Here is a 71,940-nt window from a genome sequence, read left to right as displayed (position 1 = left end):
GTGAGGCAGGACCAGGTGCCCATGAGCATCGCCCTGTGCACCCGCCAGGCAGCTCTGCTGAGCCATCACTCCCAAATCCCCCATGCTGCTGGAGCCCTTTGCTCTGCCTGGCCACGAGTGCCAGGGCAGCTGCCATTCCCCTGGGAACCTGCTCCCTGCCTGGAGACCCCTCCAGGCTGCCCCCAGAGCTCTTCTGCCAACTCTCCCTGATGATCAGGGAGTTTCTGAGCTGCCAAGGCAGTGTCCCCCCTCTCTGACCCCTCCACTGCTCACTCACAAAGTCAAACTCTGCCCATCCTGTTGAGGATCTCCAGGTGTGCCAGCTGCTCTTCACACCTCCCATCCTCATCCTCCCTGACACTGCTCTGGCAGAGCCTCTCCCCTTCCACTGCATTCCACCAGCACTCAGGCACAGCCTTCCAAACCATCTAGGGACAGGTTTGGCTCCAAAAAAAATTATGTAGGCAGCTTCTGAGATCAAAACCAGCAATTTTGGGTTCTCAGGGGTTCAGAAACTCTCATTCAGGAGCATTTGGGCTAAGAAACTGCAAGTTTGGGAGCTTTGGGACTCAGTGATTTAGGGAAGATTTGGGGTCCCAAATACTGATTCAGAGAGATTTTGGGCTCTGAACAAGCCCAAACTTTAGGCAGCACTGGGGCTGGAAACACCAATTTGGGGAGCATTTGGTTCAAAACCAGTGATTTGGGAAACTTTTGGCCTCAGAAAGTCTCCTCTAGGCAGCTTTTCAGCTCAAAATTCCAATTTAGGGAGCTCTTGGGCTCAGAAGCACATGTTTAAGGAACTGCAGTACTCAAAAAGCTCAATACTGAGGAAGCTTTGTGGATCGGGTAAAGCAATTTGGGGAGCTTCACGGCTCAGGAACACCAATTTAATGAGCTTTGGGGCTCAGAAAAATCAGTGTCCAGAGAGTTGGGGCACAAAAACAGCAATTTAGGATACTTTGGGACACAGCAATTTAGGATACTTTGGGACTCAGCAATACCATTTCAGGGCACTTTTGGCATCAGAAATTGACATTTGGGGAACTTCACAGCTGAGAATACAGGAGTCTCAGGAGCATCGGGGCTCAGAAACACCCACCTGGGGAGTTTTTAGGACCTGAAACGGCACTTGGGTTCAGAAATAGTGATTTAGGGAGCACTGGGGCTCTTAAACACCAATTTAGGGATACACAAACCTACGAAACCCCGCAATTAAAAGGTGAACCCACATCTGGAATCTGGACCTCACCACCTGGGAGACTTCTTTCTTCTTTTGGAAGCTGGACCCCACCATCTGGGGATACTCTTTTCTGAGATACATGCTGAGAAAAACTAAATCACAATAGTGTATAGAATTCTGACGTAAAAATCGGGAATAGAAACTTTTGAGAAAGCTTATGAATACCCCTATAAATATCTGTAAGCCCCAACTATCAGTGTGCAGTTGGAGGGAAAACTTCCCCCGCTGTACCCAGCGCTGTATTGCTCATACTTTACCATATTAATTAATAAATTGATTGCTGCTTGAATATTGGCCTAGTCAAGCTTCTCATTTATAACAACTTCATGGCTTAGAAACCCCCCTTTCAGCAGCTTCAGGGCCATAACAGTGATTTCAGGAGCTTTGGAGCCGAAAATGGGCAGTTTTGGGGGTTTTGGGGCTCCAGAATACTGCATTTGGGAGGTTTTTGGCTCGGGAAAAAAAAAACTAGGCAGCTCCAAGTCTCAAAGAAAGCAATTTAGGGCTATTTTTAACTCAGAAACGGCAATTTAGAGAGATTTTGGGCTGAGAAACACCAATTTAAGGATATTTTGGTGTCTGAAACACCAGTTTAGGGAGCTAAGAAACACTCATTTAGGGGGGATTTGGGCTCAGAAATATAAAATTAAAGTGTTTTTGACCTCCCAAATAAAAAAACTATTTAGGGTTTTGCTCATGAGGGATGGAGTATAATTATGGGGAGGCCTGGCAGACTGACTGTACCCCAAACCCACCACGGCAAGTGCTATGTGCCTGTGGTGGTGAGAACAACGGCTGGATGACTGCACAGAGCCTGTGCCCCATGCCACTGTTTGGAAAATGAGTGTTGTGGGCACACGGTGCCCCATGAAAGAATTTAATCAGACAATGGTACTCATTGCCAAAACACCCTTACAGACACCTGGCCAAGAAGCAGGCACTGAGTGGATTCATGGCGTGCCCTGTGACGGACCAGCCTCCGGAAAGACTGGAATGCTGGAATGGGCTGGTGAGGATGACAGCGAGCAATGGGTCGTGTCGGGACTGCAGTTCCCATCATGCACCGCGGCACCCACTGAGCGCCCTTGCAGCCGAGACTTCATCTCCCGTGATGCTCTGCGCACAGTAGAGCGTCTTTATAGCCGGGCCTCCATCTGCAACATGCCCCGCGACCCCAGAGCCCCGACATAACCCCGTTCCGGCCGTACAAGTCCCGTCATGTCCCACGCCCCAAAGGGACCCATAACGACTTCCCAGGTTCCCCCCAGGGCTCCCCGACACCGCAGGTTCCCCGCAGGTGCCCTCTGAGGACCCGAAGTGGCCGCTCGCACCCACAATTGGCTCCCCGGACCCCCAAGTCCTGCAGTGGAGCTACTTCCTGGACTACAGCTCCCATCATGCTCCGCGGCGCTCACGGAGTTACTGCAGCCAGGACTTCATTTCCCATCACCCCCCGCGCCTCGCAGGGCGCCATTAGCGCTCCGGCTTTACCCCCCCGCGTCCCAGAGAGCCCCGTTCGAGCCCCCCAAGGGCCCGCCCGGACTCCGAAGGGCCCCAAATTCCCCTTCCTGACCTCCAAGGGCCCTCCTGCACTCCCAAGTGGTCCCTGGACCCCGAACTGTCCTTCAGAATCCCTTAGTGCCCCCCCCCATTTCCCACCCGACTCCCCCAAGTGTCCTCCCGAGTCTCAAGATCTCTCTAAATCCCTCCCCAGACCCAAAACTGCCCCAAATGTGCCCCAAAAATTATCTCCGTGTAAGCCCAAGTGCCCCCTTGAACCATGTGTGAGAAAAAGATGATTAAACAAGATGACAAAAGGACTAAACATAGGGCAAATTAGCATAAAGAAGGAGAAAGCAATAACCAATAGAGGTTAATTAGTGAATGAAGGGAATTGTGATACTTAGAACCAATGAACATTAATTTTATTAGTTGCTAAATATGTACAGATTTTTGATGTAAATATAAAATTAGGTAATAAAAATAAAACAACTATTATTACAAATAAGAAATAAATACAATAAATACATTTAATTAAAATATTAAAAATAAAGAATAATTTGCATTAATTTTTTTTTGTATTTTAGATGTTAGTCTCAGGTGGATGATGTCAGACATGGTGAGGCCGGGGATCAGGAGCACGTTATCTAGAGTCAGCCTGCAAGGGTCTCATTCTTCTCTGTGCCCAGACCTCCTAAGGAGACATTCAGCATCAAGATCCCCTGGGGAAAGCTTCAGTCACCTTTTCTCTGAACTGAAAAATAAAAAAAATGCTCATGTGATTAAGAAACTAAAAATCATGACATGCACTTTGAAATCTCCCTCCTGAACAGAACTCCAAACTAGCTCCCATCACTGCACAAGCCCTGGAGACTTGAAGACAATTGAAGGGAGACAAAGAGCCCCCAAGAGCTTTCTGTATTTTAATGAACCCGACAGTGGATTTGGACCTGAGTCCAGGAGCCTCATGCACTGAGAGAAGGCTGAAGAAGCTGCTCAAGGAGTCAGCAGCAAAACTCCAAGTGCCGTGGAGCATGGCTGGGCCCCAGTGAGGACAGGGAGTGCCAAAAGCTCCCCAGGGACTGCTGAGAGCAGATCCTTGAGGCCAGGAGTGCAGGGAGCCCAAGGCTGTGGGCAGGGAACTGCAATGCTGAGCAAGGCCTGGGCTGGCTGGGGGAAGCAGAAAGGCCAAGCCCTGAGCCCAGCCTGGGCCAGCAGGGCCTGTCCCTCACGGGTGGCTCGGGGCTCTCTGTGGGGCAGGGGGATGTGAGGGTCAGCAAGGACAAATGCCATCAACCTGTGTGACACTCCAGATCCTCATGGATCCAAGGGGCCAGTGTGACACTGTGGGAAGTTGTGGAACCAAGGGGATCATTGTGGCACTGTTGGGCCCATGGAACCAAGGGGCCAGCGTGATACTGTGAGGCCTCATGGAAACAAGAGGCCATTGTGAGCCTGCAGGGCTGGAACACCCCAGAACACTGAAATGCTCAGGGGAACCAAAGGCTCCTTTCCTTGAGTTTGGTGCACAGGAGAAACACCAACCAGGTATTCCCAACATGGCCAGATGCAAAGAATATTCTTGGTAGGAAGGGACCCACAAGGATCATCAAGTTCAACGGGCTTCGGGCTTGGAAACGCAGGACACTCCAGGAACATTGGTAGCACCTGTGCTGCTACACACTTCAGCATAAAATGCTTTCCATAGCATTAACTTCATTAACATAGCACATCTAACCTGGAAACCTTTAAACCCTTAAGATGTTATGTTACCCAATAGTGCTCCAGGTAAAAAGGATTTAAAGGTGAAGAAAGAGAAGAGATACAGAAAGACACAGATTTTCACAGAAAGACATGTGAAAAAAAAGCCAGTCATTGTTTTTAAAATTTTAAAAGTTTAATCATAATAAAATGGTTATAAAAATAGCAATATAATTAGAGTAATAAAAATTTGAACAATAGAGATTAGGACAATATGAGACAATAAAAACAAAAAGTTATGGACAGTCTGGGTACCTCTTTCTAGGCAAAATAAGCCCAAAAAAGGACACATGTTAACAGAGGATTAACCCTTAAAAACAATAGCCTGTTGCATATTCATACACTTCATTCACGATGCATAAATTCCATTCAAACAAAGGATTCTGTCTGGTCATTGTCAACTTCTTCCTCTTAATCCTAACGTCATCTTCAGGGCTGAGCAAAGCAGGAAGAAGTTCATTTCTTCTGATAATGGAGCAATAAATTGTCTTTCTCTGAGAGATTTAAGTGTCCCGTGGCTGCTATCTGGTGTGAGGCCTTTCTTTTTAAAAAAGTATCTTACATAGCATAGCTTCTATTTTAATATTATGTTATAACCTAAAATTGTATTTAACACACTACTTTAGAAAATTAATACAGCATAACTTTCTAACATACCACATATAATATACACTTTATTATTTGTGAAAAGCCAATCATAAAATATGCATTTTTTCACACAACTAGGGAACCACAAACTTCAAAAGGCAAGGCCCAAGCCATGGGCTGAGGTTAAGCTCAGTCTTTTAAACCCCTGGGACTCTATGGGCCCACCCCTTAGGTAGGACTTCTGGTTGCTTGGCCAATCAGAGTCAGGGTTGGTACCAACCCTGGTGTGTGATTGGCTGACAGATTGCCCAGTCAGACCTGGGTTACACAGCCCATGTGTGTGACTGATTGACACCTTGGCCTATCAGAACTGGGTTAGCACTGCCTGCTGTGTGAATGACAGCTCTGCCAATCAGAGCTGGGTTAACACCACCTCTGCAGTGTGATTCACAGCTCTGGCGGGCCAGGGCTGGGCTCTGTCCCACCACAGACCAAGGCCTGACCCGGCCCTGGCCCCACATGGGCATTCCGAGCATCCCAAGGTGTCTCGGGACATGGATCTCATCCAGCCTCTGACAGCAACCACGGTGACACTGGGGAACCTCATGGAGCCATGGGTCAGTTGTGACAATGCAGTCCAAGGACACCTTGGTGACACTGGGGAACCTCATGGAGCCATGAGTCAGTTGTGACAATGCCGTCCAAGGACACCTTGGTGACACTGGGGAACCTCATGGAGCCATGGGTCAGTTGTGACTCCGTAGGGCCTCACGGAACTGAGGAGTCCATTGTGACTGACAGGCAAGATGTCTTTACCAACGATTCGATGGGTGAAGGTAGGGGTGTTAACATCTGTGAAATGGGTCTTAATGTCTCTACTGACATCAAGCAACAGTTTTATTACAGAGCCCAGACAGCTTGGCTCCTGAAACAGACAAGTGGGTCTGCACAAGCTTGAGTTTCTGATGTTTGGGTTAAAATGACAGGTTCAAGAGGGGAATATGGGGTAGGCAGTTCAGGAAGGCTGTACCTTCCTTGTGCCGCAGCTAGTGGGGAAAGGAGGAGGGCAACGTGCAGCCAGGAGCTCAGGATGAAAGGAGGCTGTGCCCTCTGAAGCCTTGAGAGAGAAAACCCTGTGGGCGTGTGTCCTGATGGATTCTCTCCCTTTATTCCAATAAAGTTGAAGGACTCCTCTGTCTCCTTCATGGACGCTGGCTTTTCATAACTTGATTTTCCCTACATGACACTATGGAACCTTATGGAACCTGTGGATGTGACAGTCTGGTCAGAGAGCGAGAAAACCAGATAAGTTTTCTCACAGCAGTTTTGTGAGACTTTTAGGGAGTTGTAGAGAAATAATGATAGCTTGTTATTATAAACAACCTTCAGGTGGTGTTTTCCTACTCTCTGTTTTCCTGTTCTTAAGGATTGAGAAAGGTGTTTTTTTTTAATTTGCCAGTCAGGTGAAATATATCAGAATGGTCTATAAAAGAGAGTTTTTCATATTAAAGCTGCTGCTGTGCAAACCAGCCTTCTTAGAGTCTGTGCCACTTTCTTACTCAACAGCAACAGGAACCAAGGAGCTGTTGTGACACATCAGGGCCTCTTTGGAGCAAAGAAACCATTGTTGACAGTACAGAAACTCATGGAACCAAGGGGCCATTGTGACAATGTAGATCCAAGGAGACCATGGTGGCACCATGGAATCTCATTGAAGCACAGAGACCATTGTGACACTCTGGTGCCTCAGAATCAGGGGGACCATTGTGAAACTCAGGACCCCTGTCATGGTTTGACCAGGAAGTGAGTTTCTGGGAAAGTTATGGTCAAAAAAATCAGTGGCCAGATTTGAAATTGGCACCTGGTGTGGCCACTGGGGACTTGGATACGCCTCTGAGAACACACAGGGGTTAAAAGCAGAGCATTCCCAGAGAGGCTTCCTCTTTGGAGTCCAGGGGCAAGGTGCCCAGCCGCTGGCAGACTGGGCTGAGCTTTTAACCCTTTGGTGCTGAAACAATGGAAGCTGTAAAACACTGATTCTCCGTAGTTGTGAATTGAGAGGGGGGACGGAGCATGGGAAAGAAGAAGAAGGTTTGAGTTGGTGAAGAAATGCCAGCAGATGAGAGTGCCCTAGATGGAGGAGATGATTGGAGTGGCTTTGGCTGGACTTTCCTCTTACATAGCCACGGGCGAAACCAATTTCTTCCTGTAATGCAGAGACTGCACCTTGGGGGAGGTGGTTGGCCAGAAGCCAGGAGTGACAAGGCCATTAAGAGAAGTAGAGGGAACAGAGACTGAGGGGGAGGGTGTGGTGGAGCCCTCTGCCTGCAACAAAGGATCTCTGTTCCTGAGAGCCCCCAGGCCCCAGGGGAGTGAATATATAGGGGGGACAGGTGTCCCAAATGGTGAGAGAAGGCCACTTCTTGGAACTGGGCAATGCATTCTTAAAAGGACCTAAGGAGCAGTTTGGATCCATGGACAGTGGTGAGAGCACTGGACATGGAAGGAAGATGGTCACCACGGCAGATTTTCTTTGGGTGGCTGCCACGTGTGACACAGAAGCACAGGAGGTTCCACTGTGTTTCATGGGGAGGCCCATGGTGCAAGAGGGAGACTCCTCTCTCCTGATGAACTGGGGGGAGCTTGTGTGGAGGAGGGTATTGGACTGAGAATTGATGTGTTAGAGGGGATTGAATGTTAGAGGGGTGGGGGGAGGAGGAGTGTTTTGGAAGTGTTCCATTGTGGATTGTTGTGTGTGTTTTTTTCTTTTTTCCCTTTTGTTTCTATGTTGTAGATTAATAAAGTGTTGTCTTTTCCCTCCATTCCCAAGTTGGAGCCTGCTTTGTTCTGTTTCCAGGTCACATCTCACAGTAACCATTTTGGAAATACACCTTTCATGGGGGCACTGGCACTGTGCCAGGGTCAATCCATGACAACCCCTATGGAACCAAGGGTCACGGGTGAAGCTGTGGGGCCCGTAGAACCAAGGAGCCATTGTGACACAGCGGGGCCGCAGGGGGCCAAGGGGCCATGGTGACACTGCAGAAGAAAGGAGAACACTGTGACACTACAGGGACTCATGAAATCAAGGAGACCATTGGGACACTGTGGGGCCCCATGGAACCAAGGGGACAGGGAGCAGCTGTGGTTGGTTTGGCCCCCCGGGGGCTGCTGGACAGATCTGGCTGACCTTGGCATATCGAGGGCTGCTTCTCCTCTGCCCCTGAAGCTCTGGGGCTCTGGGCTTTCTTTGCTATGGGAGAGAACTGTCCTGATCCTCCAGGGGCCTCTGGGCAAAATTAGGATTCCTTCTCCAAATTTCCCTGTATGCAAAGATTGTTCCCAGATGAAATCTGCCAGGAGAGACAGATGTGGCTGCCTTGGCTACCTGGGGGCCACCTCTCATCTGCCTATGAAACACTGGGATCATGTGCTTTTCTTTCCTATGGGAAAAAACCATCCATCTCAACCAGGCACCCATGGCCAAAATTGGGCAACTGCCTCTGGAATTCCCTTTATCCAAGGATAGCTCCCAGACAAAAGCTGCCAGGAATGACAAGTCTGGCTGGCCTTGGCTTCCTGAGGGCTGGCACTCATCTGCCTCTGAAACACTGGGGCTCTATGCTTTCCTTCCTAATGAAAAGAACTCTTCTTCCTGTCCAGGCACCCATGGCCAAAACTGAGATTCCGCCTCCAAAATGCCCTATGTCCAAGGATAGCCCCTAGACAAACAGTGCCAGGAAAGACAAATCTGGCTGGATTGGCCTAAGGGTGGCCACCTCTCATCTTCTTCCAAAACATTTGGACTTTACTTTTCTATAGGAAAAAACGTCCATCTTGACTATGGCGAAAATTGGGATTCCACCTCCAAAACTCAGGATAGTCAAGGATTGCTCCCCAGTCAAAGCTGCCAGGACAGACAGGTCTGGCTGCCCTTGGCCTCCTGGGGGCTGCCTTTCCTCTGCTGTCAGAACACTGGGGCTCAGTGCTTTCCTTCCTATGGGAAAGAACCGTCCTTCTTATCTCTGCAGAAACGGCCAAAATTGGGGTTCTACCTCCCAAATTCCCTATATCCAAGGGTTGCTTTCAGACAAAAGCTACCAGGACAAGAGGTCTGGCTGGCCTAGGCCTCTGATGGCTGCCTTTCATCTACCCCTCAAACATCACCAGTATTCTGTGCTTTCCTTCCTATGGAAAAGAGTCATCCTTCTCCAGTGTCCATGTCTGAAATTGGGATTTCGCCTCTGAAATTCTGTATATCCAAGAGTTGCTCCCAGGCAAAATCTGCCAGTTCCGTCAAGTCTGGCTGGCCTTGGCCTCTGGTGACTGCCCCTGACTGACACTGGGGCTGGGTTCTTTCCTTGCCATGGAGATCACTGTGACACTGTGGAGACCTCATGGAACCAAGGGGATCATTGTGGCACCCACATGGAGTGTGGTGCCACAATGGAGCCCATGGAAGCAAGGGGCCATGGTGACACAGCGGGGCTTCATGGACCCCAGAGACCATTATTACTCTGAAGGGCCTGATGGAACCATGGAGACCATTAGGGCCCTTCAGGGCCTCGTGTCACCAAGGGGTCATTATGGCACCTCAGGGCCTCATGGAAGCAAGGGACCATTGGGACACTGTGGGACCCCATGGAACACAGGGAACAGGTCTGGCTGGCTTGGCCTCCCAGGGGCCACCTGACAGGTCTGGTTGATGTTGGGATGTAAAGGGCTGCCTCTCATCAGCTCCTGGAGCACTGGGGCTCTGTGCCTTCCTTGCTATGGAAAAGAACCATCTGTCTTTTCAGATGCCCATTGCCAAAATTGGTACTCTTCCTAAAAAATTTCGTCTTTGCAAGGGAATCTCTCAGGACAAAACCATTTTTCATAAAATATCATGGCTACACTCATCTGTCTCTGAAACACAGGGGCTCTGTTCCTTCCTTCCTTCCTATGGAAAAGAACCAGCCTTCTTGTCCAGGGACCATGGCCAAAATTAGAATTGGTCTCCCAAATTCTGTATATCCAAGGATTGCTCCCAGACAAAAGCAGCCAGAACAGACAAGTCAGGCTGGCCCTGTCCTCTGATGATTTTCTCAGACTATGAGCTAAATATTTTCATTTGGAAACACCTTGGAGAGGGGCCAGAGATCTCCCAAGGTGATGTTTGGAGGCCTTGGGCACATGAGCACTGTATAGGGACAAAGGAACTCTGTGCTCTGTGGGGTGGAGACTGAGGACAGTGGAGGAGAGCCATGAGAGTGTTTAAAGAGCGGTTTCAGAGATGGTGGATCCTTTTGACATAGTAGAAAACAGCCAGAGAAAAAAAAAGAATTAATGCCTAGGGGAACTGGGAATGGTGACACTGTGGGGCCCTGTGAGACCAAGGGACCATTGTGACACTGTGGGACCCTGTGACACCAAGGGACAATTGTGACACTATGGGCCCTCATGGAATCATGGAGAGCACCGTGACTTTGCTGGGCCTCATAGAACCAAGGGGACTGTACTGATGCTATTTGGGTCCATGGAATGTAGGGATCATTGTGACACTGGGAGGCCACATCAAACCAAGGCTCCATTGTGACACTGTGAGAGCCTCATGGAACCGTAGAGACCATTATGACACTTTGGGGTGTCATGGAAACAAGGGACCATTGTGACACTGTGAGACCCTATGGAGCCAAAAGTTCATTGTGACATTGCAAGGCCTCATGGAACAATGGAGACACCATTAAGAGACTTCACAATCTCATGGAACCAAGGGGCCATGTGACATTGAGGGGACTCATGGAACCAGTGAGACCATTGTGACCCTGGGGGTCCCCAAGAGGACCATTGTGATACTGTGGGGCCTCATGAAACCAAGAGGCCTTTGTGACACTGCAGGGCTGCATGGAACCAAAAGTCCATTGTGACATTGCAGGGTCTCATGTCATCAATGGTGCATTGGGACACTGTGGAGCCAAAGGAGACCATTGTGACACTGCAAACCCCCAGGGTCCAAAGGTTCATTGTGACATTGCAGGGCTCATGGAACAGAGGAGTCATGTGACATTGTGAGGCCTGGGGAACCACAGAGACCATTGTGACACTGCACGGCCTCATGGGACCATTGTGACTGCAAGGTCTCATGGAAGCCAGGCACCATTGTGACATTATGGGGCACCATAAAACAAAGGAAAAGTGGAACAGCTCTGAATGGTTTGGCCTCCTGGGCCCATGACTAGACCAGCTGACCTTGGCATGTTGAGGGTCTCTTCTCATCTGCTGTTGAAACACTGGTGCTCTGTGCTTTCCTTCCTATAGAAATGAACTGTTGTTCTCCTCCAGGCACCCATGTCCAGAACTGGGATTTCACCACCAAATTTCCTTCTATCCAGGGATTGTTCCCATAAGGATATTGTCAGGAGAAGTCTGTCTGGCAATGGTTTCATGAGGGTCACTTCCCAGCTGTCCCCAGAACACTGGGAAGGCTCTGTGCTCTCCTTCCTATGGGAAAGAACCATCCTGCTTCTCCAGACGACCCTGGCCAAAATTGGGTTTCAACCTCAAAAATTCCCTACATCCAAACACTGCTCCCAGACAAAATCTGCCATTGCTGACAAGTCTGGCTGGTCGTGGACTAGAGAAGCTCTCACCTGCCTTCAAAATACTGGAGCTCTGTCTTTTCCTTCCTATGGAAAAGAACTGTCCTTCTCATCCAGGTGCCCATGGCCAGAACTGGGATTTCACCTCCAACATTCCCTACTGTGACAGACAGGAGGAGATTGTTGGCTGGAAACATTTCTTGTGTGGGGAGGGAAGGGGCAGGTCCAGCCCTGCCCTGCCCTGGAACCCCAGCTCTGCCCTGCCCTGGGAACCCCAATCCCCCCAGAGCCTCTATCCCAGCCCAGCAGTGGCTGCCAGTCCCTGGCACAGCACAGGCAATGCTCCACAGCCACCTATGGAGCCCCCAGCCCAGCCTCTGAGTGACCAAATGACCCCAGGTGCCACCTGGGGAAAGGGTCCAGGAAGGTCAAGGGTATGGAAGGCTGACCACAAGGCAAGCACACATCTTGACTCTACCTCCTCCTGGAATTTGCATCTGAACACTGCTGGAGTCCAGGAGTTGGTAGCTGTGTGTGTGTTTCTTTAAATCTTTTTTTGTCTTTCTCTCTCTCTGTGTCTACTTCTAATTCCCTCCTCTTGCAAATTTTGAGTAACTTAAAATTGAACAGGCTTAGAGTTTGTGAAGTTGAATGGGCCAAGGTAATGCTTTGAGAAGTGTTTTTTCCCAGCCCCATTCCACACTCCATTTTCCAGCTGGAGCCGCTGGTGCCTCTGAGTTCTGCTGCCCCAGCTCCAGGGATGCTCTCCTTGTCTGCCCATTCCCCCACGGTCTCTGGGCAGGGATGGCCTCAGTGGGGGCTGCTGACATCCTCAGCAACTTGGAGGCTGCTGCTGGATTTTACTGCTCCAGAGGCTTGTTCAGCCTTCAGCTCTTCAGTGCAGGAATTCAGTGTCCCAGGGCTCATTGACATTCAGAACACCTTAACAATCCAAGCCTCCAGGAATAATTTGATTTCAGTTTCCAAATATTTTGTAGTTGATTAGAAAGATTTCAGAAGCCTATTCAAAGTGAATACACTATATTGAAAAAGTCAGTGAGAAAAGATTTGTTTAGTCCTACAATATTTTTTTTTTACTGGTAATTCCTTGATATGTGCAATCTCCAATTGACATTGTGTCCAAGTACCTCTTCATGCAGCTTGAACAGACATGAAAATCAAGACCCTCCATGGCTGACAATCAATCAGACTCTGTCCCTACCCCCACCTCACCATTTCCCCCATCCAAGCCCTGGCACTCAGAGCAGCCTTGTGCAAATCTGAGCTCCCTCCAGCCCAGGCTGCACCTGCAGCTTTCAGCTCCTTGGTTCCAACTCCCACCTGCTTTCCTTGGAGAAGGAGCTGCCCAAGACACAGAGGGATGTTCATTGATTGTCAGCCAACAAAGCCAAGGGAAGGCACAGCTCCATCAAATGCAAAAGTAATTCTTCTCCCTGGCTCTGCCCTGGCCCTGATCCCCACAGCCAGTCCTGTTTCATCCCTCCTTTCCCAGGGACTTTCTGGGACAAGGGAGCTCAGCTCTGACTATGGAGGGTGGTCCAAGTGCAGCCACTGGAGTGGGAACCACAACTGATCAGGTTTGTGTCCTTTGAGGGACCAGGAACTGGTGAGACTCAGAGGCACAGAAAGGGTTTCTCTTCATGGACGACATAAAAGTTGTGAACATGATAAAATTTAATAAACATAAAAACCCTTCCCTCAGCTCCTTGTGACATCCCAGTAACATCTGACATGTCCACCATCCACAAGAGATTGCCATACAGGAAGGATTTTAGACAAAGACATAAGAAGAGGTGATATGAAAGATAAAACTACAAGTAAGATGCTGACTAAGATGTTATTGAAACTTCTGAAAGTGGGGCAACTCCCTGAAGCTCAAAGCATGAAGCCAGTCAAGGGAGACACATTGGAATGACCAGAGAACAGCTGCAGGAGGAAATCTGGGAGCAACAGGAAGGACATAGATCCAGAAGCTATAAATGAAAGAGATCTCCTTAGACATGGCCATTTAACCAGGAGAGCTGGAAACACTTGAAGGAAAGGCGGCATTAAATATTGGACTGAATGTTGGTGGTGAAGAGAGAAGAGAAAAACAGTATTTCTTCTCCTGCCATCAGCAGCAAAATCCGTTAAATCCATGAAATTCCTGTTCTTGATGGGAAAACTTGCCATCTCTTAAAAGTACACAAACAACCCAGATAATAAAGATTTGCTTGTATATTATGAAGCTAACTGCCAAGGGCACAGCAGCAGCTGCAGCTCACACAGGACTCAGCCCCAGCCATGGGGGAAGGTGCTGGGCCAAGGCCAAAGGAGGCTCCCTGGCTGTCCTGCTCCCCTCTGGCTCAGGTGTTGAGAGCTCTGCAGCCCCTGCTGCCATCCCATGTGCCCAGGGCAGCACAAGAGCCCCAGCCTTGGGGCCCTCAAGAGCTGCTCTTGCTCCAGGCCCAGCCCTCCAGCTGTGGGGCAGCCACAAAGCTGTGCCCATTTCTGTTCATTCTGCTAACATAAGGATGGATCTTCAGCCACTTGGAATTCTAGTATTCCAGAGGTCTCTTCTTTCTTGAATTCTTCAGTTCGTGAATTCAGTGGGAAAAGCTCTTAAACATTTGTTCAAAATGCTTAAAGAAAAAAAAGCCATTTGGAATAAGAGAAGTTTTCAAGTTTTCTGTGGTTAATTAGACAGGTTTCAGAAGTGTATTCAAAATGAATATACTATGTTGAAAACAATGTAGAGAGAACAGTTTGTTCTGTTTAGTTTAGTTTTCCTGTTTATAGATTGATATCAGCAATGTCCAGTTGATATTGACCCCCAGCACCTTCTAATGCAGACTGAATAGGTATGAAAATCAAGACCCTTCACGGCTGAGAGTCAATCAGACTGTGTCTACCACCCCCTCCCCACCATTTCCCTCATCCAAGCCCTGGCACTCCTGTGGATCAGGAATGGTGTGGCTAGCAGGAGCAGAGCAGTGATTCTTCCCCTGTGCTGCGCACTGGTTGGGCAGCACCTCGAGTGCTGTGTCCAGTTCTGGGCCCCCCAGTTTAAGAAGGGCATGTAGGGGCTGGAGCATGTCCAGAGAAGGGCAACAAGGCTGGTGAGGGCTATGGAGCACAAGTCCTGTGAGGAGTGGCTGACGGAGCTGGAGTTGTTTATCCTGGAGAAGAGGAGGCCCAGGGGAGACAAGGCAGTGTCAGGGCACAGGTTGGACTTGATAATCTCTGAAGTCTTTTCCAAGTTCCCATGGTGCCAAGTCAGGAACTGCAATGGGGAGTGGAGCCAGAGAGGAAAGGGCAAACAGGGATGGGTATTTGGAAGGGAAGAACAGGGGTGGGCAATAGGAATATATTTTGACTAGGGATAAGAAAAGAAAGCAAAGGTGATGCAAAGAGGGAAGGTGGAGAGAAACAAAATGAGAAATGGCACAAACAAGATATTTCTTTGAGGACAACATTGAAATGTAAAACACAGAAAAAGGACCTCCAAAATGAAACCAAGAATTATCAAGGAGAAGTTTTATTACAAGTGATTTGCAGAAATTGGCCAGGAGATTAATGTTTCTGAAAGCATCCAGTCATTAGTCTCCACACTGAAGCCTTGAGCTCCTGGTTCCTCAGGCTGTAGATGAGGGGGTTCAGGGCTGGAGGCACCACTGAGTACAGAATTGACAGGGCCAGATCCAGGGATGGGGAGGAGATGGAGGGAGGCTTCAATTGAACAAATATGCCAGTGCGGGCACAAGCTCTGCTGCCCAGGAGGGTCCCGTAGTGCAGGGGTTTGCAGATGGACACGTAGCGGTCATAGCACATGATGGTCAGGAGTGAATACCCTGCTGTGATAAAGAGCAGAAAGGAAAAGACCTGTGCAACACATCCATTGTATGAGATGCTCCTGGTGTCCCAGAGGGAATTGTGCATGGCTTTGGGGACAGTGGTGCAGATGGAGCCCATGTCGCTGAGGGCCAGGTTGAGCAGGAAGAATAACATGGGCGTGTGCAGGTGGTGGCCGCAGGCTACGGCGCTGATGATGAGGCCATTGCCCAGGAGGGCAGCCAGGGAGATGCCCAGCAAGAGGCAGAAATGCAGGAGCTGCAGCTGCCGCGTGTCTGCCAATGCCAGCAGGAGGAAGTGGCTGATGGAGCTGCTGTTGAACATTTGCTGGGGCTGCACATGGGGACCTGTTCATGGGTAAAGGACAGTGAAGAGTTAGAGGAGATGCCTGTAACCAAAATTAAAGCCATTTCTCATACCCCCTCCTCTGTAACACACACAGACACTCTTCTGCATTTAAGCGGTCTGAAGTTTTCTTTGTAAGCTCCCCCCATTTCTCTCCTGGTATTCTTGGATATCAGAAACCCCAGCATTTCTGATGACCTCAGGAGAACAGAGCAAGTTCTGTGAGGCAATGTGATGAGTGAAGACACTCTGGGGAGATGGTCTGTCATTCTGACCTGTTCCAAGTTTCTCTGGGCTTTAACCTTTCTCAGGTGGAGGTGATCTCCTTTCCATGCTTCCCTTAAAATGTCACCAGGTACTACTGAGAGCATGTGGCTGGTGCTGTCCATGGGCAGAATGGCTGAAAGCACATTACGGATCTCCTGTGAACGTTCTGATCACTAAAAGTAACAGTTCAGATCTCTCAGTCACTTTTCAAAATTCAAAACCAATAATTCATAATCATCCTTTATAATTTGTCCACCCCATCCCTGCCATTTTCCAATTGTAGGAGACTGCATATAAATTCTTAGGAAATTTCCATCTTTTTAACAAAATCCTTGTCTAACTTATCTGCTGTAATTAGTCCCCAGAGAGGCTTTGTCAGTAACAACACTCAGTGGGGCTCATTAATGCTTCAAGGTACTTCAGTTATTTTAAGGTACTTGGTGTTTTCTTTTTGATACAGACTCTGTTAGAGGTTTTGCAATCATGGCCCCAGTTACCTGCTTTAATGAGTCCCTTGAGAGCTTTGTACTGACACACAGTGGGACTCATTAATACTTTGAGATACTCAAGTTTTTAAAGTACTTTGGATTTTCCTTTCCTCAGACTGAGTTTCTGAGAGGTTTTTGTGCCATCCTGGCCTCCAATTCTCTCCTCCAAGGAGTCCCTTGAGAGCCTGTGATGGGAGTGGACCTTAGTGGGACCCATTAATGCTTTGAGAAACTTTGGCTGTTTCCTCTGACTTGGACTCCAGGAAAGGTTTGTGCAATCTTCTCTCAGGCCGTGATATTCAAGGGCTCATCTCCAAATGCACCATGGGGCTCATTAGGATCAAGGAAGTCCTCACAAACCATGGCTCTGCCTTGATTTTGTGCCTCTGGTCTCATGCAGTTCATCAGGAAGGTTTCTGTAGTGGTTTTGATTCCCCAGTTTGAGATTTCTTGGTGAATGCACCACTTTGTGTGGTGGGTTCAGTGCTGGCTATTTACCAGTGCACTCACCAGAATATTCTTACTCATTTCCTGCTGTGAGATAGGATTAGGGAAAAGGCAATGTAGGCTCAAAACTATAAATGGGTAAAAAGAAAAGTTTATTAATAGTAACTAAAAGAAAGAGTAATAAGAATCAGAACAAAACTTTCAGAACACTTCCTCTCTCCCGAAAACCATTTCTTTCTTACTGACAATGTAAAGAGACAAAACAGAATATTTTCAGTCAGTTTACCAACGCTAGAATTATTTTCTTCAGTTCACTTAAGCAGATGACCCTCTCTTTCATGCTATGGAGACTTTTTCATAAGAAAACAGTTCTCTCATGGCTCTCAATTCCCACGAATAGCAGCTGCCTGGAATATCTGCAGCTGTGAAGTATCTTCCATTTTATCACAGTCTTTCTCACTGATGTGTTTATGGGCCTTGTCAGCTTATGGGTATGAGTTTAAAGATGAGCTGTTCAAGAGCAAAGGCTCTCTTCACCTGTTTCTGAAGTCATCTTCATCTCTGAGAACAGAGATCTTCTTTTTCTGTCCCTGAGGGCACAGGGTCTCCTCACTCTTCTCTCTTTGTTCAAAATTCTCATGGGATCAGAGTTTCTTCAACATTTGCTTACTTTAGCATGGAGGCCTTTGCTGAACAAGTCATCTCCCCATACTCTTCAATGTATTATAGGGGAAAAGAGTCTGATGTATCAACTACATCATTCTCCATAGCTTTACAAGATGATTTCAGCCCCAAGATCAAGGCATCTCCTCATAGCTGCCATTGGGGACTCAACTTCCTATTTACTGACTTTAGTGACTTCATGTTGCTCCTCTGTGTGCCTGCACTTTGTCCTTTTCTCTCACTCGAGGGAGGATGGAAGCACCGAAAGAGCTAATATCTCACCCAGGGCCCTGACCTGTCTTTCCTGGCTACTTTTGTCTGGGAGCAATCCATGGATTTAAAGAATTTGGGAGGCCAAATTCTAATTTTGGCCACGGCCCCTGGACATGAAAGCCAGCTCTTTTCCATAGGAATGAAGGAACAATGCCCCAGTGTTTCAGAGGCAGATGAGAGGTGGCCCCCAGGCAGCCACGGCCAGCCAGAGCCGGTGGGTTTTTTTCTGAGCGATAACCTTCTGTACAGGAAATTTTTTTAGGGAGAGTACCAGTTCTGGCAATGGGCATCTGAAAAGACAGATGGTTCTTTTTTATAGCAAGAAAAGCACAGAGCCCCAGTGCTCCAGGAGCTGATGAGACGCAGCACTTGATATCCCAAGATCAGCCAGACCTGCCAGGTAGCCCCTGGGAGGCCAAGCCAGCCAGACCTGCTCCATGTTCCCTCCGTGCCATGGGCCCCCACAGTGTCCCAATGGTCCCTTGCTTCCATGAGGCCCTGAGGTGCCATAATGACCCCTTGGTGACACAAGGCCCTGAAGGGCCCTAATGGTCCCCATGGTTCCATCAGACCCCACAAATCCATAATGGTCTCTGGGTTCCATGAAGCCCCACTGTGTCACCATGGCCCCTTGGTTCCATGGGCTCCAGTGGTGCCACAAGGATCCCCTTGGTTCCATGAGGTCCCCACAGTGTCACAGTGATCTCCATGGGAAGGAAAGAACCCAGCCCCAGGGTTGCAGGGGCAGTCACCAGAGGCCAAGTGTCATAGGTTGACCAGGAAGTGAGTTTTCTTGGGAAGTTTAGCCAAACTAATCAGTGGTCAGATTTTAATATTGACACGTGTTGTAACCTCTGAAGCCATGGACACGCCTCTGAGAACACAGAGGGTTAAAAGCAAAGAACTCCCAGACTCTACCCATAGACTGAACCAATTTTCCTGTAACACAGAGACTGCATTTAGAGATGCAATGGCTTGAGCCAAGAGAGTGACCTATTGCAGTGATTGCCAGTGCAGGAGTGAGAGTGACCTGCTGCAGTGACACCATGTGAGGACTGAGAGTGACCTGCTGCAGTGACGCCATGTGAGGAGTGAGAGTGACCTGCTGCAGTGACACCATGTGCGGGAGTGAAGTGAACAGAGAAAGATGAGGAGGGTATGGTGGTGCCCTCTGTCTTCAGGAAAGAAGAAGATCTCTGTTCTCAAGACCCTCAGTCTAAGGGGAGGTGAAAACAGGGGGGACTGTTGTCCCAAAATAAGAAAAACTGTCATTCTTTGGTACTTGGCAAAGCATCATTAAAAGGAACCCTCAAAGCAGTTTTGGTCCCTGGATGTGGGTGAGAGCCTGGAAGGAGGAGGTCACAATGGCAGATTTTCTCTGGGCGGTGCAACGTGTGACATGGAAACATAAGGGGTTTCAACAGTGTTTCCTGGGGAAGACTATGGTACAAGAGAGACTCCTCTCTCCCTTGATGAACTGAGAATTGATTATCTGACAGGTGGTAACTTGACTGAGAATCCAAGGTTTTGTCTCACTGTGCTTTGGTGGAAATTGGGGAGGGGGGGAGGAGGAATGTTTTGGAAGGTTTTCGTCTTGAATTTTGTGTGTTTCTTTTATTACAGTTGTAGGTTAATCAAGTTTTTCCCTTTATTTCTAACCTTGAGCATGCTCTGCTCTGTTTCTGGTCACATCTCACAGCAGCCATTTGAGAAAATTCTATATTCATGGGTGCACTGGCATTGCTCCAGCGCCAGCCCATGACACAGAGAAAAGCCAGAAGGGCAGGAAAGACACCAGGAATTGGTCACATTTTCTCCTGTCACAGCCGTGACTCAGGGGATAGGATTAAACCTGGAAAGGCTCAGGCATGTTACTGACCTCCTGCTGCCTAAGGAAAGAAAGAGAAGTAAAGATAATTTGTCCTTTTTTGGGTTGTGCAGTTCAAAAAAGACACTGAGCGACACGATCCATCCTAAGGACGTGATTCATGTTGGTTCTTTTCACTGATCTCAGGGTGCAGAAAACTGACACAACAAGGGGGTTTTGCAGTAAAAATCAAAACCAATGTACCTTTATGGAATGACCACAGCAAAATGCATTAGGGAGAAGGGGAATAAAGAAAAGGGAAAGAATAAGGAAAAAAAGAGGGGAAGAAAAGAAAGGAGGTGTGTAGCTACCAGACGTGGGATCCTTTGAAGTCCAGTTGACAGAGCGTGCCGTCTTCATGTCAGGGGAGATCTCAAGTTCTCAAGGGTACCAGTCAGCTCTAACCTCTTTTATAGTCTTTTTAGATTGGGGGGAGGGGACACATTTCAAAATAGTCTATTGAAAAAGAGTACAAAAAGTCCATCAGCAGTCCATCAGCAGTAGGCATCGTACAGAAAGTCCATCAGCAGTAGGCAAGAACCATTGTCTTCTCGGTCCAGTGGTCACTTGCAAACTTGCTTTGGTTACCTGGCCTTCCACACACACACCTTCCCCCACCCTGCAATGAAGATTTCAGTCTCAGTCTTCTAGGGAAGAAGAGGGGGCTTTTCCATATCGGGGTCGCATGTCTCAGTCCTTGAGGGGAGAACCTTCTACTCTCTCTGTCATGGTGGTTGATGTACGGTGAATGAAGGGTCTTTTTGTGGTGACCACCGAGAAGGTCATTCTAGAGAGAAAGTCCAGCCAAGTCAGGAGGTTGGAGAAATTCCAGGATCAGAGTTGCTGAGTGATGCAGGCAAAGAAGGGCACAGTGCCCCTTCTCGAGTGCAGTGTTCCATGGGGTGAGCATACACACCCATAGTTTGGCTTGGTGGACCAGTCAGACCCAGATTTTCAGAACAGGATCTTCTCCTTTCCCCAGTGGTCTCGGCTTTCATGACGATCGAGAGGCAAAGAATGAGGGAAATTTCGGACAGACACTCACACACTCCCATAACCTCTAGGCTAGCAGGCCCTGGTATATTTAAATTTTCTTTATTTTATTTTTATTTATTTACCTTTTTAAAAAAACATCAAAATAAAATAGATACAATTAAAAATATGTCATCAAAATTTAAAGATACAATCAAAACACATTTATTCAAAACTACATTTAAAGATCAGCACATATGTACATCTCTAACTATGAAGACTAATTCATAAATCCTATTCTTGAAACACTCTTCATGCAGGCAGCAGCTTCTTCCTGAGCTTGGAGGAAAGAGAGCTCTTCTGGACGTGAGGGTAAGAGACAATCGGCAGTCAGCACAGAAAACCTGTTGGTAAGAGTGTAGGCAGTCAGATCTGCAAAGTGGAGACACAAAGTATCACAGAGGCCGTCCTGGCATGAACCCACTCCACGAGCACTGCCGGGAGAGAGACACAGCTCCTTACCCACCAGCCTCAATGCAAACAGGGATCTACCTCTGCTTGTGCTTCTTGGAAGCCACTCTGGCTAAGGCCAGTGAAACAGCACACAGAACCCCATGACCCAGAAACGGGCAATGCAGCTGATCATCCTGGAAACAGAACCACCAACCCCTCAGGACTAATTTCTCCAACCAGAGCATTGTAGCTGTGGCAGACTTTGTACCTTTGCTAAAGCATTTCACAGTCTGTTTCTGCAAGAATAATGACTGAAATGTCGAATTGCTTTTTATTTCCATTAAGAAGTTGTCTAAACCAACACTGAAGATTTGGAAATGCACCCAGGAGATGCAATTGAGAGATTTCTAATAAGAAGGATGATTCAATTTTTGTAACTTTGATGTCAAGTGCCAAAAGTCTAATCTGGCTCTCCCCTTTGCTCAGTGGCACACAACAAAGGGCAGCATTAGAACCCACTTCAAAACTCCAGCCCACAGAGATGGGTGCTGCCTGACAGCTGGATGAGAAACACCAGTGACTAGCTGGTGTCTTTGGCAGAATGCTTTTGAGACTTCCAACAAAATGCTGTTTCAAACCTCAGTGTGTCTTAGAGAACTACCCAGACCCCATTGCCATGGCATTTGGACATCTCCACATTTTAATGGCATTTCCACTCCCCATGTTAATGGCATTTTTTCTTATAATGTCCACTGAAATAGGGGCATAGAGAGAGAAAAATGCTACACAGCAGATGGAAATTTAACCAAAACACAAGTGTTTTCTCACATTGTCTCTGAAATTTGCACTCTGCTCATTTTCTGAACTGAACTATATCCAACACAGACAAAAAGTTACTACCAACAGGCTTCTTGCATGGCAGATTTGGCTGGGAGATCAAAACCTGAAATGCTCTGGAGACCATTCTTATTTTCTGATCAGAGAAAATGTAATTAAAGACATTGGTGACTATTGAAGGTGAAGAACAGATGTCTGTTCCTACTAAATCTCAGAGAAAACATCTGCTCTTTCTAAAGTAGTCCTAATTTATGCTTAATTCCTTTATTTGAAAAACAGAGTAAAATAACTGCAAAACTAAATTCCCTATTGCTGGAGATCTACTTTATTCAAATGCTCTTTTAGCGGGCCTTTGACATTCCTAATCACTGAACATGCCCTTTTGAGATTCCTAATGAAGACACAAAGTGTATTACACCTTGCATTTAAAGATGTTGGCCTAATAAGCAGTGAATTTTGCCCCAGCTAAAGCAAGGCTAACAATTGTCTTCTCTGCTGTATATTGACATTATATATCACAGATGTCCCTGAGCTCCCAAGAGAGGAGCCAGCTGGGGTATTTTCAGCCCCCCCCTTTCCTGGAGCTGGGTTCTGCGATTCCCCAGTGAGAGCTGAGCCCTGAGGCCGAGCTCTGCCCCCATCTCAGGTGCTGCACAGCTCTGCAGCAGCCAGGGAAACCTGCCAAATACACCTGCCTTGGGCATTGGGCAGGAGGGACAAGCTCAGCACCTGCTGATGTGGAGGAGCTACTCTACTGTGTTCACAGGCTTTCTCTGTAAATGCTCCCTCAGAGACCTCTTGGCTTAGAAGGGGAGGCCATACCTGCGATACTCCCGGTGACATCCAGCAGAGCTTGGCCACTCAGATGACTCCATTGGTGGCTGAACTCTTTCAGCAGTGATACTTTATCTACAAGTGAAACACATGTTTCTGCTCACTTGTCTGAGCTCATGGAAGAAAGGAGAGTGGGGAGAGAAAGGGCAGAAGCAGCTCCATTTTATCAAAGAAAGTAAATTTCTGCTGATTTTTGAATCCTTTCTGACTTTCCTTCCTGCCTACTTGGCAAGGTTTTAAATTCAAAAAAAAAAAAAAAGCTCTCCCTTCACATTTGGAAATCCAAACTCATCTCCTGTACCAGGAGCTATGTCAAAACATTTGACACCAGGGACCTCAAGAGTTCAGTCACGTGGAAGAAGTAGTGAAAAGATTTTGCATCTCAGAGCAAAAAGGAAGAAGCCCATACTTGGGACACAGAAAGGCAGAGTCAGGCAGTTCATTACTTCACAGGGCAGCCGAGGTGGAGAAAGTGGAAACTCCCCTTGAAGACCTTCCTCTTCAACACTCCATTTTTCAGGCATTTTCAGAGCTGACATAAGTCTGTGTGGCAAAGGAATTTAGAGCAGCCCTTGCCTATGTAGTTATTTGCTATTGCCATCTTGCCCCACCCAAAGCAACATGTGGAACAAGGCATCATTTACAGCTGGATTTAGACCCGTTTGTTATAAAGAAATGAACTTGATGAATCATAGGTTCCTCTTAGAAAAAAGAAGACCAAATGGAAAGGTGGAACATAGGCAGCTAATGCCTATAACATAGAGCCTTCCAGGTGGCTGCTCTGCAGAAGCTCTGATGGGCTGGTGTCCCTTCATGTCAACAGCAAAACTGTTCATTTGGCAAGTCAAACAGGACCCAAGCAAACTCCAAAAGCCCTTTCCCTCTGAATTGTAGCAAAGCTGTAGTCTGGGACTTGCTCTTCAGACTTGCTCAGCAGCACAGAGACAGGGGCTCCTGGGACTTTTGGGAAATGTTGCGGCACATTCCAGCCTGTTGGGAACTGGTGCATAAGGACTGCACCTGCACAGCTTCTGGTGGGTGTCAGCTGGAGCATTCCACAGACAACAGCAGCTACCAAGGCACTCAGCGTTCTCTTGTGTCAGAGAGACAGAGACACAGGTGAGGAGAGTCCGTGCCAGGGCTCAGCCTTACCTAAATGAGCAATGGATTCTTCCAGTGCTTTCACAGCTGCAGCACGAACCCCGGGATCCTTTGAGTTCAGGTTCTTTGTTATTCCCTGCACCAAAGGGATCATCACCGGGTTCAGGGCATCTTCCAGGAGGCCTATGATTTCAGCCAGCACGTCCAGTGCCTTCTGCTTCACTTTCTTGTGGCTGTCAGATATCCTCAGGACAAAATAATCAAAAATCTGTCAAGAGAACAAGCAACATGGAAGCTGGATTAGAATGTCCTTGTTTGAAGAGTGGATGTAGCACTCAGCAATGTAAAAAATGAAAGTGACCTTTTCTGTCAGGTTAGCCCTTGCTTGCACAATTTCACTCTTTTCCTGTGGGCCACTTACTGGAATGGTAGCGCAACCTCATGCTGCTTGAAAGATTTTCTCCTATTGTTAATAGGTTTGGTTGGGGACAGATTAGTTCCTATTGTATTTCTCTCCATCTAGAAATCATTAAATCAATTCCATTTGTTAATGCAAAAGGCTACCTTTACTTTACAAGTATGGAGGCAGATATTTACAATGCCCATTTTTCTATACAGTTGCCACAAATACTGAGGGCAATCATGATTTTGCCAAAATTATGGCTGAAGGAGATCTAAGTTTGATTTTGTTTGTCTCAGAACCTGTGTCTGGAGAAGTACAGGGCTCTGATCAACTCTTCCAGGATCCAGACCATTTCTCTAACTAACAGGTAGAGTTCTGAAATTTAATGCACTGTACAGCTCTCATTAGAGCAGATTCAGTCCCTTGACAGACACAGCATCAGGCACCTTTTTCTGGAAAAAGGGAAAAAGCAGCTGCTGGGAGGAGAAGGCAGACATCTGTCCTTAGACATTTTCCTCCTTTTCCAAAGATAAAAAAAAGGCCCCCCAAGAAGGGTGAGCACTGTCTTTACCAAGAGGAATAGGGATGAGGATGAGTAGCTAGAGTTGTGCCTGAGCAAGACATGATGGAGTTTACAGAAATATTCTTTTTTAAAAACTGGTACTGCCTGATACTGGTACTGGTACAGCCTGATACTTCTCTTCCCCATGCAAACCCATTTTTTATCTAGAGAATAACAGCCATGCTTTCAGTGGCTGGATTCCCTTCACTTAACCCAGCTGGGAGTAGGAGACAGCAGCAATTACACCAGCAATAAATTCTGTCATCAGCTGGGCACCTGCCAGACATATACAGCTGGACTGAAATAACTTGTCCTGAAGCCTGAACCTGGTTTAAATTTATCTGGGTAAGAGGGACCAGTGTGTCCCAAACAGCCAGGATGTAGTGCCAAGACACACTGAATTAACTTTACTGCTACAGGCTTGGGAAAGGAGCTAAATGAAAGGAGCAATGAAGGTACCCTACATACTTCGACAATGTTAGTGCAGATGAGCTGGGGGCTGTTTTTGCACAGGTCTAGGAGGAGTGCCACTCCTTCCATGCGTGTCTGAAACCCCTTGGCTTCCAGGAGATGGTAAAGCTTCTGGAGTGGCTCCATTTCTACCACAGCTGGAGGTAACGTGACCTGGGCTTGTGCACGGTGTACAAGGTGTCCATCAGAGGTAGGTTTCACCCTGGAAAATAAATCCAAATTAGGACCTGTTGGTGATAATACCTTCAGTTAATTGTAAGCAAAACATCTCGAGGAGCTTTCCTAATGATGTGATTTCAAGCTAGAAAATCATGAGGCGTCTTTGTGGATTGGCACCTTGCTTCTAGACTGGGACTTCTCACCCAAAACACCCATCTGAAAAAGACTCCACTCAGATAAAAAAACAAACCCTGGTTGAATTTACGTGTCCCAAGTCAGGCAGCAGGAACTCTGCCCTCTCCTAGCCTCCACAACCCTGCCCTTGCCACTGCACTGGATCATCTGAGCTGCAACCAATGGGTGTCTTTTTGTCTCTCCATTTTTGTTGAAACCCCTCCAGAGTAGTTGTGTTCAGCGTAATGCAAAAGTGGACATTTTTTATCCTAGAGCATTTGTAGGGAAAAGAAACAATCTCTGGCACTGGTCATCTCCACCAGAAAGATTTGCCTGAGGAAGAGGCATGTAAAGCTTGTCATGTGCTTTGTCACATCTAACAAAAGTGCTCAGTACCGTTTGCTAGAAGGCAATGTGGCCTGGGGCTTCTTGGAGCCATGGTTCCTCTTCTCCACTGGCTCCTTGACAGATGGGCATTCGCCCTTCTGGATTTCCATCCCCTACAAAGACACAGAGAAACCCCATCATTCTTTAGAATATAAAATAGGAAATCCCTGTTTAAAACACCAGTTGGAACCAGGATCACTGCTACCAAGGGAAACATTTCCTAACTTACAGAAGGAAACAGACCAGAGATTCAGTGATGCCAACTCTTTGCTTTCAATAGCCCAAGGCAGGTTATGGGTGCTACCAGACTGAACAGCAGTCTAAAATCCCAAATTCATTAGTCCTGAGCATAAATGGGAATAATGCAAACTGGTAGGCAACGAGCGCTCTTACAGGAAGCAGCAGAAAAAGCTGGACTCTTTGGAGGTTGGCCCACTGTGTTGGAAGTGGATTTGGTTCAACACTCACTCTCCCTGTGCTTGCACAAAGGCACACTCCCTTCTATAATGTCAACATCAACAAAAAAATCCCACTCCAAACAAACAAAGGATTTTTCACTGGATGCTGCTGAATTCACCAGGCTTCTTCCACCTCCACTGGGCTTGACAGCAGGGCAGTATTCCCAAAAGACAGACAGTAATTGTAGTGACTAGGATTGACTTGGATATCTTTTGTATATTTGGACATTTTCTTGGTACTACTGTTTCTGGTGTCTTTTTCAAGGACTCTGTTATCTTCAGACTCTGTTATCTTCTATTCTCACTTAATTGCTTTACTGGGGACAGAGTAGGGAGAACGTGGTGGGGGCTTACTCTTAAATGTAAACCCATTTTCTCCTCTTTCCCTTTCTTCTTTGTGACCAATATTCAAAGTATTCAAAACCCCACTTTTCCCCTAATAATATCAGTTCCTTTGTGGCCTGCAGATGAACAGGCTGAGGATTAACAGCTCATTCCCAGAAGCAAAATGATTCAGCAGAAGAGGAATGAGGTAAAGACACATTGGCTATGCTGGATCTCATGTAAGCAGTGGCAATACTGCACAAAGGAGACATTTCTCCTGCTAAGCACTTACTTTCTTCTTAATTCTTGTCAGAATATCTTCCAGGTCACGCGTGGAAAGAGAGCGTTCCAGAAGAATTTTAAATTTTTGATGGCTCAGCAACATGTTCACCATCTCCTGTCCATAATGCCTAAGAAAGGATGGAAGGAAGGGCAGGAGGAAGGAAGACAGGAAGGGAGGGAGGGAGGGAGGCAGGAAGGAAGGCAGGCAGGAAGGAAACAAAAGTGAAACAAGGACGAGTGTTAACAGAAGAGGCTGACACCTTAAACTCATCAGGTGCAACCCTTGCATGAGAAGGCATTACCTACTCAGCAAAGAGGGAGATTTACTTGACACTGCACAGTGCTGTCAGATGAACACAAGAGGCAAGAGGAGATTGGGGGCCACAGAAAAATACCATTTCACTCTGAAACTGTGGGTGTGCTCCTGTGGGATCAAAGGATCCCAGGGAACAAGCAAGACACATCTGCTTTGTTGTCAGAGCCTATTAGCAGTGTCTTGCTGCCACTGCACAATAACTTGCCTTTCTTTAACTGGCAGGGAAGCCAGGACAAAACACCTCCTGCATCCCACTGATTATTCTATACTATATGTATGCTCAGGGATAGCTAGTTGCTCTGGTGCTCTTGGCAGCTATTAATGGGAATTTCGTCATCAAAGTAAGGGGATTTTGGTGGTTGGGGTTGATTTTGCCACTAGGAAACCACAGTTTTCTTCAAGAAGAAATTTGGAGGTCATTGAGCCACAGAAAACAGCATTCGAGAAATCTGCAGAAGAGGTTTTAGAAAGAGTGAATACATTATCTAAAGACTTCTGAAATATTTCTAGGAATGTCTTAAGATAATGAGAAACAGATGTTTGGGATCCTTCAGTGATGAATATTAGCCAACACTTTGGCTTTGTGTTGTGCACCTAAGGACAATCAAAACTGTTGGGCTGGCTAATCTGAGCTCTTTTGATCTCAGTAAAGAATCCTTCAAGTCACAGGAAGTTGGCAATGCACCTTTTTGCTGGCCAACCTCAGGTTATCCAGTACAGTCATTTTCCCAGACAACCCAGAGCAGTGGTCACAGCACCAAGTCTGACTGAACTTGAGAAGCATTTGGACAATGCTCTCAGGCCCATGAAGTGACTCTTGGGGTGCCCTACACACGGCCAGGAGCTGGACTGGATGACCCTGATAGGTCCCTTCTAACTCGGCATATTCTGTGATTCTATGACCCTTATCCACACAGTGAGGTCACTTATTATTGCCTCGAGTTTCCACTCTTTTGTGGTTTTACCTTTATAGCCAGACAGGAAATGGTTTTCCTGTTTCAGGAAGTGAAATGAAGGTCATTACCTTGTGTCCTGGTGACAGTCCTGAGCAAGCGTCCCTGCCACCTGTGCCAGCCTCTCAGCCCTGGCTGTGCCTGCCAGCTTCGTGACTCCAGTTCTCTCCATCAGGGACAGGAGGAGCTCGGCCGCACACTTCCGCACCTGGGCGTAGCGGCTCCTGGGAAGGAGAGAGCAAACCCTGGGGCACGGGGAGAAGGAGCAGCAGCAGCACAGGCCTTGGCCAGAGCCTGCTCCCTGTCCTTGCTGGGGGAAGGGGGCCTGGCTTCTCCCTGCAGCTGCCGACACCTGCAGAAGGTTCTGTCCTCAGATAAACACAAAGTTAGCATTGGGCTGTTCTGTGCAATGATCCTGATGATCCTGAAGGGCCACTTCCAACTCGCCACATGCTACAGTTCTGTGATTCTGAGAACTAATAGGCTGCAGGAGGGCAGAAACAGATGACAAGAGGAAAGAAATGAGGTTGATTGTAGAATCAAGTCCCTGAGTTCACAGGAGATGCTGGATACAAGACCCTTCCCTCCCACCATTCCCATTCTTTCCCTCATCCCTTCCCCCACCCACACACTCAAAGGTGAAGAATATCACTGAAAGAAGAACCTACTTAACTCCCCTGTCCATGAGAGCAGTCATTGCTCGTGCAGGAGTCACGTTCTGCACCATGATCCCCAGAGTGTGACAGGCTGCCTTCTGAACAAACTCTGGGGAGTTCCACACCATCTGGAGAAGGACTGCAGCAACCTCATCCACCTCACAGTCCATGTCCTTCTTCAAGGTCGCAAAGAACTCTCCCAGAGTGACGACTGCAGAGTAGGACACCTTGGACCGGAGATTGGTCACCTGGGGAAGACATGATAGAAAACATAAGAATCACCTTGAATAGAAAACCTGTTGCTTTCAACAGAAGTCCCAGGAAATGACAACATGTCCCACTGTGTCCAGGGGAACGTAAAAGCACAATAAGAGCAGGAAGGCACAAGCACTGAAAGGCACTTACTCTGGAACCAATTTCTGACTCAGACCTGCTTACTGCAAGCCAAAAAAAAAAAAATTCACTAAAGTTTTCTACCTAACCCTTCTAAAATGTCCACTGACTTTATTTTAGGCCCTTTCACTAGAAAATTAAATCTAGGGCTGCTTTAAATCATAAAGACACAAGTTATAAATATAGAAGAGTCAGTTGCTCCTGTTTAGAAAAGCAACACCAGCAGTTGAAGCACTCAGCCAGGAAACAGAAAACACAGGCTCAGATCAACAGACGCATTTGCAGTGTTGAATTACAGCTTGGGCAGAGATTAGGACTCTGGCAAATAAAGTCATTAGTGTCTTAATTTTGCCATTTGCATATTGCATTATAATGGCATCTCACTCACAGACAAGTGTCAGATACTCGTCCTGCCAGAAAATACAGCTACATGTACACGCAGATCCTACAGATAGCTGACAGACATTAGAAACAGAAGGTCTCAAACTGGAAATGAAGGCACACCCTGAGCACACATGGAGATGAACAAGCACATACCTACTCTGCACATTGTGCAGAAAGTATGGGGAACAATTCAGAACAATGTTCTCACCTCGCTGGTAACTGCCAAGCAAATGTCGTGAAGTCTGGAAAGCAGGACTTCTGAATGGGACTCAGCCAGGTGCTTGAGGTTGAAGAGTCCCTTCTCCTTCAGCTCCCTAAAAGGCAAGTAACAAAAAGATTGATATTCTCTCTGCCCAAGAACTAGGCAGCACCCTCTGAAACGACCAGTCTGTCAGCTCAGTCAAACCATGGGAGGTGCCTTTCAAGGAGTACTTAATGAAATTGTGGAATGCATTGCCACAGGATGCTGCGGTTGTCAAAAGCATACACAAATCCAAGAGGCAAAGAGAGGGCTTTCAGAGACTTCATTTGTGGTCGTTTAAGAAGACAGCCTTTCTGAAATCTCTGGCACATGAAGTGCCTCTGTCACTGCTTCCTAGAAGCTGTGAGACCAGGCCATGCTGCTGTTTCTTGTCACCTCCCTGTACCTGTCCCTGAGACACAGTCCCATTGGGCTGTTACTGGGGCATTTTCCTTCTTTGTCTGCCCCAGCAGGCAGTTCAGCACTGAGAGTCTGCACTGGCACTCTGGAGCTGAGTTTCCACTCTTCAGTCTAGGCTTGTGTGTGTCAGCCACTCCACCTCACATATTCCCCAAAAAAGCAGCAGGACGGCCCAGAAGATTCCACCCCTGGGCAAGAACTGTTGAAACTGGCTTACCCCAAAACCCTCCTACCTAAAACAGCTTGCACAACAGCAACATGTTATTTAAAAGTTGCAAACAGCTCCACCTCTCAGCACTTGCTTTGTGCAGGCCCTCAGCTCCAGGAAGGAATGTGAGGCATCGGGGCTGCAGCACAGGGCTGGCGACTGATCCCACGGGCACCCCTGAGCGTCATCTGGACCCCCACACCTGCAGAAGCTCTCTGCACCTCACAGGGCACCAAAGAGAAATGGGGAAGAGAAAGCAGGAGAGAAAGGGCAAAGCAAAGGCGACTGCACAAGGAGATGAATTGTTGCAGGTTTTTCATGGTTCTCCCAGAATGAATGGAGGCCTTATCCCTGTGTGAATGAAGCATCCAACAGGGAGTGATCAAAAAGCCATCAAAAAGAAAACCAATGTCACATAACATTTGTAGGGTTATCACTTCTGGGCCTCCTTCTACCTGTGTATAATTTTGGGACACACTGGGAGTACTGACAAAATATCTCAGGCCCATATGAAGCAGTGAGAAGGAAAAAGTTGACTTCCAAAAGTGCACGATTCCTAGAGGATTTTATTTCTTTTCCCTTCTCTTTTGCCATGAGCCCCTCAGGAGTAATGACAGGCTGAGGGACTTGAAAGCACAACTCAGTCCATTGCTCAGAAAGAGGAACTCCCTGGAGCTGCTTCTGGGACTCGTTTCTTGTCACCTCCCTGTGCCTGTCCCTGAGACACAGTCCCACCTGGCTGTTATTGGGGCATTTTCCTTCTTTGTCAGCCCCAGCAGGCAGTTCAGCACTGAGAGTCTGCACTGGCACTCCGGAGCTGAGTTTCCACTCTTCAGTCTAGGCTTGTGTGTGTCAGCCACTCCACCTCACATATTCCCCAAAAAAGCAGCAGGATGGGCAAGAACTGTTGAAACTCTGGCTTACTCAAAACCCCCCTACCTAAAACAACTTGCACAACAGCCACATGTTATTTCAAAGCTGAAAACAACTCCATCTCTCAGCACTTGCTTTGTGCAGGCCCTCAGCTCCAGGAAGGAATGTGAGGCATCGGGGCTGCAGCACAGGGCTGGCGACTGATCCCACGGGCACCCCTGAGCGTCATCTGGACCCCCACACCTGCAGAAGCTCTCTGCACCTCACAGGGCACCAAAGAGAAATGGGGAAGAGAAAGCAGGAGAGAAAGGGCAAAGCAAAGGCGACTGCACAAGGAGATGAATTGTTGCAGGTTTTTCATGGTTCTCCCAGAATGAATGGAGGCCTTATCCCTGTGTGAATGAAGCATCCAACAGGGAGTGATCAAAAAGCCATCAAAAAGAAAACCAATGTCACATAACATTTGTAGGGTTATCACTTCTGGGCCTCCTTCTACCTGTGTATAATTTTGGGACACACTGGGAGTACTGACAAAATATCTCAGGCCCATATGAAGCAGTGAGAAGGAAAAAGTTGACTTCCAAAAGTGCACGATTCCTAGAGGATTTTATTTCTTTTCCCTTCTCTTTTGCCATGAGCCCCTCAGGAGTAATGACAGGCTGAGGGACTTGAAAGCACAACTCAGTCCATTGCTCAGAAAGAGGAACTCCCTGGAGCTGCTTCTGGGACTCCCATGCAGGAGGTCACAGGGAGACGCTGTCACCTGCCCTTGCTGTCAGCAGTGGGAGCAGAGAGCAATCTTACTCAGTCCCACTGGGCCTGTGACCCAAGGCACTCAAATCTATACACTCAAAACTGCTGCCATCCTGCTTCTGCCTTCAGCCAGCAAATCATCTCTTTGCACAGCTTTCTCTCTTCCCTCAAGATTTCCTTTGCAGCTCCGTGGAGCAGCAGGCAAAGCGAGGAAACAGCACGGAGCTGCTGCAGCTGGAGCAGTGCTGCAGAGCAAGGCCAAGAAAAGGCTGCTCTCCAGTCTTCATCCTCTCACTGCTCTGCAGAGGTTTCACCAGTGCCCTTTGGCCCTCTGGGCTCTCGGGGCTCAGAGGCACCAGCGACACACGCTTCTGACCGACCCGAACGCTACGAGGGACACAGAGTGATGGGGCCTTTCTTACCAGTCATCGCTGCCCAGCAAGGACAGTGCCTCCTGCACTGGATCTGGAGAGGCTCTGTCCTTCTGCCCATGCCCCTGGAGCGGCTCCTCTCGGCGCTGGGCACCAGTGGCTGTCTGCGAGGTCACTGCAAGGAGAGGGTCGGCCATGGGCGCTGCGGCCCGGGCAAGGCACCCGCCATGGAGCGGCCTGCAGCCCATCTCCCAGCCAGGGTTCCCTGTGGTGCCAGCTGGCACTGGCTCAGAGACTGCCCTGCTGTCTGGCTCCTGGGGCTCCTTGCTTGCTCCCAGCCTTCCCCAGCTGGGCACAGCTCCAGGCTAAACCTGACAATTGCCCCGCAGCCCCAGCTCCCCAGGGCCACAGGTGCCACGGCCAGCGGCAGGTTCCTGCGGCCGCAGAGCTCCCGCTCCCTGCCAGACAGCGCTGACCAGCAGCACTTGCTACCCAGAAGGGAACCCCTCAGTGCCCCTCTCGTCTCAGCACCCTGATTTCCCCAGCCCTGAGGACAGGGGCACTCTGCAACTCCCTGAGGAGAGACCTGCAGCTGCCTGGAGACAGCACCAAGCCAAGCCTGAACAGGCCAGCCCTGCTGGGCCCAGCTCAATCCCCATGGAGCAGCTACCAGGGAACAGCCATACCTGACCCTTCACACCTGCCAGCACCTCTGTTTCCATTAACTCCAAATATTCTAGACATAGATTTAGCCTACTATTGGGAAGGGAGGGGTTTATGGATTTTGCTCTTTCCAAGCATCATGATTCTTTACTCATTCAGAGGTACACACTTGGCTGTATTTCAGAGATGCTGAGGTGAAATCTATTTGTCATCTAATGGCTGTGTTTGCAAACTCAGCAGTTTCTAAATTTTCTCTTGTGGAAAAATGCAATTTCTAGACTAGACAGTTGATAAAAAAGCCTTCCAAATGTATTCTGAGGATAAAAATAGGCAAGTATAGATGCACATTGTTGGCAGATGCACTCTCTTGTTAATCAGTTGGCCTGTATTTGCCTTAATTGAATTTCTTGGTAAAGAAAAAAAATTCCAAGGTATGAGAAAAATCAGATGATAAATGCATTTCTTATGAAACCCATTTGTCATCAAAAGCACTGTCAATCAAAAATTTATGTCATGTACTCAAAAGCTCATTTTCTCATGTGTACATGAAAACATTTGAGCTGTCTGAAATGATGGAGTATAAATATTGCACAGAGTCTAGATGAACTGCTCTAGAGTCTGTAGGGCTTTTGTGCTACCTTGCATGTTCTCACAAAGTATGGAGGAACCATAACATCAAAACTATTCAGACAGGAGCTCATCTGGGTGTCACTGATGTACCCCAGTCACTGACACCAGTGATGGCACTGCAGAAGTATGTTGACATACACACATCTAGATTCACTGTGAATGGAGAGCCACATCAGGCTAGTCCTGGTCAATTCTGAACATGGAAGTAGCATCACTAGCAAAGAGCATTCCAAGTATCATTCCTAGCTCCCTCCTTCTTATCTCTCCCTCCTTGGCATCACAGCACAGGCAGGCTGCCCACAAAGGAGACACAAGAGCCACTGGGGACTATCTGCTGTGCATTTCCTGCAGGCAGCAAACAGCCTGGGAGCAGCAGGCAGCCCCTCCTGGCTGTCACCTGCTGCACACAGCCGCTGTCTTTGGTGGGTGACACAGGAGGCACTGCTTGCTCCCTCTTGGCACTGCAGGCCCTGGGATGGCAGCAATGAGGAGCCATCGGGCACTGCTGGGAGCAGAGGCACAACTGCACCAAGCCACTGACTGCCCTGCAGAGACAGCCCTTGCTGGGATAGCAGAAATCTGGCTGCAGAGCTGGACTGCAGCACAGGCAGAGGGACAGATGGTGAGTGGACAGCAGATCATGGTGGCACTCGTAGGTGCACGGTGAGCACACCATGGCATGCTGCCCCATAGCTCATCCCTGCAGTCACAGCTGCCTTCTGGCACCAGTGCTGTAGTTTGGACTATCAGGATGGGCAAAAGCCACAGCTTAGGCCTTTACCACAACTTTATTCAGCCACACTTTCCAATGGATCTCTAAGAACCAACTCTCTAGTGCTACCAATCTGGAGTAACTCAAAAGTAGATTTGCTGGTCATTCTCAGGACAGGCTATGGACCCAAGATCCCAGCTGTGCTGGCTGAGGCAGGATGCAGTTTGTGCTCCTTGTGCAGGGAAAAAGCTATGCAGGGAAAAACTTCCATGGAGCAGGCTTCCCTGAGGAGTTGCGTGGGAAGCTGCCATCTCCATGGATGGTGGGTTTATTGGGCAGTAAGGGCATGTTGTCCTGCTTTCTCAAGACCTTCTTCTTCAAGGCAGTAGCAGGGTCTTTTCTCTGCACCCTAGGAGCTGTGCCATCAACAGGTGGTAGGCTAAAGGCTGCAGGGGCCAAAGAAGAGCTTGTAAGTGGAGGGTGCTGGACAGGTTGACAATGAAAGTTGCTGGAGCTGGGCAACATCTCTTTGTTATCCCAAAGAACTTCAAGGATAACAATGGTATACCACTTTATACCAAGATAAACACTAACATGGGACATTGATCACATGATCATAGAACCCTGGAAGAGTTTGGGTTGGAAGGCCCCTTTGAGCACCATCTAGTCCAAGCCCTGTGAGCAGGGACACCTTTGTCTAGATCAGGTTCGTCACAGCCCCACGTAAACTGGCCTTGAACACCTTCAAGGATGGAGCAACAACAGCTTCTCTGGGCAATCCCTTCCAACTTTTCATCCCCTTCATTGCAGAAAAAATTATCCCTGATATCTAATCTAAATCTACCCTCTTCTAGAATAACACCAAACTGCAGTGATGCTTTCTCTAAGAAACAAGGAAAAGCCAGTATTGCTTTGTTTTTGTTCTCCTGTTCCGGACACTGGCAGGGGAATTTACCCAAAGAAAGTGCAGCTAACCTTGCGTGCTGCCCTGGGGCTGAGTGCTGCCTCCTGAGGGCCCCGCTGCTGCCCTCGGGCAGCGCTCACAGCCCTGCAGGCAGAGCCCCCGGCCGGGATTCAGTCGGGAACGCTGCTTGCTCCCGGGGCTGCAGCAGAAGCGCTGCCTGGGGCTTCAGCACAGCTCTACAGCACCAGCTCCTCAGCAGGGAGTGGCAGGAGAAGGATCTCTGGTGTTTTCATTAGAAGGAATGGAACTTTGTTTCTTCTAGGTGGAACCCTGGTTGAAAACCATTCTTTTGGTCCCACCTTCCCTGGAGGCTGCTCTCCAGGAGAGAGTCTGAAGCCCCAGTGTACTTTACAAGACAGAATTTTCTACTCTGAAAGACTTTAGAGGTGAAGGTGGGAAGCTGATATTCTGTTACTGACTCAGTGAGGCCATGGGCAAGACTCTTCATGCCTCTGTATTTTACTTTGGGAAACAGAAATAAATCCTAAGCAAGCTTCCACTCAGATGCAAACAGAACAGCCCCCCGGTCTGATTGCAGCCATGTGAAAGGGACAAACAAGTGGTCAAAAAAGGACCACAAATGTAGCCACCACTTACTTGCTTCAGCTGCATCCCCAGGCTCGACAGTCTCAGGAAGAAGCTGCAAGAATCTTTTCTCTTGTCTCCTTTTCTTCATCTCTTCCACCAAATGCTCTGTGTCCATTGGCTCTAAGTTCTCTTGAGCCAACTCCCACAGTGCATCACGGATCTAGTTGCAACGGAAATACACCATAGACTGTAAGCAGAGACACATCAACCAGACACAACATCTCATCAGGAGCACAGAGTCCACAGAGTGCCATAGGCTTCAATGCAGCTCCATATCCATTCCAATAGTTTCAGAGGAATGTCTCCCATCCTCACCTTGGCAATTACACACAGTGAGGTGGAACAGTTCATGCCATAACCTTCCACTGCTGCAACTGCAACCTGTGTCAGGAAGCCCTGCTTGAAGCATGAAAGTCATAGGAATGCTCCAAGACAGATAAAGAGCTCACATGACAGTGAGCAGGCAGTTCAGTTCCTACAGGCCATGGCAGAAAAATAAAAACCATGTGCAATGCCCAGCAAGGAGGGGTAATGAGCTGTTGCTTAACACTCGTGGCCAGGAATTGCTGCTGTTTCTCACTTCCTGGCTTCTGAAGGACTCAGCTCTGAAGGACTCTGAAGGACTTGGTCTCTGAGAACACGAGACCAAAAGGAGGACTCATGTGAAAACAAGGTGCAGAAATGCTGAGGTTAATGAGCAGAAAAATTGAGAATGAGAGGGCTGTGAGATACAGCCACAAAGGTAACCAGGAAAAGTCAAACTCTCCCATTTTAGTTTGCAGCCTTGCTTACACACAATATTAGAGTCTTTGTTTCTCTGCTTCCGACGAAACGTGAACTGTGTCCTTGAGACTAGATATTTCATTTTCCCCAAGGATTTTCATTCTAAACTCTATGAGATTGGGCCACTTTCGGGCCAGCCCGACCAAAGGCTGATTTTCTAATTTCAAGTAGAACAATGGAGCTCATTCTGAAATACTCTCCAACAGAGCTGTTAAAGTTCAGAGAACTAATCGTTCTATACAACAGCTTCACAGAGGACAAATCAAGTGGCATCACAGTAGAAAAAAAAAAGAATGTCTTAAATCAGAATTTTTTTGCTCCTGCAGAATGGTCAACTTAACAATAAAAAAGGAGAGTTAGATATGGGCTTTGAGGAAGGTAGGGAATTCTGGGTGGATGGCAACACCTTGGAAGGTAAAAGCATTTGGGAAGTTGGCAGGGAAACTCCTGATCCCAGGGTAACTTCCTTGGAACCACTGCAGTCAGTCAGGTCAGCAAAATGGACACACAAAAGGTAACAGAGGCCATAATACAAACCTAAAGCATCTGAAGTTCCATATTTCATGGGACACATTTTATGGAAACTTCTAAGCAGCTGCACAGGGAAACGTGGTCCTACAGGCAGACACTTGAGGCAGCTCAGGGGAAATATGGAGCTGGCAAGCCAGGAGAGAAGGTTTCTACTATTTTATGTGTTGCCTCTTGCCTCCCCACTACTACAGCAGCCTTTTCCTTCCAAACAGTTGGAAATTCACAGTGCTCTCTAGAATTGGACGCTCTCTAGGAAGTAATTGTTTTCAAAAGTAGTTTTCAAGGCCTTTGTTTCTGTAGGTCCCACTCAATTTGAGGTCAGGTTTTGCACTTTTGGGATTTTTATATTACTCTTTAAAACAGAGGAAGTGCCGGGACACAAACAATGGCACCACGTGTTAGATGCAGAAGAAGCTTTGCTGTCTCCATTAGATGTGCCCAGTATACAGGCGAGCCTGTATTTGTAGGAAACAAAGTTGTCATTCAAAAATTCCGCTTTTGCTCTACTTACCTCTTCCTGGGGGTGCTTCCCTGCTTTTTTTTTTCAGCAGAGACACCCAAACCCAACATAAACATGACCTGCCTCAAAACATTTCTGATCTTGGCGAATATGGTCAATTCAAAATTTTCCTAATGGCAATAGCAGAGGGCAGGTCATTCTAAAATACTCTCCAACAGAGCTGTTAGAATCAAAAGAACTAATTCTTTACATGGCTTCATGGAGGATAAAATCATATGGCATCCAAGCAGGATGAGTGTCTTCAAACTGGATTCTTTCACCCTGTAGAATGCTGGGGTCATTAATAAAAGTGAAACAGGCAGGGTTTAAGAAGACAGGTAATTTCTAGTCCAGAACTGATCCAACAAAAATGTCACCTAACTTACTGAGCAGTACTACTCCTGAGCTGCATTTAGCACTCCAGCTGCATATCAGGAATTAAAGAGTAATTCCAAAGGGGCCATGCCCAGGATTTGGCAGAACTAACCCTGATCCCCAAATGGACCAGGGGATCTGATCCCTTTTTCTGCATCAGCAGAATTATTTCTTCAAGTCTCATCTCTCCTAGCATGACACGCCCAGAGATGGCAAAGGAACAACAACAGTGTCAATGAGGCTTTCAACTTGAAAGCATTGGCTGACCCAGATGCACCAGAGACTGCATTTTGTCTGGCACAATTCCACTTGTCAGGGATCAGGCAAGGCAGGGAGGGAGGACAAGGCAGAAGGCATCTTCTCCCCAGCCTCAGCCTGCAACACTGACACAGGCAGAGACAGCCGGGGAAGAGATTTGTCATTGTCAACCTGCCATAGGTGGCTTTGGGCTTGTGCTGTCAGAGGATGACAAACTCAGACCCTGCCTAAACTGCATCCACTTGGAAGCCTCCTTCTCCCTCACTGGAAAATTCAAAAGGAACTTCTGTCATAGGAGCTTTCCCTATTTCTGCCAGTGCAAAACTAGGCAATGCCCATGAATCTCCTACAGATCTCAAAGGGTTCAGCTCAGAAACTGCCCCAAGGAAAGGGATTCTCCTTCAAAAGCAGGAGAAAGGAGTGGTAACATTTCTCTTTTCATGCTAAATGACTTCTTTTTCCCAACTAAGTGTGATACTAGAAAGGCTTCAGGGAGATTAAAGGCATGTGCAGGATCATATGAGGAGGTAGAAAGAGAAGGGAGGGAAAGGGCGTACCATGAAAGGAGGCAAAATTATTTGCATGGTCACTGTGATGAAGGGGGAAATGCAACACATAAACCCAACAAGATGCAAAGCTGATTAATTGTCCTTAGGCTTTCTGTTTCTGGACTCACACAGAGCTGGCCAAGCTCTGGCTGAAACACAGCAGTCATTCTTCAACTTGCATCAGAACTCCCCAATTCTGCTGCCTCTCCTTTTGGTGCCAAGGAGCCTCTCTGAACCAGCAAGAGCTGCTGAGCTGAGACACGAGCTTTTGTACTGCTGCCAAAGCTTGACTTTGCCTGCTTATGCCTTACCCTGGTTTTCAGCCTTGTTCTACATGTGGTCAGAGCACTGCTGTCTCCTGAGAATTACATTACAATTCCTGGCTCTTTCCAGAACAAAGAGGCTTTTTCCAACTCAGTTCTTGGGGAAGGATATTCAGATCACACTTTCAAAGCCCTGCAGAAGATTTTCAATTGGAAAGATACTTCTGTGACTCCTTCTTTATTGTTATCACTTGGATAAGCCTGACAGCTTCATTTTCTCATACATATCCAACCCCATATCTTTCCATCAGGTAGAGTCCTATGCCTCTTCTCAAGCAATTTGCCCTGTTTGATCTTAAGCCCAGATCAAAATATTAAACATCGACTGGATTATACATCTATATCCCAAAATTTCTCTGGGATCTCATTTCACAGTGGAGGCCCAGGCACCTTGAATTTACACCTGATGATTAGAGGAGCAGCACCTGAAGTTGCAGACACCTCTCCAGTAGCCAGTATTTGCCCAAACATATTCTCCTGCTTGCAGAAGTTGACAGTCAAGGATCACAGCATTCAAGGATCTTCAGGATCCAGACCCATGCAGTACAACTCTCAAATGACACCATAACTATTGCAGAGGGAATCAATATCCAAGTCCAGCATCTTGAGGAGTTTTTAAGCCCTTCCTCTTCTTCCCCACCACAGCCCCTGCTCTTGGGGCATTGGTGTTGGGATTGACATTGTTCTGAATCATCATAGATGGGCAAAATGGTGAATACACAGATGCTTGCATACATACCCGGGACACCTGACTGTGCAAAATAAACACATGAGACAGGAGGAATGAGGTGAACAGCACACTGGAGCAGCAGACACCTTGGCTTACCTCATCTCCCTGGAATCCTGGGAATCCAGCTGGGGAGAGCTTGGCAGGGACCCCGCAGCACTGCCCACAGGAGGACTTCCTGCCTTGCGTATAGGGGGGATCAAAGGCAGTCCCAATGACCCCTTCTTCATATCCCCTTCAATGGAATGCAGCAAGGCAGCCTGGAAAGAGCAGAACACATGGCTCAGATCAAGCATCCAGCCTTGCCCCTCTTCATGCCTCACGACATCTAGCCGTGCAATTGATTTGGACCTGGCAGGAAAAGCCAAACCTATGGAGCAGCTTGGCCTAGGACAGGGAAAGTTGACCAAGGAAAGGGAAGTGGTGAGGGAGAGATCATGTCCCAGATTTTCCCTCTCTCCCTTCATGCTCGTTTCTCTGCAAGTGTGGCTATATACCCAGCTGGCCTCCACGAGTTTGACATCAAAATATCCTGGGGTGCCACTGCCTCCACTGGCCTTTTGGATGGCATGGGAATGTGTTTAGATCACTATTCTCTCCCTGCCCCTTAGGCACCAACAGCCACTGTTGATCTCCAGCACATCCCCACAAAGACATTCTGCAGGAGGTCAAACCTGCTTTTCTCAAGCCCCTCATTTCTTCTGCTGCTGCCCTTCCCTCCTACACTTCCCCAGCAGCCTTTGAGCCCAGATGCTGCTGCCGAGCTCTCGGGATGCTCGCTGCTCTCCAGCTCCCACACATCCATCACCTCAGGCTCACTGGCATTTAGGAAGTTCAGCACAGCTCCTTGCCCTGCTGCTCTCTGGAAATTATCTGCCTGCCCAAGTTCCTCCAGAGCCCCCATGCCATGGCCAGGAAGCGGGGTGGAGGCAGCAGAGGCAGATGCACACCCATGCTTGGTATCCCATCATTTCTGGCCCAGCTAAGGAGCCAACTCAGGACCTGTTCAAACTTCAGTGAGGGGGTCAGGTCCTGTCAGGGATACATTGGGCCCTTTCTCAGCCAGGCTGAACTCAAGTACCCAAGCCTTGGATTGGGCATTTTGTTTACCAAAGCTGTTGTTCATCTGCCTCCTCCTGCACCCCACAGCAAACCCAGAACAAGTGCAGGTCCTGGCCCTGCTGCAAAGGCAATCGTGTGCCTGGGCTCGGGGCTGCTCTCCCCATGGCCACCTCCCATCCCTTCCCTCTGGACAAAGCCATGCCAGAGCACACAGCTGCCCAGAAGCTGATAAGTCTAGAAATAGCAGCAGAGGATGTGGCTCTCACCACCTCTAAAGCTGAGACAACCTGGAACTGACTTTGCAGGACTGCCTGCTCCAACAAACACCTTTTTGCTTCCAAACCAGACAGAGCTGTCAGAAAACATCACCAAGACATAGAGATGGTTCACAGATACCCATAGTTTACTAAACCTAGAAGGATAGCTTTTCCATATTAGACAGCTTTAGCTGCTCTGACTGCTTGTTGATGTTTTCTCAGCCATAAGACAGAGGAGGAACCCCAACAGAGCCCAGACACCATTCAAAGACCTCTCCTGCTATTGATCCACACTGAGGATGTGAAGTCTCCACTACACACCCAATGACAGCCTGAAGTGCAGTGTCCAGCTGAGCTCTTCCTCGACTCAGCTGCTTCCCTGGGCTCACACCACAAGAAAAGGTCTCCAAGCTCAGCCTAGAGCAAATCAACTGGAAATCTTCTGCACAGGTCTTAGCTTGGTACCCTTACCTTACAACCTTTTCCTTCTGAACTCAGCTCCTGGTTTTTTCTACTCCCATCATCACAGCCAGTGCCATTTTTCTTGTTCTCTTTCTCCATCCTGTACATTTCATTTGTGTTAGGAGAAGGAGAGCTCTTCCGGATGGGAGGCAATGGCTTGGAGGGAAACAGTGACGAGGGACATGGCCAGAAAGACTTGGAAGAACTGAACCTATTCTATTCTGCTGCCTCTCCTTTTGGTGCCAAGGAGCCTCTCTGAACCAGCAAGAGCTGCTGAGCTGAGACACGAGTCTGTATGGAGGGCAGCTGATGGAGGGCAGCTGCTTTTGTACTGCTGCTTTTGTACTGCTGCTTTTGTACTGACTTTGCCTGCTTATGCCTTACCTTGGTGACAGCCTCGTTTTACATGTGGTCAGAGCACTGCTGTCTCCTGAGAATATTACACTTCCTTGTTTTTTCAAGGAGAAGGATCAGATCAAACGCCCTTGGGTTTGACATTGTGCTGTGTCATTATAGGTGTGCAAAATTGTGAAAACACAGATGTTTGCCTAAATACTGGGGACAGCTGACGATACAAAATAATCACACATGAGACAGAAGGAGTGAGGTGAACAGCACACTGGAGCAGCAGACACCTTGGCTTACCTCATCTCCCGGGACTCCTGAAAATCCAGCTGGGGGGAGCTTGGCAGGGACCCCGCAGCACTGCCCACAGGAGGACTTCCTGCCTTGCGTATAGGGGGGATCAAAGGCAGTCCCAATGACCCCTTCTTCATATCCCCTTCAATGGAATACAGCAAGGCAGCCTGGAAAGTGCAGAACACAGGGCTCAGATCAAGCATCCAGCCTTGCCCCCCTTCATGCCTCAAGACATTTCGATATGCCCTCAACTGGGACCTGGCAGGAATAGTCAAACTGATGGTGCGGTTAGCCAAGGATGGGGAATAGAAAGGGAGGTGGTGAGGGAGAGACCATGCCCCAGATTTGCCACCCCTTCCCTTGTGGTGACTTCTCTGCAAGTGTGGCTACATTCCCAGCTGGCATCCACAAGTTTGACATCAAGATATCCTGGGGTGCCACTGCCTCCACTGGCCTTTTGGATGGTATTGGAGTGTGTTTAGATCACTATTCTTTCCCTGTCCCTAAGGCACCCAACAGCCACTGTTGATCTCCAGCACATCCCCACAAAGACATTCTGCAGGAGGTCAAACCTGCTTTTCTGAAGACCCTCTCTTCTGCTGCTGCCCTTCCCTCCTACACTTCCCAGCAGCCTTTGAGCCCAGGTGCTGCTGAGCTCTCAGCATGCTCGCTGCTCTCCAGCTCCCACACATCCATCATCTCAGGCTCACTGGCATTTAGGAAGTCCAGCACAGCTCCTTGCCCTGCTGCTCTCTGGAAATTATCTGCCTGCCCAAGTTCCTCCAGAGCCACCATACCATGGCCAGGAAGGGGGGTGGAGGCAGCGGGTGCACAGGCACCTTTCCTTGATATCCCATCATTTCTGGCCCAGCTAAGGAGCCAAATCAGGACCTGTTCAAACTTCAGTGAAAAGGTCACTTCCTGTCAGCGAAAACATCTCAGAGTTCTACCTACAGCACAGAAACTGAAAATTTATCACAGGATTAGCTTGGTCTCCTTACCTTATGGCCTTTTCCCTCTGAACTCAGCTCCTGTATTTTTGCCCTGTGCTCATCACAGCCACTGCCATTTTTCCCATTCTCCTGCTCTCCACTGCATATCTGACTTGGTGTGGTAGAAGGAGAATTCTTCCAGATGGGAGGCAATGGCTTGGAGGGAAGGAGCATAGAGGGATTTGCCAGGGAAAACCTCTTGGCAAGAGGGTAGCCAGTCAGGCCTGCAAAGTGGAGAGGAAAATGTAACAGAGGCCACAACTGAATGCCCACTTTTATCATCAACACATCTAATAGGTATGGCACTCAATGGGAATAATTTTTCATTATTGGGAAAATTTCTTCGGTTTTCTTTTTCATGAAACTAGTCTGTGTTACATTCCTCTCAACAGTACTGAGTTAGCAAGTGTGAAGGGAAAGGTGGAAGGCTCCATTGATAAGAAGGGAAAAAAAATTCCTTCTTGAGGCTGGCCTTGTGGGAATCCCTAGGAAAGAGCCACACAGCTGTGACTGCTAGTTCTGCACAAAGACCTCTCAGCAAGCAGGCAGGCCTTATTGGTGTTTCTGTACCACCATAATACCATCCCCTGGGTTGGACCCCATCAGCAAGCAGAGGAAGAACGGGAAATTCATCTGTACTGAGACCAAACATTGATGGTAAAGAAAGCAACAGGACAAACATCTCATGGCCATGTCCAATTTGTGGGCAGCTGTGGCCACAGTCCCTGTCCTGGCTGACAGTATGAGTGATTTGGCTGCTGTCAAAAAGGAGAAAGCAGAGTAAACTAATGATAGAATGTTGTGATGCCATGGGCAACCCTGCAGGACCATCTGTAGCTGTCAGTCACCTACTCTGACACAGAGCCAGCACTGACCACCATGGACCAGTTTTCCCTGAAGTATGGTGGGATTTGTTTTCCATTTGTCTTCAGCCTTTCAGCTCCTTCCTATCCTCACCTTTTCCTTCAGAGGTTTTTCCTTTTCCAGTAAAGTCCATCTTCCAACCCGTTCTTCTGCCTGGCAGAAGGATCTGGGTTTGAATCTGGGAACACTCTCAGTGTAGCCAGCGACAGGAGCTTGGTGCCCAGCCTCAGAACAAGGCCGGGTGACTCCGATCGCCAGCGCTCGGCACAGAGAGGCAGAGCCAGACGCGTCTGCTGCCGCTGCGGCCGTGCCAGCCACAACCTTCACAGCCTTCACAGCCCCAGCGTGGGGCTGCCCCTTTGTGGCACAATAGCCCATGGGGCTGCCCCTTTGTGGCACAATAGCCCATGGGGCTGCCCCTTTGTGGCACAATAGCCCATGGGGCTGCCCCTTTGTGATGCACTAGCCCCGTGGCTCTCTCATTTCCATGGCTGCAAAACCCCACCCCAACTCCATCCCCTTCCCTTCCCAAGGGCAGCCAGCCTTAAGCCCAGCCTGGCCAGGCCTGAGGGTTTCACGCTGTCTAGGAAGGAAACCCTCTCCAAAGTTACTTTCCAAGTCCTTTATTTCTGTAATTCCCACTCAGTTCTGGGTTGCAGCTGGTTGGTGTGGGAATTGGTTAATTTCTCTTCATATCAAACAAAGTGCTGGGACACAAAGAATGGCACCACGTGGTGGAAATAAAAGCAGCTTTGCACTCCCCACTAGATGACCCCAGAATTCAGCTGGCCGATAGCTTTAGGGAACAAATTGACCATCCAAACATTCCACTTTTGCTCTGCTTCATTGTTCCAGGGGTTTATTTCCGGCTTGCTTTATTGCAGAGACACCCAAACCCAAGATAAACATGATCTTCCTCAAAACATTTCTGATCCTGGCAGTTCCTGACAATTCAACATTTTCTTAAGGGAAATAGCACTTGGCAGGTCATTCTAAAATATTCTCCAACAGAGCAGATAAAACTAATCATCCTTGATTTGGCAGAACTAAGCCTGACCCATGGGACACGTGGGTCTGATCCCTTTTTCTGCATCTGCAAAATTATTTCTTCAAGTCTCATCTCTCCTATCTATTCAAAGAACCTTTGCACTTTGCATTAGATGCCCCCAGTGTTCCGTAGCCCAATATGATCAGTATATCTGTAGGGTGTAAACTGGCCATGCAAAGTTCTCCTTTGTTGTGCAAGGGGTTTATTCCTGCTTTCTTTCCTGCAGACACACCCAAACCCAACATTACAACACCTGCCTCAAAGCAATTCTCCTTTGGACTGTCCCTGAAAATTCAAACCTATACTCAGAGCGTTTCCCTGTCCCCAGAGCCAGGCTCCAAGGCTGGGCTCTCTCCTGCAAGGAATGAAGAAGAGCTGCTGCACTTGCCAGCGGCTCCGGGATCTGGCGATCAGCGCTTTGAATGCAGCTTTTGTACACACCCTGCCCCCTGAGCCGAGCAGCATTCCTGGGCATTGGCACCACCTCTCCAGGCCAACATCCTCCAGGCACACCTGCAGGAACAAGATTGCAGCAAGTTGAAGGAGTTGATTGCAGCTGGCTGAAGGAGTCTCCAGGCTGCTACAGCCCTTCACCTGCGGTGAAATCATTTGCACTGCCATGGGGGGAGCAAAGGGGGTAAGGGGCTCTTTGCAGGTGAGGGTCTCCTCCATGTGCTGCTGCTCACTGGGCTGATACAGCTGCTGCTGCCTTCCCCCACAGCTGTAGCAGGAACCTGCCTGGGAAAATAACACTGCCAGTGCCAGCCACTGATCCCTGCCATGGCCCTGCCCACAGGGCATCCTGCCCACCAAACCGCTCCAGCCAGGTGATGTCAGACAACACCAAAATACATTCAAATGATGCATTTCCCTCTTTCTGGCAAAATCATGGCCATACAGTCCACATGTTGGAGGCAGACTGCTGTTGGCAGAAGGGGGAAGCCCCAGCAGCTGCTCTCCCCATGGCTGGATGGCCATGGCAGCAGAGGCAGGTCTCCCACCATGCCCACTGCTGCAGAACCCAGTGCTTTGGAGTTGCTCCCACTCAACTCAGGCTGCTGCTACAGCAGCAACATCACTTCACACATTTGATAAACTAGTTGGAATGGCACACAGGACTTGCCCAAGAGCTACAAAAAACTTTTTTAAAAGTGGAGTGGGCAGGAGAGTAAGAATAGTTTGCTCCTTTTTAATACAAGCATACCTGATTTAAGCAGGGACACTGGGCTAATCATACTGGGGACTGGTTTGTAATTCTTGTCTCTAGCAACTCCCACCAGTTTGCAAGCATTTTTCACTAAGGGGTAGATAAGATTTTACAACGCATCCATGAGCAAGTCTGAGCCAGAAGTCAAAGCACAAGAAAATACTCCCAAATCTGCCACCCATGGGAAAAGGAAGCAGAAAAGCAGGTGAAACAAATGCCATTGCAGCTAAATTGCCTGCATTTATCCCATGGTCCAACCTTCCTCTACAAAAGCACCTCAATTCAAACACACAGCTTAAGATCAAGGAATAAAGTCTTTTGAGAACATTTAAAGTCTGATTCCTATTACTTTCAAGGAGAGGTCAATGCTAAATTCCTTAAAAACACAAATGTGGGTCTATTTGCGACTGCATCCTTCAAAAGCACGAATGGAGGTTTAGAATTGTAGAATGGTTTCCATTGGAAAAGACCTTTAAGATCATAGAGTCTTTCCAATAATCTGAGACCGCTGACACTGCCAAGGCCACCCCTAAAGCCTATCCCAGGACGGGATGCTATTGGCATTCGTGGCCACCTGGGCACACACTGGCTCACGTTCAGCCATTGCCAACCAGCACCCCCAGGTGCTCTTCTGCTGGGCGGCTTCCCAGCCCCTCTGCCCCCAGCCTGTAGCCATCCATGGGGGTGCTGTGGCCCAAGTGCAGGACGGGGCACTTCACCTTGCTGAACCTCATGCAAGTGGCCTCAGCCCATGATCCAGCCTGTCCAGATCCCTCTGCAGAGACTTCCTGCCCTCTGGCAGATCAACACTCCCACCCAGCTTGGCATCGTCTGTAAACTGCCTGAGGTGCCCTTGATCCTCTCCTTCCCATTGTCGGCAAAGATGAGAAACACAACTGGTCCCAGTGCTGAGCCCAGGGGAACACCACTTGTGACCAGGCACCAGCTGGATTTAATTCCATGAATTCCACCCCTACCTGGGCCTGGCCATCCTGACAGTTTTTACCCAGGGAAGTATGCATTAAGTTCAACAGTGTTTTCCTCATTCTTTGTTCTGTGTTTCCCCCTACATCCAGGAAAAGACAGAGATTCTCCTTAGCCCTCCTTTTGTTGCTGATGAATTTACAGAAGCATTTTTATCCTCTTTGCAATTTTCTAGGAAGAAATTCTCTACAGTGAGGCTGTGGAGGCACTGGGAACACATGGAGGGGGCTCAGAGGTGCCTGCCTTGTGCCAGGGCTGCCAGAGGGGCTTGGGGCTGCCCTGGATCCTCCTGAGGGAATTCCCTGAGGGTCAGACCAGACAGTGCCCAGACTCCTTTCCCTGGGCCTGCTGTGTCCCTGGGCTGCAGAGCTCTCCTGGCTCACAGCAGACATTCAGTCCTTGATCTCGGGGTCACCCCAGCCTGGCCAGGCCTGTGCCCAGTGGGCTCCACTCCCTGCTGGTCCCTGGCACACCCTGTCCCTGCAGGTCCCCTGTGTTCTCCTGGCAGCTCCCAAGGCCCTCCAGACAAACCTTCCCCTGCCATCAGCCCTGGCACAAGCTGCAGAGCCCCAGGAAGGTTCAGCACAGACCATTCAGCCTCTGATGGGCACTGGCCACCAACAAGCAAAACCTGACCCAGACCTTAGTCCCCTGAAGGCCCCAGTGAGACCCTGATCTCATCCCACTGAGCCCTGGGAGAACAAGGAACACAAAGAGTCTCTTGAGAGTCCTGAGAGTGACTCTGGAGGGGAGCAAAGCCTTCCTGCCCTGCGCTCAGGAGATGCCCTTTGCTGGTGGAGCTGCTGTGCTGGAGCCCAGCTGTGTCCCAGCAGTGCCCATGGCCTGTCCCTGCCTGAGGGCACAGCACGGACACGCAGCAGGACAGTGACCAAGCTGCCAGAGCACTCCGGCCTCGCACCCACAGCAGGGCTGGGAAGGGGAGTGTGGAGCTGGGAGGAGCAGATGTGGAAAGAGGCAGGGCCATTGTCCCTGGCCGTGCTGCTGTGCTGGGAGCCCCTTCCCTCCACCTCTGCTGACAGGCACTGCTCCTGCAGAGCCAGAGAAGGGCTCAGGCAATGCGTTGGTCACACAAGTCAGGGTAGACACTGGCTTTTATTCAAATGCAGAGGGAACAAGCCTCCTCAAAGTCTTTGTGTTGCAAAAGAAAAGCAGACGTGCATGTAAAAATGCTAAGAGTAGTATTCTAGTAATTTATAAAAGACATTATGACACCAGAAAAGGGTCCCAATGACAAAACGGACAAACAGGAAAAAAAAGGCCAAGATTGTAAAGAGTTACATTCACATGGTTCTGAGAAGAAAAAAGAGAGTTTATTGCTTCTGAAAAGAAAGAGTCATTATTTTTCTCAGGGCATCCTTGAGCTCCTGGTTCCTCAGGCTGTAGATGAGGGGGTTCAGGGCTGGAGGCACCACCGAGTACAGAACTGACACCACCAGATCCAAGGGCGGGGAGGAGATGGAGGGAGGCTTCAGGTGAGCAAATGTGGCAGTGCTGAGAAACAGAGAGATGACAGCCAGGTGAGGGAGGCAGGTGGAAAAGGCTTTGTGCCGTCCCTGCTCAGAGGGGATCCTCAGCACGGCCCTGAAGATCTGCACATAGGAGAAAACAATGAACACAAAACAGCCAAATAGCAAACAGACACTAACTGCAATGAGCCCAACTTCCCTGAGGCAGGATTTGGAGCAGGAGAGCTTGAGGAGGGGGGGGATTTCACAGAAGAACTGGCCCAGGGCATTGCCATGGCACAGGGGCAGGGAAAATGTATTGGTTGTGTGCAGCAGTGAATAGAAAAAGCCACTGGCCCAGGCAGCTGCTGCCATGTGGGCACAAGCTCTGCTGCCCAGGAGGGTCCCATAGTGCAGGGGTTTGCAGATGGACACGTAGCGGTCGTAGCACATGATTGTCAGGAGGAAATACTCTGCTGACAAGAAGAAATACAAAAAAAAGAGCTGTGCAGCACATCCTTTGTAAGAGATTGTCATGGTGTCCCAGAGGGAATTGTGCATGGCTTTGGGGACAGTGGTGCAGATGGAGCCCAGGTCGCTGAGGGCCAGGTTGAGCAGGAAGAAGAACATGGGCGTGTGCAGGTGGTGGCCGCAGGCTACGGCGCTGATGATGAGGCCGTTGCCCAGGAGGGCAGCCAGGGAGATGCCCAGCAAGAGGCAGAAGTGCAGGAGCTGCAGCTGCCGCGTGTCTGCCAATGCCAGCAGGAGGAAGTGGCTGATGGAGCTGCTGGTGGACATTTGCTGAGGCTGAGCTTTGGGTACTGCTGTAGAGAAAAGGACAGTGAAGAGTTAGAGGAGATACCTGTAACCAAAATCAAAGGCATTTCCCATACCCCCTCCCCTGGAACACACAGACACTCTTTTTTATTCAAGCGTTCTGGAATTTTCTCTTTAAGTCCCCCATATCTGTCCAGGTGTTCTTGTATATCAGAAACCCTGAGCATTTCTGCTGCCCTCAGGGGGAACAGAGCAAGTTCTGAGAGGTAAAGTGATGAATGGAGATGGAGGGGAGATGGTCTGTCATTCCAACCTGTTCAGTTTCTCTGGGCTTTAACTTTTCTCAGGTGGAGAGGTATCTGCTTCCCATGTTTTCCCTAAAAAAGCCGCAGATTTACTGCTGAGAGCAGATGAATCCACCACAGCCCAGCTCCACATTTGTAGTCAAGGACTCACGTTGCTCATTTCACCAACCCAACAGCATTTTAAGTTTCAGAACACCTCTGCCTTTCCCCATCAATCTTATAACTCAGAGATGCTCTACGACACGTTTGCATGCTGGATTGAAGCTCCCAGCTTGGACTGAATCTCAGGGACACTTCCAAGTGTCCTTATGCTGGCAGTGGATGAAGGGAGATGCAGCTCCTTCCCTGGCTGCACTGACAGCATTGCCCAGAGCTGGGCACTTGGGACAGTGTCACCCTGAGCCAGCTGTGCCCCCTCCCAGAGCCCCCAGGCCCGGGCAGCTGCTCTCAGCCCTGTGCTCTGCAGAGGGAACTGGGCCCGGGGCTGCAGAGCTGCCCCACGGCTCTGCTGCAGCTCTGCCTGCACAGGAGGGGCTTCACGCCTTGGAGCCCCGGCCCTGAGGGCAGAGGCTTGGCTGGGGGACAGGAGGGAGGGGGCTTGTTCAGAGGGAGGGGCTGCACTGGAGGGGATCCTCTGGACATCTCTAAACTCCCCCTGCCACATTTCTGGGTTTTGTTTTCTCTCATTGCCTGATATTTCCTCTGCTTCCTGCAGATTTTCCTGCTGCAGGTGTTTCCCTGTGCCTGATCTCTCTGTACAAGCACTCACAGACCCCAAATCTCTGTGCACACTCCTTGGCCCTACAGAACCCTGCCTGTTTGCAGGGCACTGGCTGGGGGCGGGTTCTGTTTGCAGCTTGGAGAAAGGACAGCTCAAACTGAGCCTGATGGGTCCAGCAAAGGCGATGCTGGTGCTGTCCATGGGCAGAATGGCTGAAAGCACATTACGGATCTCCTGTGAACCTATTGATCACTAAAAGCAACAGTTTGGATGTCTCAGGCTCTTGCCAAAACTCCTCATTATTAATTCAGAATCAACCTTTAATATTTATACCTTTTCCTTGCCATTCTCCAATATTAGGAAGCTGAATACAAAGTCTTAGGAAATTAATTAATTTTTATCAGCGTGCTTGTATTGGAAATATTCTATGACTGATCAGAACCCCTCAGCATGTCAGAGCTTTATGAGTATTTCACCTCCCCTGCCCCTGAAATACTCACAGTTGTACTCACAGGGTCTGTTCTGCTGTAATTAGTCCCTGGAGAGGCTTTGTCAGTAACAACACTTAGTGGAGCTCATTAATGCTTCAAGGTACTTCAGTTCTTTGAAGGTACTTGGTATTTCCCTTTTGATACAGACTCTGTGAGAGGCTTGTGCAATCATGGCTCCAGTTATCTGCTTTAACATGTCCCTTGAGAGCTTTGTACTGACACTCAGTGAGGCTCATTAATGCTTTCAGATACTCAAGGTTTTTAAAGTACTTTGGATTTTCCTTTCCTCAGACTGAGTCTCTGAGAGGTTTTTGTGCCATCCTACCCTCCAGTTCTCTCCTCCAAGGAGTCCATGAGGAGCCTGTGTTGGGGATGGACCTTTGTGGGACCCATTCATGCCTTGACACACTTTGGGGGTTTTTTCTGACTTTGACTCCTGGAAAGGTTTGTGCAATCTCCTCTCAGGCCCTGAGGTTCCAGGGTCCCGTTCCAAATATGCCATGGGGCTCATTAGGATTAAGCAAGTCCTGACAAACCATGGCTCTGCCTTGATTTCCCCCTGCTCTCATGCAGTTCATCAGGAAGTTTTCTGTAGTGGTTTTGGTTCACCGCTTTGAGATTTCTTGGCCAATGCATCAATTAGTGTAGGGGGTTCAGTGTTAGCTAATTACCAGTGCACTCACTAGAATATTCTTACTCATTTCCTGCTGTGAGATACTTTTAGGAAAAAGGCAAAGTAGGCTCAAAACTTTAAAAGTGTATAAAGAAAAGATTATTAATAGTAACTAAAAGAAGGAGTAATATGTATCATAACAAAACTTTCAGAATAATTTTCCTCTCACTACAACCTTTTCTTTCTTACTGACAATGTAAAGAGTAAAAACCTGAAATTTTCAGTCAGTTTACCACTGGTAGAATCGTCTTTCTTCAGTTCATTTAGGGAAAGGAGTCTCTCTTTCATGCTATGGAGACTTCTCCATAAGAGAACAGTTCTCTCATGGCTCTCAATTCCCACAAATAGCAGCTGCCCAGAAAAATCTGCAATCGTGAAATCCCTCCCATTTTTTCACATCTTTTTCCACAGCTGTGTTTACGGGTCATGTCAGCTTATGGGGTATTAGTTTACAGATGAGCAAGTGTTCTCTTCATGTATTTCTGAAATCATCTTCATCTCTGAGAACAGAGATCTTTTTCTCTCCCTGAGGGCACAGGGTCTCATCACTCTGCTCTCTTTCTCTGTTCAAACTTCTCATGGGATCACAGCTACTTCAACATTTCCTTATTTTAGCATGGAGGCCTGTGACATCAAGGGCCCCAGGCTGGGTAATAACAGACATTGAGTCCATGATTCACAGAAGGCTGATCAATAATCTTCATTAAGAAACCCATACTTTTTTATCCTAGTTCACTACAGCTGGACCTTAGTGGTCCTCCAATCCAAACACCATAACCCTTGGCTAATTAAGAAACCACACTTTGGTAAAAAAATCTCCATAACACATTCCACATGTTCAAAAAGCAGGTGCAGCACATTAAGCTAAGAATTGTTTCTCATTCTTTTTTCTGATATTCTCACAGGCTTTCCCAAAACAATGCCTGGGAAAGATGTGTTTCTCTCTGTGACCAGAGAGTTGCTGCCAAAGAAGCCTTTACTGATCAAGCCATCTCCCCATACTTTTCAATGTACTATAGGGGAAGAGAGAGTCTGATGTATCAATTACATCCTTCTCCATAGCTTTACAAGAGTTTCAGCCTTAAGATCAGGTATCACATTATCCTCTCATCCTCTCATCTGGGACTCAACTTCCCCTTCACTGACCTCAGTGTCTTCATGTTGCTCCTCTATGTGCCTGCCCGTTGTCCTTTTCTCTCACTCGAGGGAGGATGGAAGCACTGAAAGAGTTAATATCTCTCCTGAGGCCTGCAGATGGTTCCGTGACCCCAGCCAGGCTGGGTCCTTGCAGCCGGAGCTGTTTTACGATGGAGGTTTCTGCAGCAGCTGCGCTGGGGCTGTGTCAGGATGGGCCGCGCTGGGGCAGGGCCAGGATCTCAGCAGCCAGGCCAGAACACAGCAGCAGCACGGCCGGGGCCCATGGCTTCTCCTCCCCCTGCCCGCGGGTTGCGGGTGAACCCCAAGGGTGGCAGAATCTTGGCCGAGCCGGCCCGGCCCGGGGCTGCTCCTGGGGCCCGGCGGATCCTGGCTGGGCCCGGGCTGGCAGCAGGGCCCAGCCCAGCTGAGACGGGGCTGGGCCAGCCTTGTTACCTCTTTGCTGGCCAGAAGGGAAAGAGACCCTCCCAGGCTTTCTCATCTTTAACATGTGTCTTCACAGAGGCGTGTACAGTTTCCTTAGTGGTTTAACAGATTGTCCATTCTGAAAGATAACTACTGATTCCTTCTTGTCAGATATGGAGGAAACTGCTAGCAGCTTCTCTTAAAACATCACTTCCGTGTTGCAAAACCACGACAAGAGCACAGAGCACAAAGCTCCTTTGTCCATTGTGGTATCGGCGGGAGAAATGTGGCACTCAATATGAGTGAGCAGAAAATCTCAGAACTTTATTGATAGGCACATACATTTATATCGGGGTTAATAAGGCTAATACATATTGCAAAAGGCGAGTTCATTATTGGTTAGTTACTTATCAGCTAACTACGCCTTCCTTAGCATTCTTGTGACTACTATGTTGCAGCTGTTCACATCTCTTCTTCATATTTCTAACTAACGATCCTCTCCCCCATCCTGATGTTGCACCAAGGGCACAGTGCCCTTGCCAGGTTTGGACACTGACTGCTGACTCCTATCCTCGTCTCCTTCTTGCTTAACTCACGGTATTATATCAGTGTGACCTTTGTCAGCTAGCTAACTGTCCACAAAATCCTCCACATTTCTCCTGTTTTTCTGTTGCACAAGTATGGTCTGATTAGATGTAGTAAATATCATCCTGAACATGGATGCCAGGGAGAAGAAAGAAGAATGACAGAGCACACCCAAATCCCTCTATCTTGAACCTTGGATTTAGGGAATTTGTGTGGTGGAACCCCAATTTCAGCCATTTCTGTGTAGATAAGAAAGACAGTTCATTTCCATAGGAAGGAAAGCCCAGAGCCCAAGTGTTTCAAAAACAGAAGAGGAGATAGATGGCTCCTGGGAGGCCAAGCCAGCCAGACCTGTTTGTCCTGGCAGCTTTTGTCATGGAGGAATCCTTGGATATATGGAATCTGGGAGGAGGAATCTCAATTTTGACCATGGACACCTGGAGAAGAAGGACGGTTCTTTTCCATTGGAAGAAAAGCACTGAGCCCCAGTGTTTGGAAAGCAGGTGAGAGGCAGCCCCCAAGAGGCCAAGATTGACCTGTCTGTCCTGGCAGCTTCCACTTGGGAGCAATCCTTGGATGTACTGAATTTTGGAGGTGGAATCCAAATTTTGGCCATGGGCACCTGGTCATGATGGATGATTTTTACCTATAGGAAAGAAAACTGTGAAGTCCAAGTGTTCTGGAAGAAGATGAGAGGTGGCCACCCATGGGCCAACAGAGCCAGACCTGTCTCTCCTGGCACTGTTTGTCTAGGGGAAATCCTTGGCCATAGGGCATTTTGGAGGAGGAATCTCCATTTTGGCTGTGGGCACCTGGACAGGGAAGAAGAGTTTTTTCATTAGGAAAGACAGGACAGAGCCCCAGTGTTTCAGAGGCAGATGAGTGCCAGCCCTCAGGAAGCCAAGGCCAGCTAGAGTCATCAGTCTCAGCAGCTTTTGTTTGGGAGCTATCCTTGGATATAGGAAATTCTGGAGGCAGATTCCCAATTTTGGCCATGGGTGCCTGGTTGAGATGGATGGTTTTATCTCATAAGAAAGAAAAGCACATGGTCCCAGTGTTTCAAAGTCAGATGAGAGGTGCCCCGACCATGAGTGGCCAAGGCAGCCAGATCTGTCACTCCTGGCAGATTCATCTGGGAACAATCTTTGTATATAAGGAAATGTGGAGGATGAATCCCATTTTTGGCCATAGGGCTCTGGAGGAGAAGGACAGTTCTCTTCCAGAGGAAGGAAAGCCGAGATACCCAGTGCTTCAGGGGCAGATGAGAAGCAGCCCTCGACATGCCAAGGTCACCTGGACCTGTCAGGTGGTCCCCAGGAGGCCCAGCCAGCCAGACCTCTTCTATGTTCCCTTGGTTTTGTGGGACCCCACAGTGTCACAATGGTCTCCTTGGTTCCATGAGGCCCTGGAGTGAAGGAGTGTAGGGGGATGCTCCCAATGAGAGAGGGGCAAACTAGCCTTTGTCCCCCAAAAAAGGAAGGAAGCACAGAAGTTTCTCCCAATGATCAGGTGAAAAGACACCTTATAGGGCCCCAGAGATGTTACTAAAACCTTGGGGTCACCTAATTGGATGGAAGCCAAAAGGTCCCGCCTGGGCCATAAGGTAGAAAAAGAGAGAACAAAGGAACCACGAGGCTTTTGTGAACGTGTTTCTACCAGGATCAGACCTCTGTACCTGGATCGGATTTTCTGTTTATTGTTTTTCCTTTTATTAAACCTTTCTGTTTCTAACACTGCAGCAGAAGCCATCCTGCTCATTATTTGCCTCCAAAGGTAATAGCTAAGCTATCCTTGGGTTATTAGGTTCCCTTTTAAGGGCTCATAAAACCCTGGCCCGACAAAACAGAACCTAATACTGGAGTGTCACAATGTTCCCCTTGTTCTGCAGTGTCACAATGCCCCCATGCTTCCATGAGGCCTTGCAATGTCACAATGGCTTCATGCTCCCACAAAGCCCTGATGTGTCACCATGGCCCCTCGGCTCCATGCGCCCTCGCTGTGTCACAAAGGCTCCTCTGTGACACTGTGGGCTCCACAAGGTTACCATGGACCCTTGACTCCTTGGGGCCCCTGAGTTTCACAACAGAGACCGTCCTGGATTGCCAAGCAAATTGTATTCTCTTTGCCATCTGTATGGCACTTGCCTTTTGTTAAGTGGGCAGCTTTTCTTATCTCTTCCACACCCAATCCTTTCTCCTGGCAGACATCTGCTGATAACAGGCTACTGAATGTCACTGCATGACTGATAAGAACTGCAGCATCCCATTGGGAGATGCTATGCCCAGAGGGAGGAGCCAAGCATTCCTACCCAGATATAATCTTGAGTTTCTGGAACACCAGCATGGCTTTCACCACTGGATTTTCCCAGAGGAACAGCAGCTGTCTCTTCTTCCACTGGATCTTCAGAGGAAGACTACGCCTTTCTACAGCATCCCTGCTCCAACAGAACCACACCTGACACTCCAGGACTGCAGCCACAATTCCAACTGGACTGCTACCAACACCCTGACCAACAGGGTGTCAGGTTGTGTTGTGACTCTGTCAGTGTTGTTTTAGTCCACTGCATTGTTTATTTTATATTTTTATTTTCTTCCCTAGTAAAGAACTGTTATTCCTGCTCCAATATTTTGTTGCCTGAGAGCCCCTTAATTTAAAATTTATAGCAATTCGGAGGGAGGGGGTTCCGCATTTTCCATTTCAGGGGAGGCTTGTGCCTTCTTTAGCAGACACCTGTCTTTCCAAACCAAGGCAGATTTTGGCACCCCACATAGGACTCAAGGGCATAGAAACAAAAAGGGAATAATAGTTCTTGAGTAATCAAATTTTTGTTTGCTGCTATAGAAACCTCATTAAGCAACACCATGTTGTAGCAGACCTAGGGCCTGCGAGGCCTTGGCGGTCAGAGGCCTGAGCTCCCGCTGAGTTATCCCGGCTCCGGCGACCCCGCTAGGCATCTGCCCGGTGGGTAACCACCATGATACCATGTGGTCCAGATTACCCTGGTATGGGGGACACATGATCGTGGCTGTATTTCTCCAATTTGTAGGCCCTTATCTAAACATGGGTCCTGTAACCAAGGCTACTGTGGCTTTTATCTGTTTGGTTTTTTGGGTTTTTTTAATGGGTGAATAAGGTGAGGAATTCATGGATTTTTAACTTCCTCTGGAAAGCAGGCACATGGTTCTCAGCTATCACACACTAACTGTATGCTTTTGGAGTTACTTTAATAATGGCACCTACTGTAAGGAAATTACACTGGGGAAATTTTCTCCCAACCCTTTCACCATCGCTTTGGGTCTGCCCCACCAGTTTCTGAAGGGTTCAGATCCACTCTAAATACTAATGATATCAGACAGTGGCTGGAGTTGCTGATAGGCCTGTTCTATGTAGCATTTAGAGAGAAGGGAAGATTAACCTGGATGACCACCCTGACACCTACCCCAGAACCTGACACAGCACCAGAGCCTAGGGATGCTGCTGCCCCAGAGCCTGATCCTACCCCACAGCCCACCCCAGATATGAATGACTCAGACTGAGTGGGGGGCCTGGTGAAGGAGATGCACGAGAGGCTGAAGGAATTCCTCAGCTGGTGAGAAGCCCTCCCCCTGCCTTGAAGATGGAGAGTCCAATAGTGCAGTAGTGGAACCCACAGTTGTTACAACGGCCCAGGTTCCAGCTGAACTGCCAAGGCAGCCACAGCCAGCAGCAGTCGCCCCTGTAGAAACAAGGAGGTCTAAGATGAAAGCAGAGCATCCAGACAAGGATAAGAATGGAGGGCCCTCACAACCCACAGGGGAGCCAGAGGTTGCAATCATCACCGAGTCCCTGACGTACGGAAGTCTCCGCAATCTGCACAAAGACATTGTACAACGGGAAGGGACGTGAGGCTTATACAACCTGGCTACTTCAGGTCTGGGACCTTATGGGTACAGGCATGCAACTGGATGGTGGTGAGGCAAGGAATCTGGGACCCTTGACCCAGGACTCAGGTATGAATCAGATTTTTGTAAGGGAGCCAGGGCCCCTTTCCCTCTGGGAGCAGCTTTTAATAAGTGTTAAGGAGAGGTTTTCCACAGGGAGAGAATGCAGAAGCACCACCATAGAATGCACTGGAAGACTCTTGAGGAAGGGATCCAACAGTTGAGAGAAGTGGCAGTACTGAAGGGACTCTTTGGGAGGGATGGACAGCATGATAATGACCCTGACAAGGTCAGGTGCGCAGGGCAAATGTTGTGGAGTCTGGCAAATCTGGGGCCATCTCAATACACCACCTTCACTGCAATGATTAATGCCGATACCAACTGAGAGACACTGGGTTCTGCTGCCAACAAGCTTAGAAATTGTGAGAGTATGGTCAATGGCCTGATGCAGGCTCATGTCTCTACTGTCGTCCAAGAACTCAAAGAGGAGATGAAGGAGATGAGAGAGGAGGTCAGGAGGAACAGTTCCCATATCACACCAGTGTGAGTCATAGGCCCCAAAGTCAGAGCCAAACATTCCCCAGCTAGAGAGAGAGAGGGTACACCCCACAGGCTGACCTATGGTTCTTTCTGCATGACCATGGGGAAGACATGGGAAGGTGAGATGGAAAATCTACTTCTGTCCTGGCAGCATGGGTCCATCAACTCAAGGATGGAAACACTAACAGAGGGAATTCCAGTAAAGTGAAGGTAGCCTCAGCCTCTCATGACCGAGCTGCTGAGTATGATCTGTCAGATTCCCTTGAAGGTACCGCTAGTATGTATGCCCAGGAAAGAAATAATAACCACGGTTAGACGGTCCCTGCCTCTAGCCAGGGAGAGGCATGGGAAAAATGGATCTTCTGGACCGTGTGGATCCAATGGACTGGCACATCAGAACCAGTTGATACTGGTGCGCAGTGTGCCCTGGTACCATTGGGACATGTCGGAGGCAGAACCTGTTTCCATTGTCAGGGTGACGGGGGGATCACAGCAACTGACCGTATTGGAAACTGAGGTGAGCTTGACTGGGAAAGAGTGGAGGAAACATCCTATTGTGACTGGCCCAGAGGCCCCGTGTATTCTGGGCATAGACTTCCTCTGGAATGGCTATTACAAAGACTCAAAGGGACTCAGATGAGCTTTCGGCATAGCTGCTGTAAGAGGCAGAGAACATTAAGCAGTTGAACACTTTGCCCGGACTATCAGAAAACCCATCTGCAGTAGGACTCCTGAAGGTGGAAGAGCAACGAGTGCCAATTGCCACCATAACGGTGCACTGCCAACAATACAGAACTAATCGAGATGCTGTGATCCCCATCCACAAAATGATTCGTGAGCTGGAGAGCCAAGGGGTGGTCAGCAAAACCCACTCACTCTTCAACAGTCCCACCTGGCCAGTGTGCAAGTCTGACAGAGAATGGAGATTGACTACCGCGCCTTGAAGGAAGTGACTCCACCACTGAGCACTGCTGTGCTGGACATGCTGGAACTCCAGTACGAGCTCAAGTCCAAAGCAGCAAAGTGGTACACCACTATTGACATTGCCAATGCGTTTTTCTCCGTTCCTCTGGCAGCAGAATGCAGGCCTCAGTTTGCTTTCACGTGGAGAGGTGTGCAGTACACCTGGAACTGACTACCCCAGGGGTGGAAGCACAGCCCCACCATCTGCCATGGACTGATCCAGGCTGCACTGGAAAAGGGTGAAGCTCCAGAACACCTACAGTACATCGATGACATCATTGTGTGAGGGAACACGGCAATTGAAGTATTTGAGAAAGGAGAGAGGATCATCCAGATTCTGCTGGAAGCTGGCTTCGCCATCAAGAAGAGCAAAGTTGAGGGACCTGCCCATGAGATTCAGTTCCTGGGAGTAAATTGGCAAGATGGACAGCGTCAGATTCCAACTGAAGTCATCAACAAGATCACCACGATATCTCCACCAACCAGCAAGAAGGAAACGCAAGCTTTCCTAGGTGCTAGAGGTTCTTGGAGAATGCACACTCCCAAGTACAGTCAGACTGCGAGCCCTCTCTACCTGGTCACCCGTGAGAAGAATAACTTCCACTGAGGCCCTGAGCAGCAACAAGCCTTTGCCCAGATTAAGCAAGAGATCGCTTATGCAGTAGCCCTTGGCCCAGTCAGGACAGGACCAGAGGTGAAGAACATGCTCTACTCTGCAGCTGGGAACCATGGTTTGTCCTGGAGCCTTTGGCAGACAGTGCCTGGGGAGACTCGAGGCCGACCACTGGGATTTTGGAGTTGAAGCTACAGAGGATCTGAATCTAACTACACTCCAACAGAGAAAGAGATCTTGGCTGCCTATGAAGGAGTCCAAGCTGCCTCAGAGGTGATTGGCACTGAAGCACAACTGCTCCTGGCACCCCGACTACCCGTGCTGGGGTGGATGTTCAAAGGCAAGGTTGCTTCCATCTACCATGCCACTGACACCACATGGAGCAAGTGGATTGCTCTCATCATGCCCAGCACACCCGTATTGGAAACCCGAATTGCCCTGGGATTTTGGAGATAATTACAAAGTGACCAGAAAGTGAAAACTTTGGTCTCACTGATGAAGAGGAACAAGGACAAGTGACACGTGCTGAAGAAGCTCCACCATACAACCAATTACCAGCAGAGGAAACACGCTATGCTCTTTTCACTGGAGGTTCCTGTCGCATTATAGGGATGAACCAGAAGTGGAAAGCAGCCGTATGGAGCCCACATGACAGGTCGCAGAGGCCACTGAAGGAGAAGGTGGATCAAGTCAACTTGCTGAACTCAAAGCTGTTTAGCTGGCCCTGGACATTGCTGAGAGAGAGAAGAGGCCAAAACTCTACCTTTATACTGATTCTTGGATGGTAGCCAATGCTCTGTGGGGCTGGCTGGAGAGGTGGAAAGAGGCCAGCTGGCGGTGTCGGGGTCGGCTGTTACTTGTCCCTGCCCCAACACGGGAAAAGGTGGTTCTGGGTAGGCCGCGCTTTGAAGAAGGAGTATGCCCCTTGTACAACATACAAAACCCCCCTGTACAGTGCATTATAATCTATGTTTCACCTAGTGAATATCATTCCCTCACCATTCAAACTTGAAATTCTCTCATCTCCTCACACTCAGGTGTCATTTCTTTAGAAGGATCAAAGTCAAGCCACCAGGCACTTTTGGCAACATTCCAGGGCTTCCGAGCCCCACCAAGGGTTGTCACAGTAGCTCTGGACATCCGGAGTGATGTACTGAGTTCCCACAGGCAGCATAGAGGAAAGCAATCTGGGCTGCTGATGAATGGAAAGACACTGCCACTTGGTTGGAGAAGCTGCCTGTGAAAGTCTGTCATGCAGATGTCCATGTCCCCAAGAACTGGGTTAATGAGGAACACTAGAAAAACGAGCAGGTGGATCAGGCAGCAAAAATAGAGGTGTCAAAGATAGATTGGCAACATAAGGGGTGTTGTTCCTAGCTTGATGGGCCCATGATGTCTCAGGTCATCAGGGCAGAGATGCCACCTCTAAGTGGGCACAAGACCGAGGGGTGGGCTTAACAATGGACAGTATATTGCAGGTTATCCATAACTGTGAGACATGCTGCCATCAAACAGGCCAAACAAGGGAAGCCCCTGTGGTATGGTGGTCCAAGTAAAAGTATGGGGAGGCCTAGCAGATTGACTACATCACATTGCCCCAGACATGCCAAGGCAAGCGCTGTGTGCTGACCATGGTGGAAGCCACTCCGGGTGGTTGGAGACCTACCCTGTGCCTCACCCCACTGCCTGGCACACCATCTTGGGCCTGGAAAAGCAAATCCTGTGGAGATATGGCATCCCTGAGAGAATTGAATCGGACAATGGGACCCATTTCAAAAATGGTCTTATCAACACCTGGGCCAGAGAACACGGTATTGAATGGATATATCATGTCCCCTATCATGCACAAGCTGCCAGGAAAGTTGAATGGTGTAACAGACTACTTAAGACTACCCTGAAGGCACTTGGTGGGGGTGTGGTGTTTGTGAGGGTCCCAGGACGAGGGAAGAGATGAATCTGACTCCATATTCTTAGAAGGCTGATATATTATATTATATTATATTATATTATATGATATGATATGATGTGATGTGATGTTATGTTATGTTATGTTATGTTATGTTATGTTATGTTATGTTATGTTATGTTATGTTATGTTATGTTATGTTATGTTATGTTATGTTATGTTATGTTGCGTTGCGTTGCGTTGCGTTGCGTTACATTATAAAATTATATACTAAAACTATACTAAACTATAGAGAAAAGGATACATCAGAAGGCTAAAAAGGAATGAATAATAAAAACCCATGACTCCTCAGAGAGTCACTCACAGCTGGCTACGATTGGTCATTAATTAAAAACAATTCACATGGAACCAATCAAACATGCACCTGCCACATTGCAAAGCAGCAAACACAGGAGAAGAGAATCAGATAATTATTATTTACATTTTTCTCTGAGACTTCTCAACTTCCCAGGAGAGGAAATCCTGGCAAAGGGATTTTTAAGAAAATATCACAGTGACATGGGGGAACTTACAGAAACTGGGAAATGAACTTAGCAAAAACCACCAGAATGGTCAACACTCAAGGGTCCATGAATTGAGCTGGTCCTGCCCAGTGTGAACCCCTGCACACAGTGGATAGAGATAAAGTCCCTGTGGTACATATGAAAGGTATTGTAGGAGAGACTATTTGGATTAATCCCACCTCAGGCAAAGACAAACCCATCTGTGGGATTGTTTTTGCTCAAGGACCTGGTTACACTTGGTGGGTAATGTAGAAAGATGGAGAAAGCCATTGTGTACCACTGGGAAACCCAGTCTTAAATGAGAACTCTGTGTAAGGTTTCATTATGATACAGATGGAAATAGAATAAGGGGTGGATAATGTCCTGGTTTGCAAAGTAATGTGTGTGTTCTATTCCCATCTGTTAGAGGTGGGACAGTTATCTTCTGTTAATTGGGCAGTTTTCTTTATCTCTTCCACAACCAATCCTCCCTCCAAGGAGACATCTGCTGTTAATGGGCTATTGAATATCACTGCATGACTGATAAAAATTGATTGTCTCCTCCCCTGTTCCCCTGGATACTCCCTGTTAATCCCTCCCCGAGTTCCTGTCCGTCACCCACTGGCCCCTCCCTTCCTTCCAGAAAGTTCTTCCCTTGTCAGTGGGTGATTGGATCAGGACCAAGAGTCCCTCCTTCCTATGCTCCCTATTTGCTAGCCGGCATGTCTGTTATAAGTTTGCTCCCTCCTAAGTTTCCCCTTATTGGTTATTGTGTAATTCCCACCTGAGTGTTCCACCCCCTTTATATACTGTTGCACCCCATTCCTTGAGGTCTTTTCTCAACTGGCTTCCCTGGAGCCAAATTAATTTCTGGACTGTGCCCCCGAGAAGAGTCCCTCTTTTCATTTCTCTACTTCACCTTCCTGCTGCCCACCGCTGCCTCCTACCGAGGCGCTCCCCAGATGCCCCCGGCGCATCTGGGAAGTGCCTCCACGCTGTCAGCTGCTGTGCCACAGCTCGGCCGGTGCGGTCTCCTCCCCTACCCGGGGGAGTAGAGAAAGATTAGACAGCAGCGCGGCACTGGGGGACCAAGGACTTTGGGTATCAAAAGGGAAACTCCAGTTTGTAGAGAGGGAATTAAAATACCTAGCACATGTGATTTGTCAAGGGAGCTGGCATCTGAACCCTGAGTGAATTATAGGGATAGTCTCACTCCCACAGCCAAGAACTAAGAGGGAAGTCAGAAGGTTTTTAGGCCTGTTGGAATATTGAAGGATACACACAGGCCATCCAATTCATGTATGAAAAGTTAGTTGGAGAAGAGACTGGGTGGGAAAAAGTTTGAAGATTTAAGCAAAAATTAGTCAGTGCACTGGTACTGAGTCTCCCTGCCTCAGATAAACTTTTTTATCTGTTTCTGGATATAGAAAAAGGGGTAGCACATGGAGTGTTAGCTCAGGATTGGGGAGGATCCAGGAAATCAGTGGCCTATTTATCAAAATTATTAGACCCTGTCAGCCAGGGGTGGCCAATCTGCATTCAGACAGTGGCAGTGACCACCCTACTCGTAGCAGAAAGTAAAAAATTACCCTTTTGGGGGAAAATTGAAGATATACATCCCAAACTCAGTAAGGAGTATCCTAAGCCAAAAGGCTGAGAAATGGCTCACTGATTCCCAAGTGCTAAAGTATGAAGCCATCTTAATAGATAATGGTTTAGAGCTAATTATGAATAACCAACTCAACCCTGCCCAGTTTGTATGGAGAACCAGATGAGGAACTAATACATAATTGCCTAGAGGTTATAAACTATCAAACTAAAGTAAGAGACGACCTAACAGGTCAACCACTCCAAGGTGGAAAATGATTGTACATCAATGGATCTTCACGGGTAATAAAGGGGCACAGGGTATCAGGGTACGCTATAGTGGATGAAGGGTTGGTAGCCACAGAAAAGGGAAAGTTACCTTCCAACTGGTCAGCCCAAGCATGTGAGCTATATGCCCTAAAGCGAGCTCTGAAAATATTAGCGCAGAAAAGGGAACAATAAACACATTGGGGTACACAAGTGCTATGTGATCCATTTCTAAGGGACTGAGGCTGCATAGGAATTTTTGGAATAGATAAGCAAGTAACTGAATGATGTGTGATATGTCAACAAGTGCAGAATAAAATAACAAGGAAAACACACAGGGGAGGGTGAGAACTAGCATTATGGCCCTTTAAAAGCATCCAAGTAGACTTTACTGAGCTTCCCAGGTACAATGGTGGAAATTTTTGCTAGTGATAGTAGATCACTTGATTCATTGGGTAGAGGTGGTACCCACTGTGAAAGTCAATGCCAATGTTGTGAGTAAAACACTTCTAGAATCAATCATTCCCCTGTATGGGATGGTAAACAGGATTGATTTAGACCAGGGAACTCATTCACATCAAAGATACTGCAGAAAATTGTTCAGGCCCTGGGAGTGAAATGGGAGTTACACACTCCATAGCATCTACAGACTTCCGGTCAGGTTGAGAGAATGAATCAAACTCTTAAAAGATCTCTAGTTAAGCTAGTGATTGAAACCCAAATGTCATGGATAAAATGTCTCCCTTTGGCCTTATTAAGAATTAGAACCCAACCCCAGTCAGATCTGGGGGTCTCACCCTATGAAATGATGTTTTGGTGCAGCGGCGGCCAGCCTCAAAGGATGTCCCAGCTAGCTGCAGCCAGCACCGCCAGCAGCATGGGGGCACTCTCCTGATGCTGGGCTCAGTCAGGAGGGCGCCTAAGGCTTTCGCCTTGAGGGACGAGGATCCGCAGTAAAAGGGCTGCTACCCAACAGGAGACAAAGAGACGGACTCCAGCTGTGGTTAAGTCCAGATTTAATAACTCCAGGGGATCCGACAGCTGAAGACCCCGAACTGAGGTCAGACATGAGTTTATAAGGAGGGGAGGGTACAGACATGAGCTCTGGTCTTCAGCCAAAGGTGGGAGTGAGGAGAGGTTAACAGACATAACAGGTGAACCAATACAGGAAAGCCTGGGGAGGGGCCCTGGCCCCTGAGCCAATCACTCGATGCCCTAGCTGGAAGATTCTAGATGGAAAGGTTGGGCCACCAAGTGACGGACAGGGCACCAGGGAGGGATTAAGGGATAGATACGTTGGTTGTCAAGGGTAACGGGGAGGAGAAAGATTAAACTGACAGGGAAATCAAGGAGAGGGAGAACCAGGGCAGAACCATTACAACCAAAAGGGTACATGGAATGAACCAATTTACAACTTAATAAAACACACACCGCAACATTTGGGTTTCCCTTCCTGACCTCACCCCACAAGGTTGCCACCTAGGAGGATGGGGAAGCAAATGCCAAGAAATATGATATGTCTATAGCACAAACCCTAGAAGAGCTAAGACACAAAGGGACAATTCCTCACACTACCACCCTGGATTTCAGAATCCATAATATTAATCCTGGGGATTGGGTGATGATCAAGTCATGGAGAGATCAGCCTCTAACTCCTCAGTAGGAAGCTCCCTTTCAGGCACTGGTCACTACCAAATCGGCCGTGAGAACTGCAGAGCAGGGATGGACTCATGCCAACAGAATCAAAGGCCCAGTAGAAGAACCCAAAGAGTGGACTACAACATCCAGGCCAGGTGAAACGAGATTGACTCTCAAGCAGAGACTGAGAGACAACCAGAAAGACACCAAGATGCCTGAAGAGTCAAGCTTCCACCAACCAGCTTGAGAATTGTCTCCTGTTTTAATGGGTGACAATTACCAGCATCTGTTGAGAGGAAGTACACAAGGCACAGTAAAAGGTAATGGAACAGCTTCCTTAAGAAAATAAGACAAAGGAAGGAGGGCAAGACCAGGATGGCCCCTTTGTTTGCTACAAGGAATGCTCCATAGCCCTGCTGTGGGTAGCAATCCCATAGGCATGGTAAGGTGGGGAAAAAAGGCCATACTAGACCTCTGTAATTCCTCAGTTGTCTTTTAATTCAACAGGGACTAGAGGGCAGAACCGAGTTGGCCTCTGTACTCACCCCTAAGATACACTGACTATGGGTAGCAGCCACATAGGCACAGTGGATGGGAGTTAAAGCCATACTGGACCTCTTTGATGCCCTTTTGTCCTTTCCAAGTAAGGGTATCTAAGGAAAACCTGAGATTTTTTTCTCATGTTCCCAGAGAGACCACCTTCACCATCTATCAGATTCCCGACTATACATGTTAATTGATTTCCAACAGTGGGGTGGGGGAAACCTCGTCTCACACGCAGGTTAAGCAGGGATGGCTGACTAAAAGAGTCAATGGCATGTTGGACACGGGGGCGGATGTGACAATCATTCCTACAAAGGAGTGGCCATCTCATTGGGAATTGCAAAGTGCCGCTGGATATGTCCAGGGTATAGGGGGTATACAATTGGTTTGTCAGTCAAAAAGCGTGGTACAAATTACGGGGCCGGATGGGCAATTGGCCTCTATTTGCCCATTTGTTTTAGACTACGCGGAACCCCTGTGGGGGAGAGACGTTTTAGCCCAGTGGGGAGCCACAATTGACCTGCCTAAGGCTCCTCAGGTTTTTCAGTAGCGGCCACTGAAGAGCGCCCTATCCAAAAACTGAGTTGGAAATCAAATTCACCAATCTGGGTAGAGCAGTGGCTGCTCAATAAACAAAAATTAAGGCTCTCACGGAGCTCATACAGGAGCAGCTTAACAAGGGCAACATCATGGAGTCCACATCACTGTGCAACTCCCCTGTCTTTGTCATTAAAAAACCAAACAAAGACAAATGGCAGCTCTTGCACGACCTCCGCCAAATTAATAATGTTGTCGAAGACATGGGCGCTCTCCAACCAGGGATGCCGCCCCCAACCATGCTTCCTCAAAATTGGAAATCAGCCGTTTTAGACATTAAAGATTGCTTTTTTCAAATTCCCTTACACCTGGATGATGCCCCGTGCTTTGCCTTCTCCGTTCCTACCATCAACTGGGAAGCCCCAAGGAAGAGGTGTCATTGGTGGGTCCATTCTCAGGGCGTGAAAAACAGCCCTGTGATCTGCCAATGGTATGTCTCTTCCTTGCTGCCTCCTGTCCGAGAGGCAGCAAAAGATTCCATCATACTACACTATATTGATGACATTCTGGTGTGTGCTCCTGACGACAGTGCACTTACCCACACGCTTGTCCTGATAATCAATGCATTGACTTCTGCAGGGTTTGAGCTCCAGGAAGAAAAGATTCAAAGGATGTCACCCTGGAAGTACCTTGGCCTGGAAATTACAAAACGGACCATTGTTCCACAAAAATTGGCCATCAACACCCAAATTACAACCTTGGCTGATGTCCACCAGCTGTGTGGATCTTTGAATTGGGTGAGAACTTGGCTGGGTATTCCAACGGAAGACCTAGCCCCCCTTTTTCAATCTTTTGAAAGGGGGAGAGGAGCTTAGTTCTCCCAGGACCCTTACCCAGGAGGCTGCCACAGCCTTGGAAAAGGTCCAAAACATCATGTCACAGAGACAAGCACACCAATACACCCGGAGTTACATCATCCTGGGAAAATTACCTCACCCACACGGGTTGATTTCCCAGTGGGATTCCTCGGTCAAAACAACTAAGGACCAGGGCTTGAGGGACCCTCTCTTGATCATAGAGTGGGTTTTCCTCAGCCACCATAGGTCCAAGAGGATGACACAGCCACAAGAGTTGGTAGCTGAGTTGATCCGGAAGGCTCGCCTCTGTATCCAGGAACTGGCCGGTGTTGATTTCACATGCATACATATTCCTATCCAATTGAATTCGGGCCACCTAACAAAAGCCGTGTTGGAGCATTTACTCCTGGAAAACGAGGCTCTCCAATTTACTTTGGATTCATACACAGGGCAAATTTCAATTCATAAGCCGGCCCACAAATTGTTTAATTTGGATGTTCGATTTAAGCTTTCCAGCAAAACAATTCAGAGTCGGAAACCTTTGAAAGCTCTGACTATTTTTACAGACGCGTCCGGAGCATCCCACAAGTCAGTAGTGACTTGGAGAGATCCTCAAACTTGCAAGTGGGAGACAGATATTGTAAAGGTTGAGGGATCACCTCAAATTGTCAAGTTGGCTGCAGTCATTAGAGTCTTTGAAAGGTTTTCTGAACCATTCAATCTGGTTACCGACTCTACCTATGTAGCCGGTGTTGTTTCTAGGGAGGAGAGCACCATTTTACAAGAAGTCTCCAATGTGGCTCTGTTTGATTTGCTCTCGAGACTGATAGATTTAGTCTTCCACTGAGAGCAACCATTCTATGTCATGCATGTGAGGTCGCACACCGACATGCCAGGGTTCATCGGGGAGGGTAACCAGCATGCTGATGCCCTAGCCACCTGAGTTGAGATGGCCCCACTCCCCAATGCCTTCCAACAGGCAAAACTCAGCCACCAATGGTTCCACCAAAACGCTCCTGGCTTAGTCTGACAATTCCATCTAACAAGTGACCAGGCTAGAGCAATTGTGGCCACATGCCCACAGTGCCAGGTCTTTCAACTCCCAGCTATAACAGCCAGCACCAACCCACAGGGACTTAAAAGTTGTGAGATCTGGCAAACTGACATCACCCACATCCCAGGCTTCGGTAAGTTCAAGTATGTGCATATCTCTGTGGATATTTTTTCTGGGGCCGTCTACGCCTCCGCCCACACAGGGAAGAATACAACAGATGTCAGAAGACATCTGTTACACGCTTTCTCCGTGCTGGGCATTCCCAAGGAAATTAAAACAGACAATGGGACGGGGTATACCTCCAGGGAATTCCAGAGTTTCCTGCAGTAGTGGGGGGTAAGCCACAAAACAGGCATCCCTTACTCCCCGACAGGACAGGCAGTGGTGGAGCAGGCCCACCAGAGCCTCAAACGGACTCTAGAACACCAGAAAGGGGCAATGAAGGTGGAGTCCCCCCAGATCTGGCTTGCCAGGGCCCTTTTTACCATCAACTTCCTTAACTGTAGCTTTGAGTGCCTGAACCCACCCATCACAAGGCACTTCAACACCTATCAAGACATGCACCTGAAGGCGAAACCCCGTGTGCTAGCAAAAGACCCAGAGACCTGGAAGGTGGAAGGCCCCTTTGACCTGGTTATGTGGGGTGGTGGGTATGCTTGCATATCCACCCCCACAGGGTTAAAGTGGGTGTCTTCCAAATGGGTCAAGCCCCACCTCCCAGGCAAAGCCCGTAATATCGGCATTACTGCACAGGTGGAAGAGGCGGCTTGGTGGCGGAAAAGAAAGTCCCATTGTCCGTCTCCCCGCAGTCCGAACCCACCCAATCAGAACCCTCAGTTTTAACTTATTTTCTCGTCTATTTCAGTTGTACTTCTACTCATCATGATCGAGATTATGTTGACAGCTCACCCAACCGAAGCTTGGATTGTACCCCAACCGAAGGCAAACATCCGGCAGACCTTAGCTCAAGCGATGGGGCAGGACCATCTATGCCTATCTACAACTTCTGCAGCAGACCCCCTCTCAACTTGCCTTGTGGGAATCCCATTCGGGGTTGATGATTTTCCCCTTCCCTTTTTCCCCACTCTGAAACCCTTGTTCCCACAATTTGCTCCCGTTAATCGTCCCGAACCTCGAATCATGTGGCAAGTTCTCTTGGCAGCACTCAACCAGACCACCGAGGAACCCACAGAATTCGACCTACTCAGCTCCGCACGTGCATCCCTATGCTTTCAGTTTTTTCCCCACCTTGGGTCAAGCCCATTTCAAGAAGTCCGCCAAGGCAACATAAGGTACATCGCCGCCAATTGGTGTGACCAAGTGGTTCCAATAAACGCACCATCAAGTTTTGACGGGCAACCCAGACTTCTTCCCTGAGGTGTTTTCCTAATGTGCAGAGACCAAGCGTGGGCTGGCATTCCCTCTCGTCTGGCTGGAGGACCCTGTACTTTTGGGCAACTGACGCTGCTTTTCCCCAGTTACACCCAAATTCTCGATTGGAAGGCAAAAAAATGTCACACATTTGGCCCGCTTTAAGAGAAGTACCCAAAAAATTAACCCTGAGTGTGATGCCGAAATTGTCCATTGGTCAAAGCCAAAAAATATTGCGGTTTTGGTATTTTTGCCATGGGTGGCTGCAGCTAAGGCACTTGGGGAATTGGAAAACCTCAAGTGCTGGGTGGCTAAGCAAGCGAATTTAACCTCAGCTGCTCTAGCGTACCTCCTAGCCGATGAGGAAACAACAAGGCAAGCGACTCTTCAGAACAGAACAGCAATTGATTTCTTGCTCTTGCTGCACAATCATCATTGTGAAGAGTTCGAGGGGCTCTGTTGTATGAATTAGTCGTCGCAAGCCAAGGATGCCGGACGCACCAGCCGCTGAATGTCTGAGGATGTAGACAACACCAAGCAGCAAACCTCGGACTGGTTGGGAAATGTGCTCTCAAAAATAGGAATGTCAGGTTGGGTGGGCTCAATCATCAGGACAATTTTAGTTATTATGTTTATTTTATTTTGTTTAGTTTTTGGGTTCTGCATTATTCATAAGTTACTTACACAAATTTTATTCACCACAACGTTGCAAATTAATCATGTAGAAGCTCCCCCAGAAACCACTCCCACTTCAGATGAATCCCCTTATGAAGAAATACACTGGGAATGAGCCCCTCACAACCCGCAATCGTTCTCCGACAATCATGTTGAAGCCACATCAGTTTGAAAAATAATTCTAATTCTGTTTTCGTTTCTAAACAAAAAAGGGAGAGATGTTGTGGTGTGTTGTTTGGTTTCACTAAAGCTGGTTCGTTCTGTTATCCCCATTTATAAAAATGGTTCGGTCTGGGAAGTCCCCTCCCTCCCCGGTTAGCTCCTCCCCAAGAATAAGAGCTGTCAGTTTGTTGTCTCCTCCCCCGTTTCATTG

General features: G+C 48.3%; 1 protein-coding gene across 1 annotated transcript; it reads right to left on the bottom strand.

The window, feature by feature from the left end:
• Nucleotides 1-49,307: 49,307 nt before the first annotated feature.
• On the bottom strand, nucleotides 49,308-50,240 carry LOC120500609 (olfactory receptor 14C36-like). The gene has a single exon (XM_039705739.1). The coding sequence runs from the start codon at nucleotides 50,238-50,240 to the stop codon at nucleotides 49,308-49,310; it is 933 nt and encodes a 310-aa protein (XP_039561673.1).
• Between the last annotated feature and the right edge of the window lie 21,700 nt (nucleotides 50,241-71,940).

This window comes from Passer montanus, unplaced genomic scaffold (assembly GCF_014805655.1).
Source record: "Passer montanus isolate IOZ18808 unplaced genomic scaffold, ASM1480565v1 scaffold183, whole genome shotgun sequence".
Taxonomy (NCBI): domain Eukaryota; kingdom Metazoa; phylum Chordata; class Aves; order Passeriformes; family Passeridae; genus Passer; species Passer montanus.
Note: the sequence above shows the minus strand (reverse complement) of the source record. Positions and strands in the feature narration are given on the sequence as shown.

Excerpts from the sequence above, each read along its gene's own strand:
- LOC120500609 (XM_039705739.1), bottom strand. The coding sequence starts at position 50,240 with ATGTCCACCAGCAGCTCCATCAGCCACTTCCTCCTGCTGGCATTGGCA.